Genomic DNA, 62,903 nt, shown 5'->3' on the forward strand with positions numbered 1-62,903 from the left:
ATCTATTTAAGGTGACAACGGAGTCAATTATCACTGAAAATACCTAAAATGAGATTTTTTGCTAAGTAGATTTATCAACCTTTTCTGAACACATTCGTGATTTAATTTTGGAAGCAGTTAGTCCAAAAAATGTGTTTTTAAACGATTTAAAACGGTACCTATACTATTTGTATCTGCTATTCGCGTAACCTGTCGATTATCGATAACGCTCCGCCCCCTGTTGAGGCATCAATTAGGGAAATCGGTAGTTCCATATATCCGTGAATTACAGGTCCATACTGGTCCATACTTCTCGTAATACATGTATCGTTCATCTACCGTACATCTTTTATGAATATCTCAACATTTAGCCTTTTTTATAAATTAAGAAATTGTCGGCCAATGTACCTAACATAATGTATGAAACATAAATAATTAAGCATAGCGGCAAATCGCACGACCACGGGGTTGATTAAAAATGTAGTTGCTAAAATATCCATAATGTGTGAAAATAATTTGTCTATCCCGTTAATCTAATATATATAACATTGAGTTGATAGACTTTTGTACGGATTCAAGGGCTTACTTTACATTCAACCTCGTTTTCTAACAATGTCAAGTAAAACAACAACAGGCGACATTTTTTATGTGAACGCTTATATGACTTGTGGTAAGGTGTCCCTGACAAATTTCTAAAACCATTTTAGATTGTCTAAGGATGATTATTTCTCTATGAATAAAAAAAGATATTAAAATATATTCTCAGTGAAAATAAATTGTTCGCCAGTAAATCCGACACAGTACTAATAAATCTGGGACAAAGTATGAAATTTATTGTCTATCCCGGTAGAAACTGGATCTCTATGCCGTGCATAGATGATATTCATGATAATAGAAGTCAAGAAGGCCACATCATGATGATCGAGTAATGCCTTTTATTTCTATTAAAATATGTGAAGCATTATCAATTTGGTGGAAAAAATATATACTATCCCGTTCTTATTTGTACATCTACCATGGACTTTAAAAAGACTGTCAGAAGCTCAGTTTTTTGTTATTTTATTTTATATTTTAACGGAATTTCATACACGAATACACAGGCAGAGTGACACTGGTATAATACAATAATAATGCTGATGATAATAATAATAAACTTCAAATAGGAAACAATTAAATACCCCGCTAGCGGTGCGCAAATGCGTTCCATTTGCCCCCACTGAGTGCCTCAAATTTTACCGATAGTCACGTGACATGTGCGACAGATACCAGACGAACAGTAAATCACGTTAAGAATTGAAGAAATTTCGGCTATAAACTGATATTAATCAGCAGCTTTTTAATTGGTCAGATGTCACTGGGTCATAAAATGTTGTTAGAGTATGTTACCGCAACTTGTGATCCTCTCTGGTGCGATATTTGTGTATTATGCAATTATTTAGCGTGAAACGTAGGGGTCCGAGAGAGAACAGCCGATTTATGACACTTCGTTTGATGCGGGTCGGACTAACTTTGAATCGGCATAACTTTTTTAATAATCAAGCAATTAACATGCGTTTTAAAGCACATGAAAGGAAATTCATTTACGGAGGGAACCGTGTCAGGGATTTTTGTTTGCTCAATCAGCGACTTAATTATCTTTAATTACGTAATATGTATGGTGAAAAAAGTCGCATATTTGGTTTGACGTTACGTAATATTTTTTTGAGAAAAAGATATAAAAAATTTGAGACACGGTTCCCCAGATAATATAAGTATGGTTATTTTCCAAAAGTTTGATGACAAAAAAAAATAAAAATGACTTTGATATGACGATTTAAAATTTTTAGGATTTTTATTCAAAATCAATCATTTACAAAGGCATTTTTTTCAAATATGTTATTTTTTATGATGATCAACGACATTTAATGCACAAAGATTAAATGAATAACAATTATTACTAAAATAACTTGGTTTAAATGACATTTATGTGAGTACCACGGAAAGTGTCTGTTGTCACCTTAATAAAGTCATGTTCTGTTTGTTTTGATTACTACTAGGCCCTATTTTAGCCTCATTATTCTGAACATTTAGTAAAGGGCCGAAACCTCTGGGATCGAAAAATCTTGGGTAATTTTGGGGGCCGAATTTTTTGGGGCCGAAACGACTCGAAATCGCCCAAGGTTTTCCGAATATTAGATTGAATTCAAGCGTCTAAAGATTACGAAGAAAATACAAAAAAAAAGTTTTACCCATTACAATGGATCTACTAGGGTCTATACTTGGGTCTATGGAAAAACCACCATCTGCCAGTGATGCCGAAAAGAAAAAGATCAAAGGTTAAAAGACTTTAATTTTTCATGAAGCCTTCATTGAAGGATAGACACGTATGTAAATGTAATATAAATTCGCGAATTAGTTTTTACTTTCGCTTTAATTTAATGGACGAATGACATCTATGACATACATTGTCATAATTGAAGAAAATAATATACTGGTGCCACATATTTCCGTGGTACTTAACTGTTCAATACAGACAACAAAAGTTAGAAGAATAAAATTCGGTAAAATACATTGATTGACAATGATTGAATATTGTAGCAAAGACAACCTACGTAGATAGTCCAATATAATATGAAATTAGGTGCTACCTATGGCACGGAAAGCTCTTATGAATTATGATTTCAGCAGAACATGTTTATTGTACATGAAAACCAGATTTTTCTTGCAGGTATTTTGTACCGTAAACAAAATAAATAAATTGGTGGTGTTCAACCCATCATCGGATGTAAAGGACCACCGCGCATGCGTGGGTGTTTGGAAAATCCCGTCCGCCATTTTTGTTAATCTCTAATCACAGTTGTTGTTTAAACGTTATTATTTAATGTGCTAATTTATCAAAAAAGGATATGTTAAAGTAACTTTTTACGTTTATAATCGTTACTCTAGTCTTATCAATGAAATGCATTTTTACTTCCTGATTTTGCACATCATTCTTTCACCGGAAGTGTTATTTAGCATGCGTCTGCTAGTAATAGTCTAAATTATGTAGACGCTCATTAAAAGCGCTCTGAAATCTATATTTAGCTTTAAAGGATTTCAAAAAGGCGGCACCCAGTTAACTAAGGATTTTTTCACAGCTCATTAGGTATAGGATATAATATTATATTTTTTTGAAATTTTCATTTACTTTTAATTTGATTTCATTTGAATTGATTCGCGTCATACATGTTATCTAAGAGCGCTACAGCCCCGCTCGGACTTTCCGCATATTATACGTTACAGGCTCAGTGATTTTTTTTCCAATTTTCAAAACAACCTGTGGCTTTCTGAAGGGGAAAGTATAGAGGGATAAATCAGAAAAGGGGGAAATCAAATTCCAACAACTGAGAGTGGAATTTACATGTACCCACACATTTTATAAAAATTTTAATTTCAATTCAATTTATCATGCATGGTACATAGCAGAATAGCTGATTATAATAAGTCAGATGCTGTTAAGTAATGGTTCTGGTGAAGTGCACAGGGCATTACAGGGGAAAATATTAGCTTTTTTAGGGGAACATATACCTATTTTTAGCTAGGGGAAACAGCCTTTATTCGGCTGTAAAATACAGGGAAAAAAATCACTGAGGCTTTTTATAGTTTATCCTGTTTTCTCATATTCTCGGGGGGTTAAGGACTAAACTTGGTTGCATAATATTTATAAAACATTATGTTACAGTATTTTTAGCCTGATACACAGAGAAATACCTTATTAACAAAATATAAAGAAAGAAAGATCGTAACTGTAAGCAAAACAAAAGATATTTCTGCTTGTATATACTGACCTTCACCCTCTATGTGAAGTAGGTGCTTTCTCGTATTCTCGTGGAATTTGATTGGTTGTTAAGGCTGGTCGCTATGATTTTATTCTACATACCAGTTCAAATCATTAGTGCCACACCTAATTAAGTGTTAAATGGCTTAAATCTGTAATTTGATTGTGTTTCAATAACAGCTTGGCATGCCATATGAAACTTTTAGGTTCATTTTGAGGCCTCTTGTACCAAATGATTTTGACTGTTCCAAAAATTGTTTGAACTCAATTTATTGTTGTTATTTACATGCACAATCCCTTTAATATATAATTCAGTTTACGTTTATTTATTAACTTATTAGTTATATGAGCATTAAGCAACAAATACTACTGTTTTTCATTGCAGTTCTCCAAAATGAAATGTGTTTAGGATAAACAATGTTTCATTATTGGAGTTCATATCTTTTTTAAACTATCTATTCGTGGAACAAATATTTTGAGCTGTATTGTATAAATAGTAGTGTGAGACCGTCATTTGATTTTAGCGTCTTGCGTCAGAGACCCGCTACAGGTTTCTGACACATGGAAAAAACTAGAAAATTGATTATTTTGGGAGAAAAAATAGATAAATTTAATGTTTATTCTCTGGATTTTACGATTATTTTCACAGTTATTTTTGTTTTTTATCTACTTTTGTCACATTTCTTTATTTTTTTAATAGAAATGAAAATGCTCTGCTAAATAGACATGTTTTCGGATATCGACGGGAGTCGCGAGCGTCGCTTCCATCCGTTTTAATTGTTCCCCGAGAATACGAGAAACCCCGAGAATACGAGAACCAGGGATAATGTCAGTCAAGCCTGACGTCTAATAGTTATTGCTAATAAACACATAGCAATTTTAAAAAATCTAAAAATGTCTATTGTCTTGCCTTTCAAGCTTTATTCAAAATTGAAAAGCTTATCTTTTTTTCTTTCAATTTCATGCTCAATCATTAACAAAAACTCTCAAACAATGTACTTACCAATTAAAAATAAAATATAAACATCAATGTATTTTTGTCTATCAGCCATACTGGTGAAGTAAAGTGCTTTACAGATTGATTCCAAATTTTTGAACGGAAAAATATATTCGAACACACTGACGGTGCATGGGCAATTATTTCGTTGACAAAATATTCTGTTAGAAACTTCTGGACTCATTTAAACGCTTGCATTTGAAGAAGCCAATCAGATTTCTCGCGCTGTATGGCGGCCATTTCATGATTTGTATATCGGCTGTATAAGGTATTTAAATTAAATGAGGATTTAACCCTTTCGCTGCCAGAGGGTTATTGTTTTATTGTTCACCTATTTGCCAGAGGATTTTCTAAGAAATTACTATATTATTAATTAATATAATTATTATTATTTGTTATTAGTATTATAATAATTATATATGTTTCCAATTCTGTTAGTATAATAATAATTATTGTCGATGGTATAATTTTCTTTATATATATAATTATTTTTATTATTATTATCCCCCGCCGATGAAATCGGGAGGGGGATATAGTTTTGGCGTTGTCCGTCCGTCCTTCCGTCCTTCCGTCCGTCCGTCCGTCCATCCGTCCGTCCGAATTTCGTTTCCGGAGTAGTTCTCTGCAACTAATGGCTGGAATTCAACGAAACTTTATGGGAATGTTGATCAGCATGTGAAGTTGTGCACCTGGGTATTTTCGTCTGGATATTATTAGTATTTTTAGAGTTATTGCCCTTGACTTAGTAAAAAATTTTTTTTCGTTTCCGGAGTAGTTCTCTGCAACTAAGGGCTGGAATTCAACGAAACTTTATGGGAATGTTGATCAGCATGTGAAGTTGTGCACCTGGGTATTTTAGTCTGGATATTTTTAGTATTTTTAGAGTTATTGCCCTTGACTTAGTAAAAAATTTTTTTTCGTTTCCGGAGTAGTTCTCTGCAACTAATGGCTGGAATTCAACGAAACTTTATGGAATGTTGATCAGCATGTGAAGTTGTGCACCTGGGTATTTTCGTCTGGATATTTTTAGTATTTTTAGAGTTATTGCCCTTGACTTAGTAAAATTTTGTAATTTTCAACTTGTGTGCATGTAACTCAAAAAGTATTTGACCTAGAGTCATGAAACTTTACAGGAATGTTGATCAGTATGTGTAGTTGTGCACCTGGGTATTTTCGTCTGGATATTTTTAGTATTTTTAGAGTTATTGCCCTTGACTTAGTAAAAATTTTGTAATTTTCAACTTGTGTCGCATGTAACTCAAAAAGTATTTGACCTAGAGTCATGAAACTTTACAGGAATGTTGATCAGTATGTGTAGTTGTGCACCTGGGTATTTTCGTCTGGATATTATTAGTATTTTTAGAGTTATTGCCCTTGATTTAGTAAAATTTTGTAATTTTCAACTTGTGTCGCACATAACTCAAAAAGGATTTGACCTAGAGTCATGAAACTTTACAGGAATGTTGATCAGCATGTGTAGTTGTGCACCTGGGTATTTTCGTCTGGATTTATTTAGTATTTTTAGAGTTATTGCCCTTGACCTAGAAAATGTTTGCAGTTTTCAACATGTGTCGCATGTAACTCAAAAAGGATTTGACATAGAGTCATTAAACCTTATTGGAAAGTTGCTCAGCATATTTAGTGTGTTCCTGGGGTTTCGCTTGTGGATTTATCCAGTATTTGTAGAGTTATTTCCCTTGACTTAGTAAAAACTGTTTCATTATGTTGTTATTTGATCCTTGAGTGTTAGAATCGACCAACTTTACAGGAATAATGATCAACATCACTAAATTACAGGAATAATGATTCACCTCACTGTGAAGCTATGAACCTGGGACTTTGCATGTGGATTTTTTTCAGTTTTGTTAGAGTTATTGCCCTTGAATTACAGTAGTATAAATTTGCAATTTTCAACTTGGGGTTTGCTTGGGGATTTATTCAGTATTTGTAAAGTTCTTGCCCTTTACTTAGTAAAAAGATTTTTAGTTTTCAAAAAAATATTTGACCTAGAGTCATAAGATTGACAGAACAGTGGCGCGGTGGGGGCACCCGTGTCCCATGGACACATTTCTAGTTTTTATTAAAGAAGAATTAAAATGATTTGTTACAATAACATTTAAAAATATTTGAAAATTGTGAGATCCCTTCTTGATGCCTTGAATATGGCAATAAAGTCTGGAGATTAAGATGTTTTTACATCTAGGTGAGCTATTGTGATCCCCCACCGTCCGTTGTCGTGCGTCGTCAGCAATTTCTTTAAACAACATCTCCTCAGAAACAAATGACTGCACAGCAACCAAACTTTACAGGAATGATCCTAGGGTGGTCCCCTGCCAAAGTTGATCAAATGGTTCCGGTCTGTTGCATAAGTAGGTCACAGGGCCAGAAAAGGAGTTTCAAAAATGCAAAATTAAAAAATCTTGTCTGAAAGTACAAGGCCTAGAGCTTTGATATTTGGTATATGATATAACCTATAGGTCCTCTACCAAAATTGTTCAAATTTTAGCCCTGGGGTCAAAATTGGCCCCACTCCAGGGGGTCATAGATTTTCCTTATATGTATATAGTGAAAACTTAAAAAAATTTCTTGTTTGACAGTACAAGGCTTCAAGTTCAAAGAATATTACAGTTTATGCCATGATTAATATATAAATAAAGCCTTATGTCTTCAGTTGTTGTGTTAATAATAACCAGTACTCGGCGGGGGATATAAATTCAACGAATTTGCTTGTTATTATTAATTTATAATTATTACTATTATTATTGTAGAAACGGCTAAAGCCGTCCATATGGCAAATACGCCGAAAATAACAGGGACGGCTTAAGCCGTCCCTATGGCAGTGAAAGGGTTAATCATGATTTTTCAAATGTGACATTTTATTTATTTTGTTAAAAGGTATTTATTTTTTAATTTTTTTTCATTAATAGGTCAAAATTAATGTAAATACACGCTGTCTTAATTGTTTAAATGTATTAGATCTAAATTGATGTCTAATGTTAATTTGTTTGCTACACGATTTTGCAAAGATCTGTTAAGACCTAACTTAACATGGAAAATGAAAAATGTAAAATATCAGATAAATGAATGATAAATATGAAAAAGGTTACGTATAGGTCTCATCATTAGGACTACCTACAAGGGGCAATCTGTCCTTATTTTAATATGAAATTAGGTGCTTGTTATGGCGCCGAAAGCTCTTATGAATTATGATTTAATTATCATAACATGTTTAGTGTACGTGTAAACCAGATCTTTCTTGCAGGTATTTTGTACCGCGAACAAAAAGAAAAAATTGGTGGTGTTCAACCTATCGTAGGAGCTCTCGGAATATTCTGAAAATCTCCAAACGTAAAGGGGGACCACTGCGCATGCGTTGGCGTTTGGAAAATCCTATTCACCATTTTTGTTAAACTCTAATCACAGTTGTTGCTTTAACGTTATTATTTAATGTGCTAATTTATCAAAAAAGGATATGTTAAAGTAACTTTTTATATTTATAAACGTTACTATAACTTTTATAAATGAAATGCATTTTTACTTTCTGATTTTGCACATCATTCTTTCACCGGAAGTTTTATTTAGCATGCGTCTGCTAGCAAAAGTCTAAATTATATAGACGCTCATTAAAAGCACTCTGATATCTATATTTAGCTCAAAGGGATTTCAAAATGGTGGCGCCCAGTTACTAACCTGATATCAAAAATAATTATCAGGCAAGCTTTATTGGGCATTCACCATATCAGTTGATTGTATATTTTATATAGTAAAAGGGTGCTGGATGTTAATGATCAATGGGAGATTATTTTATGATAATTTGACTATCATTGGCAAGACAAATGTGCTGAACGCCCGTGCTTTTTCCCAGTGTCATCATGCATCAGTATTCCTTTGGTAGATATATTTTTATTTTCTATTCAATACACCTTAATATATTTCAGCTCAGAAAGAAATGATAGAAAAACAGCAGGAGAAAGAAAGAAAAAAACTACAGGATTTCAGAGAGCAGGTTTCTTTTTTTTTATCTAGATTTTTTATACATGTTGAAATAGTTTAAAGATTGATTATTCAAAGATATAGGTATTTTTAGCTCAGCTGAGGACAATGTTCTCATGGTGAGCTATTAGTTAATGCAATTCCTCTGCCATTCGGTCATGCAGAGATCATAAATGCTGAGGCTACAAGTTTGCGCCATTGGCGCTAATAAATGAAAATGACGCAAAAAAATCAGCAGCAAAAGGGCCATGGGTGCTTTTTGTGGAATAACGATTGTCGGTGCTACAGAGGTACACCATTTTGTTGATTAATAAGTGTTTACTTTACGGGTTTCGTAAAAGTTTATTATTTCTTTAATAGCATTATTAAGCAATTATGGATTATGATAAATGGGTATCAATGGGAGAGAGGCTTGGATTGAAGGACGGGGAGTTACGTGATTATGTTCAAAAGAAAGAATCAGAATATCTTGATAGAGAAGAGAGAAATATTAGACGTGAAGAAGATAAACGGCGATTTGAGGCCGAGCGTAAAGCAAAAGAAGATGAACGTGAGGAAGAGCTATATCAAAATTGTCAGGAGAAATGTTTGCCTTGATGTTATTTAATTTAAGAAAAGATTTAGTAATAAATACTAGAACCAATTTTTAAGATATGGAGGCTGGGCAGCACCGCCTGACATAAAAGTGAAATATTTTCAGTTGGAAAACTAGCATGTAATTGTTTAGTTAACACTATCTTTTTTTTAGGTATTTTTATTCTTTTTTATTTTAAATTAATATATACATGTAAACAACAAACTTTGATTATTATTTACACCCAAAACAAAGAACTTTGATCATTATTTACACCCAAAACAAACACACATCATTTATCAGCCACTTATATGAAATATCTTTTCACGTATACGTCTTTTATACGAAACAAGACACCTGGCGAGCCCAAGCTCTAACAAATTATGATTAAACAACAATAAAATCACCACAAAATGAAGAACACAAAAAATGAATATTTTTACAACTTTAAGATACGGTATAAACCACAAACATTTTGCATATATTGCATATAGGGATCACTTCTCCGTCGTCTGTCCGTCCGTCTGTCCGTCCGTCTGTCCGTCCGTCCGTCACAAAACTTGTCTGGACTACTCCTCATAAACTACTGGTGCAATTTCATCCAAACTTTACAGGAATGATCAGTACCAAGTCTAGTTGTGCATATTGTCAGCATTTTCCGGTTCAATGATTTTTGTTTGAGTTATGGCCCTTTAATAATTTTTATTTTTAAAGTTTGTCCGGACTACTTCTCTTATACCACTAATGCAATTTCAATGAAACTTTACAGGATTGATCTGTAGCTCAAGTCCTTGCGCATATTGCACGGGTTTTTCCGGTTGAATGATTTTTTGGCCGAGTTATGGCCCTTGATAAAAAGGTTTCTTTTTCTGTGTGTTGCCAGATACGCAAAAGCTTGTCTGGACTACTCCTCATAAACTACTGGTGCAGTTTCATCCAAACTTTACAGGAATGATCAGTACCAAGTCTAGTTGTGCATATTGTCAGCATTTTCCGGTTCAATGATTTTTGTTTGAGTTATGGCCCTTTAATTTTTTATTTTTAAAGTTTGTCCAGACTACTTCTCTTATACCACTTATGCAATTTCAATGAAACTTTACAGGATTGATCTGTAGCTCAAGTCCTTGCGCATATTGCACGGGTTTTCCGGTTGAATGATTTTTGGCCGAGTTATGGCCCTTTGATAAAAAGGTGTTTTTTTCTGTGTGTTGCCAGATACGCAAAAGCTTGTCCGGACTACTCCTCATAAACTACTGGTGCAATTTTATCCAAATTTTACAGGAATGATCAGTACAAAGTGGTTAGTCTAGTTGTGCACTGTCCGTCTGTCTATCCGTCTGTCACAAAATTTGTCCCAACATGAAATTGGCCATCATGAGGCGACACATGTGATTACTGATCGCTCTTGTAAAATCTAGACATGTAATGGCACGAAAACAAAACCTGTCAGTTTGGTTATTGAGTCATCCAGTCAAAACCAGTATCTATAGTGACAGGTTTTAAAGTGATGTCACGTTTTAATCCCTCTTTACGATAACATGGTGTCGAATCGGCGATATAAAAAACAATAACAAATTATTTTCAATCAGTGGCATTTAAATTACATTTAATTGACAAAAACAAGATCTCTCTATAAATTTGCAATGGATAAGCCGGAAAATGCTTTGAATATGTTGAAATGAAATGTGCAGTAAATGTTTTGTAAAATATTACAATTGTCATAATTCACGATATTGATATGTTCTTTCAGTATTGTGCATTTGTAAATTCAAGCAAAAAAATATTAAGTTGGTCACAGATGTTGTAGTGTGTAACTCGAAGTATAAATAATTGATTTGAGCAGCATTTTTAATAATGGTCACAGTATTTACTATAGCAACCATTGACTTTCCATATTAATCGGTGACTTTCCATAGCACTCAAGTGCCTTCAATAGCAATCATAGATTTCAGGCCTCGATGAATTTTTCTAGGGTCAAATTTACCCTTCAAATATACCCGCCCTTCATAAAATGTACTTGCCCTGCGTTTTGATGAACAAAAATTGTAAAAATTAAACATAAGACTCAACTTTACTATTACCTGTCTGTATTGGTTTAATCGCCTTTATACATTTACATGTTGTTAATGTTTATTACACTTTTCATTCTTTTGATAGATCTATAATAAAAATTATAATCTTCAACATAACTGAATACTTATTTTGATATAACTCGCACTCGACTAAAATATCGACCTCTTGGCCAGGTATAAAACATTACCAAATGCACATGTATAAAACATTGTCGAATGCTGATGTTGTTACAGAATCAATTCATCATACGCATTCGGTAAAGTTTTATTCCTAGTCATATTTATGTCCATTTCCAGTTTTCATTGACAGTATTCAAACTCCGCGCACTGGTTACGCTACGGCCAGTACCTGTAAGGGGAGATCACTGCGTTAGAGATTGGACAGTATTAACTTTGAAATGGCGTCTGCAGTTTGATTTTTTTACCAAAGATCTTGATTTACATTAAATCTTTAGAGAAACATCATAATGGATCAGGAGAATCTCAATTGCCATGATTCAGGCAAGTTTAATCAATATATCCTGGCCAGACCCGAACTTTCACTGGCAAAAGCAAGCTAAGGAACAATTAAAGTTAGAGCCCATGAACATAACTCAGCGTGCTATTGTGCATGTACATTTTATTAGATAAATATTTCCCATTATTTGATATATGGCTTAAGCTATGGAAATGGTAACCTGGCACATTTTTATATGAAAAAATTTTGGGAAAAGATTTAAATTTCTGAGGCATGTTGAGAATAAGCACGGTTTGAGTTAAAATCAGAAATAAAATCACAAAGGCCGATAGCCTGGGGTTTTAAATTTCAAACATTTGAACAAAACCGGCTTTTAATACAAAATGCACAAGAAAATATCTATTTCCCTCAACACGCAAGAAAAAAAAAAATTATTTTTTAAAAAAATTGGGCATGTTTTTGGGTTTTAAATTTTTTTTCGCCAGATTTTAATAAAACGTTTTTTAAAGGGGTTTTTAGGGTTAAAAAAACGTCGTTAAATCTACCGGGGTTTTAAAACATTTTTTAGAAAACGAATTTTTAAAACGTTAAAAACTTGTTTTTTTTTTTATTTCACTCTATAATTTTTCAAGCGGAATACAAATGATTAAAAGTGAAATAAATGTAAAACTTAAACTCGTTTGCGATATTAAAATAGCGTACTTGATTTGATTGTTTTGCACGTGCTGTTTGGCGCTACATTGTGACGTCACGTAAACAACACTTTAAACGTCTGTACAGCGTTAACGACTGAATTAAAGATATTGGTGTTCGGATTTATTTTCTTAGTTAGACTATTTTCTATCATTCTAGATAGTTTTCACAACAAAATTCGACAAAAAATTGTTTTTATTTATCAGATTTTTCAAACAAAATGGTGCCCTCAATGTGAAAATACACAGGCAGATAATAAGAACGGCGAGTGCATTGTTGCAGAATAATGCACGCTTCGGGCCTTCTTTGTTTATATAGAAAAAAATCCGATAGTGTTAGAATTGAACTTTTATATCAAAATATGAAATGATAATGTATGGACAGAATTATAGCATTCTTGTATTTTGACAATTTTAACTTTAACCAATGGTAGTGGTATAGATAATTATATTTGTCTTTTAGGGAGCAAAAGTGTAACATCAACATTATTGTCATTTTGCAGATTCAGAAAAAAATCAACAGTTTTATAAAGAATGGTAGTGAGGAGAAATTAAAGTTAGAGCCTATGGACAAAACTCAGCGTGCTATTGTGTATGTACATTTTATTAAAAAAAATAATTCCCATTAGATCATATTGCATCTGTTAAGTTTGCAATTATTACCAAGTAAAGGAAAGAAAAGAAACAAACACAAAGATTTTAAATTGTTAAATTTGTCATAAGTGACTTTGGATAGTGACTATATAACAATGCTTTTACTTAAAAGTGACATTATGCTCATTTTTGTTGTAAAATTGAGGTAAATTAGCTATTTATTTAAAAAAAGATTGACTATTTTAATGGTAAATGACAAATTTGTTACCCATCTTTAACTTTGAAAAAAATAAGAAATTTACAGTTTTGGCTCATTTTCTCCAAAACTGTTGTTCACATTCAAATTCAAATTTGGACCAGTTAGATCACACGAGGAATAACAGGGAATTTTTTTAGGGGCTGACAAATCGATAATTTTTGCAAAAATTTTTCTGCTTTAATATGGGGAAAAATTTTTAAATTTTGTTTTTTCACTATTTTTTGAAAGAGTATTTTGGTGCGGTACTTAACCAAAAAACAAAAAAAAACAAAATTTTGGACTGTTTATATCCCTTTAAATTTCAAATTTTTTTTAAAGGGGAAACGGGTTGGGGGCTTTCAGTGGATTTTTTCCAAAAATACAGGTCAATTTTAAATTTTTTCAAATTTTTTTACATTTAACCCCTGAAATTGGAAAAGATTTTAAAAAAACATAATTTCTAATCATTATCTTGGCTACAAATATGCTATATACAATTTGCAAAAGGTTAACACTAAATAATTTCAGGGCCTTGAACTTTAATATAAAAATGGTTTGTGTTAACATTGAAGAGCCTTTAATGAACATAGAATGAAAAAAATGTTTGGTGCATACAAATTTGGAACTAATTATTATTATAACATATGACATTATGGCTGCATGAGGAGGCATTTAAGGCATACAACACTCTTACTTATGATTAACTTAAAGACAAAAACTTTTCACAAATTTGGCACAAGGGGTTTTGCACCTGGGTTTTTCCCGTAATTTTCCCTACTTTTAAACTTTTTGATCCAAAAAGTTAAAAATGGTAAATCAACTTTTGGGGTAAAGCCAAATTATAATTGACCTAGAGTCATGAAACTTTACAGGGGGTTGGTCAATAGGGATTATGCATCGTTGTTTACTTTTTTTCTGTTTTTTTGAAGCATACTTTGAGGGATATTTAAATTAGATTTTAAATTTTTAAACAGGTAAAACAAGAGGGCATTTAAAAATTATATTAATATAATGCCCCAACCCCTTTTAAGGGGGAAGGAAAAAAATTTTCCTTTTTTCTTTCTCTCGTCATATTTCCGCTGTCGTCAGTAACGACAAAACAATCATTGTGGGTCATCTTGGGGCCCATCAACATTCTTTTTTCGTTGTTTACAAAAGACTTTTGTTTTAAGTTTTTTTTCCCACCTTTTAAAACCCCACCGGATAAGGAAAAAATCACATATTTTTTTTCAATACTACATTTTTCCTTTTATTTTTTTTTTAACCACCAAAAGAAAATACATTCAAAACTTTTCGAAACACAAATATTTTTTATGAAAAGTAAACTGGACTTTTTTAAGGTCCATAATGAGGTATACAAAACATGGTGTTTTTACCCAACAACAGTAGTTTAAGTCGACACTTAATTTTTTAAGAAAAAATTTAAAATGACTGGAAAATCAGCATCATTGATTATTTTTACATTTTATATTATGTTTTATCTATTTTTAGCTCACCTGAGCACGAAGTGCTCAAAGGTGAGCTTTTGTCATCACTCTGCGTGCGTCGTGCGTCGTGCGTCCTTCAAAAAATGGCGTCAAACTTTTCAAACAACATCTCCTCCTAAACTACATGGCCAATTGCAACCAAACTTTACAGAAATGATCCTTAGGTGGACCCCTTTCAAAGTTGTTCAAAAATTTAAATTCCATTAAAAACTCTGGTTGCCATGGCAACCAATAAGAAAAACTTAAAAAATCTTCTTCTAAAAAACCGTAAGAGCTAGAGCTTAGATATTTGGCATGAAACATCTTCTAATGAGTGCCTACCAAGTTTGTTCAAATCAAAGCCCTAGGGTCAAAATTGGCCCCGCCCCAGGGGGTCATTGATTTTCCCTATATGCATATAGTAAAAACTTAAAAAAATCTTCTTTTTAAAGAACTCAAAGAGCTAGAGCTAAGATATTTAGCATGAAACATGTTCTAATAGGTGTCTACCAAGTTTGTTCAAATAAAAGCCCTGGGGTCAAAATTGGCTCCGCCCCGGGGGTCATTGATTTTCCTTATATGTGTATAGCAAAAACTTAAAAAATCTTCTTTAAAAAAACCCAAATAGCTGGAGTTTAGCTATTAAGCATGAAACATCTTCTAGTGAGTGTCTACAAAGTTTGTTCAAATAAAAGCCCTAGGGTCAAAATTGGCCCCGCCCCAGGTGTCTTTTGATTTTCCCTATATGCATATAGTTAAAACTTAAAAAATCTTCTTTTAAAGAACCCAAATAGCTAGAGCTAAGATATTTAGCATGAAACATCTTCTAATGAGTGTCTACAAAGTTTGTTCAAATAAAAGCCCTAGGGTCAAAATTGGCCCCGCCCCCGGGGGTCATTGATTTTCCCTATATGCATATAGTAAAAACTTAAAAAATCTTCTTTTAAAGAACTCAAAGAGCTAGAGCTAAGATATTTAGCATGAAACATGTTCTCATGGGTGTCTACCAAGTTTGTTCAAATAAAAGCCCTGGGGTCAAAATTGGCCCCGCCCCGGGGGTCATTCATTAGCTTGACTTTTTTTTTTTTTAAGATATATACATATTATATATATACACATATATATTTAATATTTATATATAAATGTATATATATATATATATATGTATATATATATATATATATATATAATATACATATATATATATATATATATATATATATATATATATATATATTATATATATATATATATATATATATATATATATATATATATATATATATTTATATATATATATACATATATATACATGCATACATATACAAACCAAGTTTGTTCAAATAAAAGCCCTGGGGTTAAAACTGGCCCCGCTCCAGGGGCCTATATACAGGTGAGCGACTTTGGGCCATCATGGCCCTCTTGTTTGTTGATATTTAAACAATTTCAAAAGTCTTTCCCAAGTCAGTGGCTGTGGTGAATACAACTGCGAATGTTATTTAGTAAAAAGAATGTTTTGAAGCAATTAATATTTGCCACAAAAAGTTTCAGTGATATGAAAAATATTAAAAAGTTTACCAACTTACAAAACATCATCACATTCTGTCGTGCTCTTATACTACTAGGTGACCATATGCTTGTTTGTTGAAAAACGAAGTTATAACAATTATAGTTATCTCTCCCACCAGTAACTGTTTGTTGTTCATGGCTACTTTGATATTTATGGATAACATTGTGTTATATCTAGCTTATAATGAACCAGTATGACTTGGATTTTATATTTTCAGTCATGAAGTGGCAGATATAGCCAGTTTAGCATCATTTTCTTTTGGGATTGAGGAACAAGATAGATATGTGATGTTATGGAAAAAGGTAATGTATGGTTTTCCACCTCCCCCCATCCCTTACCCCCCCCCCACCCCCCCAAAAAAAAAAAAATGAAATAAAATAATTCTGTTGCCTGCCTAGTGGTTGAGGTCATTTGATTCAAAACACTTGCCCCTCACCACTCACTCGCGGGCTTAAATTTCGCCACTAGCTTTAGATTCTTTCAAGTGCTGAAGCTTTCGTGTCAGGTTATTTAACATGGGTGGTTCTACCCAGGTGCCAGATTGTGCCTAAATAATGCATGATGTTGACCTCCTCCACCAAATATGCTAGAAAGGCACCATTTGACCATTACAGTGATTGTGCTACTAAAAAACCCAACCAATAACAAATCAGAAGAAAGATATTGAAATGGTGTTTATAGTTTAATCAACTGACAGGAGTGTATATTAATTTTCATGAAAATTATGTTGTTTTCTTTTGTTTTGTTGTTGTTTTTTTCAAATACCTGACTGAATGGGGATTCATAGCATTTTTTGGAAATGCAACAGTACTGGTTCCAACTAGTTTGTTTCTGCTCAGGTGCCCGTTCATGCCTTACTTAATTGCATGGAAAGGCATCTGAGATCTTCTCCATCCAGTCAAGCTGGAACGTCACCACATGACCTATACTGTGTCGATGTGACATAAAGCCAAATCCCACAACTTTATCTGCTTGGACATGGTTATATAGTATATGACTACATATGCTTGGAGATGGTTATATAGCAGACATTAATTTATATATGGCCATATTATATATCTGTAAAGAGGTCGTCAGCATCAAACCACTTGCCTCACAATGTTGTAGGTTCAAGCCTCGCCAGTGCTGTCAGATTCTACATGTAAGATTAGGTCATTCAGCTAGATTAAGAAACACTTGTTGTTCAGATGCCTGTTTGTACCTGAATTTATTTACAGAGGGTGACCTGAAGCCATCCTGCAATGTTAATGCTGTAAAGTTGACATATTATCTGTACTTTGTTCAGGTGTGACATAAAACCAAACCATAAAATAAAAAAATTACAAGTAATTCTGTTCAAAGTCAGTTCATTTATTTCAGGAAAAATGTGTATGAAAATGAATTTATAAATCTACAGCAAACTTGTGAATAGATAATACAAATGACAGTATGAACTATTGTTCAACAAAACTCATAGAACATACATTTATATAATGTCATTATATGAGCCGCGCCATGACAAAACCAACATAGTGCGTTTGCGACCATCAAGGATACAGACCAGCCTGCACATTTGCACATGCGCAGTCTGATCAGGATCCATGCTGTTTGCTATCAGTTTCTCTTCTTGTAATAGAGTTGATAAGCGGACAGCATGGATCTTGATCAGACTGCGCGGATGCGCAGGCTCAGGTCTGGATCCATGCTGGTCGCAAACGCACTATGTTGGTTTTGTCGTTTCGTGGCTCATGTATTTTTGTATTGTGTAGGAATTTGCACCATCAGATGAGGAGTTGTTGGCATACAGAAGGGAGGAGGAGTGGGATCCTGAAAAAGCCAAACAAATTGCTCAACTCAAGGTATTATTGTAATAGTCACTAGTCTCCAGGTGGTAAAATGAAAAAATTGAAGTAATTTTCAAGTTAACAGTAAATACTAGTCTAGTTATGTTTAATGTGTAGATCCATTCTTACTGACATCTAAAATCAGGAAAGTTGCCAAAATCATCAATGAAACAGGGTTGTTCTATGCCAACACTGTAGCAAATATAAAAAGCAAAGAAAATTTATTCAACATTGTCATGTGTCACAGCATTGGTTTGGAACAAGTCTGGGATACTGTAAGCCTGGGTTCATGTTACTGCCCGGAATCAGGGATCATGTTTCAGTGTTAGCCTCTCAGCTCTGGTATTGTGGTTTCAAGTATGCCTCTCAGTCCCCGTATTGTGGGTTCAAGTATGCCTCTCAGACCTGGTATTGTGGGTTCAAGTATGCCTCTCAGCCCTGGTATTGTGGGTTCAAGTATGCCTCTCAGTCCTGGTATTGTGGGTTCAAGTATGCCTCTCAGCCCTGGTATTGTGGGTTCAAGTATGCCTCTCAGTCCTGGTATTGTGGGTTCAACTATACCTCTCAGACCTGGCATTGTGGGTTCAAGTATGCCTCTCAGCCCTTTTATTGTGGGTTCAAGTATGCCTCTCAGCCCTGGTATTGTGGGTTCAAGTATGCCTCTCAGCTCTGGTATTGTGGTTTCAAGTATGCCTCTCAGCCCTGGTATTATGGGTTCAAGTATGCCTCTCAGCCCTGGTATTGTGGTTTCAAGTATGCCTCTCAGCCCTGGTATTGTGGGTTCAAGTATGCCTCTCAGCTCTGTATTGTGGTTTCAAGTATGCCTCTCAGCCCTGGTATTGTGGGTTCAAGTATGCCTCTCAGCTCTGGTGTTGTTGTTTCAAGTATGCCTCTCAGCCCTGGTATTGTGGGTTCAAGTATGCCTCTCAGCCCTGGTATTGTGGGTTTCAAGTATGCCTCTCAGTCCTGGTATTGTGGGTTCAAGTATACCTCTCAGCCCTGGCATTGTGGGTTCAAGTATGCCTCTCAGCCCTTTTATTGTGGGTTCAAGTATGCCTCTCAGCCCTGGTATTGTGGGTTCAAGTATGCCTCTCAGCTCTGGTATTGTGGTTTTCAAGTATGCCTCTCAGCCCTGGTATTATGGGTTCAAGTATGCCTCTCAGCCCTGGTATTGTGGTTTCAAGTATGCCTCTCAGCCCTGGTATTGTGGGTTCAAGTATGCCTCTCAGCTCTGGTATTGTGGTTTCAAGTATGCCTCTCAGCCCTGGTATTGTGGGTTCAAGTATGCCTCTCAGCTCTGGTATTGTGGTTTCAAGTATGCCTCTCAGCCCTGGTATTGTGGGTTCAAGTATGCCTCTCAGCTCTGTATTGTGGTTTCAAGTATGCCTCTCAGCCCTGGTATTATGGGTTCAAGTATGCCTCTCAGCCCTGGTATTGTGGTTTCAAGTATGCCTCTCAGCCCTGGTATTGTGGGTTCAAGTATGCCTCTCAGCTCTGGTATTGTGGTTTCAAGTATGCCTCTCAGCCCTGGTATTGTGGTTCAAGTATGCCTCTCAGTCCCGGTATTGTGGGTTCAAGTATGCCTCTCAGCCCTGGTATTGTGGGTTCAAGTATGCCTCTCAGCCCTGGTATTGTGGGTTCAAGTATGCCTCTAAGACCTGGTATTGTGGGTTCAAGTATGCCTCTCAGCTCTGGTATTGTGGGTTCAAGTATGCCTCTCAGACCTGGTATTGTGGGTTCAAGTATGCCTCTCAGACCTGGTATTGTGGGTTCAAGTATGCCCTGGGTCTTTGATTTTCCCTATATGCATATAGTAAAAACTTAAAATATCTTCTTTTAAAGAACCCAAAGAGCTAGGGCTAAGATATTTAGCATGAAATTTCTCTTAATGAGTGTCTACCAAGTTTGTTCAAATGAAAGCCCTGGGGTAAAAATTGGCCCCGCCCCAGGGGGTCATTGATTTTCTCTATATGCATATAGTAAAAACTTAAAAAATCTTCTTTTAAAGAACTCAAAGAGCTAGAGCTAAGATATTTAGCATGAAACATCTTCAAATTGGTGTCTACAAAGTTTGTTCAAATAAAAGCCCTGGGGTCAAAATTGGCCCGGCCCGGGGGTCCTTGATTTTCCTTATATGTGTATAGCAAAAAGTTAAAAAATCTTCTTTGAAAAAACCCAAATAGCTGGAGTTTAGATATTAAGCATGAAACATCTTCTAGTGAGTGTCTACAAAGTTTGTTCAAATAAAAGCCCTGGAGTCAAAATTGGCCCCGCCCCGGGTGTTATTGATTTTCCTTATATTTGTACAGCAAAAACTTAAAAATCTTCTTTTGAAAAAACCCAAATAGCTAGAGTTAAGATATTAAGCATGAAACATCTTCTAGTAATTGTCTACAAAGTTTGTTAAAATAAAAGCACTTGGGTCAAATTGGCCCCGCCCCAGGGGTGTCATTGGTTTAAACTATATGTGTATAGAAAAAACTTAAAAAATCTTCTTTTAAAAAAAACCCAATGAGCTAGAGCTTAGATGTTTAGCATGAAACATCTTCTTATGGGTGTCTACCAAGTTTGTTCAAATAAAAGCCCTGGGGTTAAAATTGGCCCTGCCAGAGGGAGGGGGGGTATGGAAGGAGGGGGTAGATTGTTGTTTTTCATTATATGTGTGTAGTAAAAACTTAACATCGTGAAATATCTTCTAATGGGTGTCTTCCAAGTTTGTTCAAATAAAAGCCCTGGGGTTTAAACTGGCCCCGCTCCGGTAGCCCTGGTATTGTGGGTTCAAGTATGCCTCTCAGCTCTGGTATTGTGGTTTCAAGTTTGACTCTCATCCCTGGTATTGTGGGTTCAAGTATGCCTCTCAGCTCTGATATTGTGGGTTCAAGTATGCCTCTCAGCCCTGGTATTGTGGGTTCAAGTATGCCTCTCAGCTCTGGTATTGTGGGTTCAAGTATGCCTCTCAGCCCTGGTATTGTGGGTTCAAGTATGCCTCTCAGCCCTGGTATTGTGGGTTCAAGTATGCCTCTCAGCTCTGGTATTGTGGGTTCAAGTATGCCTCTCAGCCCTGGTATTGTGGGTTCAAGTATGCCTCTCAGCTCTGGTATTGTGGGTTCAAGTATGCCTCTCAGACCTGGTATTGTGGGTTCAAGTATGCCTCTCAGCTCAGGTATTGTGGGTTCAAGTATGCCTCTCAGCTCTGGTATTGTGGGTTCAAGTATGCCTCTCAGCTCTGGTATTGTGGTTTCAAGTATGCCTCTCAGCCCTGGTATTGTGGGTTCAAGTATGCCTCTCAGACCTGGTATTGTGGGTTCAAGTATGCCTCTCAGACCTGGTATTGTGGTTTCAAGTATGCCTCTCAGCCCTGGTATTGTGGGTTCAAGTATGCCTCTCAGCTCAGGTATAGTTGGTTCAAGTGTTATTAGGGTCAATACCATGTTTCCTTATATGACACCAGTACTGGTTAGTTCCAGGAAGGCGATTTGAAAGTAATTAAAATCACTTAAGTTAAAGGCCCATTATGCCTCAGAAATGCTATCATTTTCATTTCTCAAAACCTTTTTAGCTCACCTGTCACAAAGTGACAGGGTGAGCTTTTGTGATCGCTTTTCGTCCGTCCGTCCGTCGTCCGTCCGTAAACTTTTACTTTAAATGACATCTCCTCATAAACCACTAAGCCAATTTCATCCAAACTTCACAGGAATGTTCCTTTGGTGGTCACCTTTAGAAATTGTTCAAAGAATTTAATTCCATGCAGAACTCTGGTTGCCATGGCAACCGAAAGAAAAAACTTTAAATATCTTCTTTTAAAAAACCCTAAGAGCTAGAGCTTAGATATTTGGCATGAAACATCTTCTAATGAGTGTCTACCATGTTTGTTCAAATAAAAGCCCTGGGGTCAAAATTGGCCCCGCCCCAGGGGGTCTTTGATTTTCCCTATATGCATATAGTAAAAACTTAAAATATCTTCTTTTAAAGAACCCAAAGAGCTAGGGCTAAGATATTTAGCATGAAACATCTTCTAATGAGTGTCTACCAAGTTTGTTCAAATAAAAGCCCTTGGGTAAAAATTGGCCCCGCCCCAAGGGGTCATTGATTTTCCCTATATGCATATAGTAAAAACTTAAAATATCTTCTTTTAAAGAACCCAAAGAGCCAGGGCTAAGATATTTAGCATGAAATTTCTCTTAATGAGTGTCTACCAAGTTTGTTCAAATGAAAGCCCTGGGGTAAAAATTGGCCCCGCCCCAGGGGGTCATTGATTTTCTCTATATGCATATAGTAAAAACTTAAAAAATCTTCTTTTAAAGAACTCAAAGAGCTAGAGCTAAGATATTTAGCATGAAACATCTTCTAATTGGTGTCTACAAAGTTTGTTCAAATAAAAGCCCTGGGGTCAAAATTGGCCCGGCCCGGGGGTCCTTGATTTTCCTTATATGTGTATAGCAAAAAGTTAAAAAATCTTCTTTGAAAAAACCCAAATAGCTGGAGTTTAGATATTAAGCATGAAACATCTTCTAGTGAGTGTCTACAAAGTTTGTTCAAATAAAAGCCCTGGAGTCAAAATTGGCCCCGCCCCGGGTGTTATTGATTTTCCTTATATTTGTACAGCAAAAACTTAAAAATCTTCTTTGAAAAAACCCAAATAGCTAGAGTTTAGAAATTAAGCATGAAACATCTTCTAGTAATTGTCTACAAAGTTTGTTAAAATAAAAGCACTTGGGTCAAATTGGCCCCGCCCCAGGGGTGTCATTGGTTTAAACTATATGTGTATAGAAAAAACTTAAAAAATCTTCTTTTAAAAAAAACCCAATGAGCTAGAGCTTAGATGTTTAGCATGAAACATCTTCTTATGGGTGTCTACCAAGTTTGTTCAAATAAAAGCCCTGGGGTTAAAATTGGCCCTGCCAGAGGGGGGGGGTATGGAAGGAGGGGGTAGATTGTTGTTTTTCATTATATGTGTGTAGTAAAAACTTAACATCGTGAAATATCTTCTAATGGGTGTCTTCCAAGTTTGTTCAAATAAAAGCCCTGGGGTTTAAACTGGCCCCGCTCCGGGTGCCTTTATACAGGTGAGCGACCTCAGGGCCATCATGGCCCTCTTGTTATTTTTGGTATCTTGTTACAGTTTCCAAAAAATACTCATTTGCCACATAGATGGGCCATCTCTTACTTCCTTTGCTCTGTTTGCAATGGGTATAATCATAGTGAATGTGTATTGTGTATGGAAGTCAAAATACTACTTTGTTTACTTTTTGCTGCCTTTACAACACATTACTACATATTCAGCGCAATTTTCTTCAGCAGTTTTACATCTCATATGCTTTCCATTATTAAAACATTATTAAACACATATTTGACATTTCTAAAGAATTTTTAAAAATACGGATTTCTAAGGCATAATGTGCCTTTAATAAGATTGAACTAATTGAGTAATGTTTCTGTGATAAGAACTAATGATAATAGGTAATAGGCTTTTAATAAGAATAATGAATGTTTCAGGATTTTATGTTTATATAATGAGAATTATGAATGTTTAAGAAATTTATGGTGATATAATAAGAATTATATATGTTCCAGGAATTTATTTTTATATGATAAGAATTTTGAATGTTTCAAGAATTTATGTTTATATAACAAGAATTATGAATATTTCAAGAATTTATGTTTACATAATAAGAATTATGAATGTTTCAAGTATTTATGTTTATATAACAAGAATTATGAATGTTTTAAGAATTTATGTTTACATAATAAGAATTATAAATGTTTCAAGTATTTATGTTTATATAACAAGAATTATGAATGTTTCAAGAATTTATGTTTATAGAACAATAATTATGAATGTTTAAGGAATTTATGTTGATATAATAAGAATTATGAATGTTTAAGGAACTTATGTTGATATAATTAGAATTATGAATGTTCCTGGAACTTATATTTATATGATAACAAGTATGAACAGGCCTTTTCCCAGTTTGACAATGGGTTTTGATTATCATAAACATTCCCAATGATGGCAATGGCAAATATGCTTATTTTTTTCCAATTAACAAAAAATCAGAATCTAAGTAAAATTTGTGATATCCAATCTAACAAGTGTATTTCCAGTATCTACATGTACATGTACAGTACGCTCAGCGCGACTTTTTCAAAACCCGCGTGACCCCGCGGATGAGGTTTACCGCGGACGAAAATTTGCTCAGATATTGTCCCCGTGACCCCGCAGACAGAAAATTTTCACCACCGCGGACATAAATCGGCGGCTGAAACCGTTTCCCCGCGGAACGCAGTGGTAAATTGCGGAGGAACGCGGCGGTCAAACACCGGTCAACGCGGTGGAAACCTTAAATTTTAAAAATTAATTACTGTATTTAAACATCAGTATACGTATACATGTAACTATATGTAAAATTTGTTTGTTTTCTTTCTTTTTGTTGTAATAAAAGTACATGTACAAATGCAGTGCTTTTCTTGTTCTTCTTCTTGTTATTGAGTTGGGTAATGCATAATATGTATTCGACATCAAGATAAATCATTGTCGTCGCAACTTCATGGTGGTGAGAAACTTGAAGTCAAATAATGAAAAATTCGGCATATGACATTTATGAAAAAGATACTACAACAATTTATATGCCAGCTTTTGTTTCTTATTTAAAAACTTTGAAACCCTCAACAATTTTATTCAGGCAATATTCCAGGATGTCTCTTTCAATTGTCAGATGCGTTTTACTGTTTCTGTTTATTTGCATGTTGATCATAAAGTCTTATATTTTATTTGGAACATTAAAGGAAAGCGTTTATTTCACCAAAATATACATTAAATGATATTTTGATTTATCTAATTACAGGTGTGAGCGTAATGTATATGTTTTGAAGTTTGTATCAACTGTTGAAGTTTATTTTCATTTTTGTTTTAGTAGTTTGTTTGCTTGTTCTTTTTTATTTTTTTATAGATTTTTTTTGCAGAATTTTGTTAAACTTGACGTTATACTTTTGTTATTTTATTATGTTTCAAGTTTCAAATATTATTTTTTATATAGTTTAACAGCAAAAATACTTATAGAACCACAAGGAATGAACAAGTAAAGATGACAGTGATAAATGACGATTTCAGTTGTTGTTAAAATGTTGGTATGTGGACGAATAGTTTTGTGGACGTTTATAACAAAAATATTAAAAACAACAACAAAATCAAGTACAGCTGTAATTATTTTTATTTCAAATTCCGTTCAAATAATTTAACGTATAATAACATTTAAGGAGACGATTGTGGTCAATTTTCAAGTCATTGTGTAAAAAAGATGACGTTAAAAATAATAAAACATCTATTATTTTTGGAGGTTAATTTATACTGACCAACTGACCATGGCGTTCCCCCGCGGGAAACGGGTGACTGATTTTATCGATAAATGAAGAACGGTTGTCAGAATTTTGTCCGCGGTGGAAACAACTGAACACCGTGGATCGCGGGGATTTAGGCTTCTCATTGCGGACGAACCCCCGCGTTTGTCCGCGATAGAAAAAAATCGTCCGCGGTGGTATCGCGGAAAAAGCAAAACCCGCGGTGAGCGTACTGTAACAAGCTGTTTAACTGAGCCTGCAATTTCATGAAAAATAATATCACAATGCACATGCTCTATACATACAAATATAACAACATATTTGTTTACTTGATGTTTACAAATAAATAATAAAACTAATTAGCACAACATGCTTATAAGAAGAGCTTCTACCATGGGCAAAAAATAAGCATTCCATAAGAGACGACAATGCTCACTGGCGTCGCCAATAAACAGATATTTCCTCACATCATCAAAATTTTATTGCTTTGTTTTGATTTGGTTTTGTCTAGGAATTCAAAAATACTATGCCAAAAGAGCTTAATAGGTACCAAATATTTTTCTTGATTTAGGGATTGTGTGTTGCAAAATTTTCCAAACTGTGCAAGGTACTTTTCCCCAAAATGGCTGGGGAAATGCCTGATGAATGTTCCAGGAATTATTGTTATATATATGACGAGAATTATTAAATATTGTAGGCACAGGAAGAGCAGGAGTCTAGTTATATAAATAAGAGAAAGGTGATACAACCAAACACCAACTACAAGGATAAATATAAACATCTGATAGGTGACACTGCTGCTAAAGATGCTGCCCAGTCCACATTCACTAACAGATCTTATGGCTTTGGTAATAGGTTTATTCCTGTATTGAACAACAGTTGAAATTTAATTCTTGTTAACAAATCTGAATAAGGAAAGATATTAAAGAAATAATATATCCCAATCTGTGATTTTATTGCTCAATAACATCACTGTTTGGAGTTCGGATGCGAGGAATTATATCACGAGGGCGTAGCCTGAGTGATATAATGATCCGCATCCGAACTCCAAACAGTGATGTTACCAAGCAGTAAAATCACCGATTTGGATATATTATTTCGATTCTAACACGACATCAACAAATAAATGCTGCCGTACATTATAATTAGCTAAATTGCACTACTTATTTTCAGCGCGTCACATTTTTAGTGGTTACGTCACATGTATAATGATGACGTCACATGTCTAAATATAGAACGTCAAACAGTGATTTTATAGCATAATAACACACACTTTCGGTTCCTCTATGTTCAATAGGGAAAAATGCTGGTCGTGTTAGAATAGATCATATAATATATGGTTTTTGCAGTAAGGATTTCTACATTATAATGTTTAGCTAGTCTGTTAGTTTAATCAGATTTATTTAAGTTTGATTGTATTGGCAGCTATAAGCTTATTGAAACACTTTCGAATCTGTTCCTGGAACCAACAAGTATTAAGCAATGAGTGCAAAGGTTCTTGCTCATGGAAACAGTGGCTTGTCTGACGGGGTTTGAACCCACGAGGTCAGCAATCCTTAGATAACTAGTCTGTTGTGAAGAAAAAGTAGAGCTATTTTGATCGCTGTGGCCTCATCATCATTGTCGTCATGCAAAAATTGTGATGTAGCCCATTATTCAAACATTTTTAAAGTTATCGACATGCAAACTTGGAACATTTGCATATCATAACAAGGTTGCAGTTGTTAGACAAGGGGCAAAATTCTGAAAGCAATGCTTTTGAAGTTATGCCACTTTTTAACTTAGAATTTTTACAAACGTGTGTTAACATGCATGCCGTGCTCTTGTTTGACTAATGGTCATTTTTTTACACTGATACAAAGGCTGTGTAGAAATCTGAAGCAATTAAGATAGGTAATTGGTCACTTGTACAGAAATTAATAATAACTGCTTAGTTATCCAGGAAAACTGGTAAGGTGGACTTACATCCTAGACATGAATAATAATGTGTAGAAATTGGCATAAAAAACACCCCCCCCCCCCCCCCCCCCCCTGCAAAAAAAAAGGGATTTATGTTCTATGTTAATGCAAAATGAAATTAATATCCAACTTTAAATCACATGTTCCTTAAATTGAAATCCTTTCATATTATCTTTTATGAAAGGGAGGTTGATGTTCTTCTCAGAAATGTGATAAATGTGATATCACTCCTGAAGTAATGTCCCAGTGGTAACTGAAGTACCGCGCCTCTGTGGTTGAGGGGTTAGAGTCAATGACTTCTAATCATGTTTTCTCTCTGGCGTGGATTCGATCCCCGGGAGATGCTTTGGTAGTTTAGCACGGAGGAAGGTAGTCTAGTACTGGTGTAAATCTCCAGGAACAATGGATTATAATGTATTATTTAATTATGACCTTCACCTTTAAAATGACATTGACTGTCAGGGTCAGATTTATAAATTTACGAGAATTGTCATAGCTATTTTATTTATTGATTTGATTCATATTGGAACAAATTGGAACAAATGAAATAGTTTGACAGAATTGATAATTGAAAAATAAAGATTTACCTTGACCTTTATGATAAATACTGTTAAGATCATTCCACAGTGGCATAATTGAAGTAATAGAAAGAGCATCGAGGCTTGCATAATATAATTTTATTCAACTTGTGCAATAAATTCAGTACAGTCATTCAATATCCTCTATTTAAGAAATAAAAATGATAGCATATCTGAGGCATTTTTGGCCTTTAATTGTAATGAACAACTTTGTTCATACTGGGAGGAAACAACACTTATGACAACACAATCATGTTAACTGATTAAATATGCATTGATATGTAAATGACCTGACTGTTAAGATCAAACTTGTATCTGATGAGACCGCCTCCGTGGTCGAGGGGTTAGAGTCGATGACTTCTAATCCAGTTACTTCTGGCGTGGGTTCGATCCCCGGGAGATGCTTTGGTAGTTTAGCGCGGAGGAAGGTAGTCTAGTACTGGTGTAACTCTCCAGGAACGATGGTTAGGAAACTACCCGCCTATATGACTGAAATACTGTTGAAAAAGGCGTAAAATGAAACAAACAAACAAACAAGTATCTGATGAGCCTCAGCATTGGGCACCTCATCAGGTTGTTTGTTTCATCTTACAGTGCCACTTGCTCCTCACAGCTGTGGGTTCGAATACCGACAGGGACTTTGGATTCTTTCATGTGAGGAAGCTTAGTCCAGCTAGCTTTAGGAACATCGCTGGTTCTACACAGGTGCCGGTTCGTGCCTGAAATAATGCACAGAAGGGCACCTGAGGTCTTCCTTCACCAGTAAAGCTGGAAGGTCGCGATATGACCTATACTGTGTCGATGTGATGTGAAACCCAAAACAAACAAATCGTCTTACAGTGCCAGTCCTGCTCACCAAAAATGGCCCACTTGGCACTCTGGATTCGAGGTGCTGATGTCAGATGTGGTCTTCTTAAGTACTCTTTACAACATTATTCTTTGATTTTTAGTTTTTTTATGTTAGAAATAAGAAAAAGTCTCATATGGTCTATGCTTGGCTGTGGCTCTTGTTTCTTTTCATAATAAAATATTTGATTGTCTTAAAGAAAGAAATATGGTTATATTATTATTTTTACAGTTTCAAGTGAAAATAAAAGAGACCAGAGAACTATAGAACAAGTGCTAGCAGAAACGAGGGCAAAGAAAAAATTAAAAACTGATCACAGTGTCACACAGTCTGGATTGACAGATGGAAGTGATAACCAGTCTGTAACAAATAGTGAAACACAAGTAAACCAGTCTGCTGAGGATGTAACAAATGATAAAATCAGATACTCGACACAGTCTTGATATTTAATGTTTGATTATAGTTTTAATTCAAAGAGTGCTTAGGATTCTTGTTTGTATTATTTAAAAAGACAGTGAAGTTAATCAAACAGAATCTGTATAGGTTTTATAAAAGACGCAGTTTGTGTGATACATTAAGTATGTTTCTTGTTTTGGCACACTTATTTTGTAATAGTTATTTACAATTATTTTTTTAATCTTCTCTACACAATTGTGTGTAGATTCCTGTGTCATGTTTTTTATTTGATCTAAAAATCATGATTATAAAAAAAGTCATGTATGCATAACTTAGTATTTTGTAAATTATAATCATGAAATCAAGCATCAATGCACACTAAAAGTTTTTACAACAAAATATCCTTTTCAACTTTTAAGGTTGATTACATTTGCTTAATTACCTTGAACGGTTGTTTTATCCTACTCATAAGGTTATTTTGTATAAATGATGTCCAACACAGTGTTAATTTTACATTCCCCATAACCCTCTTGTGGCTGAGGGTTTCCCCTTTAAGGGTTGAGGCATCAGAATTGCAGCCATTGTTTATCCCTGTGTGATGGTGAGAGGCAAGTAAATGGGTTCAAATTACTGGAGTCTATGCATCTCTTAGCTCCAGCAGGTGAGGTGGTTTGACCCAGGGTGTTGCTTTCAGTTTTTAACACACAAGGTTAGCAAAAACCATTTTTAGCTCGACTATTCGAAGAATATGAGAGCTATTGTAGTCGCCCCGGCGTCGGCGTCCGCGTCCGCGTCCGCGTCGGCGTCTGCGTTGGTTAAAGTTTTTTGTAAAGTCAAATATCTCAATAATTACTTGAGATATTCAATTGAAACTTACAATACTTATTTATAGTAACAAGGTACATCAGATTGACAAGTTGGATAACTCTGCCTACAATATTGACAGAATTATGCCCCTTTTTAACTTAGAAATTTTGGTTAAAGTTTTTTGTAAAGTCAAATATCTCAATAATTACTTGAGATATTCAATTGAAACTTACGATACTTATTTATAGTAACAAGGTACATCAGATTGACAAGTGAGATAACTCTGTCTACAATATTGACAGAATTATGCCCCTTTTTAACTTAGAAATTTTGGTTAAAGTTTTTTGTAAAGTCAAATATCTCAACTATTGCTTGAGATATTCAATTGAAACTTACAATACTTATTTATAGTAACAAGGTACATCAGATTGACAAGTTGGATAACTCTGCCTACAATATTGACAGAATTATGCTCCTTTGGAACTTAGAAATTTTGGTTAAAGTTCTTTTGTAAAGTCAAATATCTCAATTATTGCTTGAGATATTCAATTGAAATTTAAAATACTTTTTTATAGTAACAATGTACATCAGTTTGCAAAATTGCATAACTCTGCCTGCAAAATTTGAAGAATTATTTGCCCCTTTGAAACTTAGAAATTTTGGTTAAAGGTTAAAGGTCTTCAAAGATATTTACTTGAATGTTTACACATGCACTTAGGGTCATAATTGGAGGGTCATAATTGTATGTCACTGACCAAGTTTCATAACTCTATCTTGCATTAAGGCTGATTCATATCCCCTTTTCTACTTAGTCTCTTGGTTAATGTTAACATGCAAGTTTTACATATCTCAATAACTATTAAAGATATTTATCTAAAACTTCACATATGCATTTAGGGTCATAATTGTAGGTCACTGACAAAGATCCATAATTCTATCTTGCATTTAGGCTGATTTTTCTCCCCTTTTTCAACTTAGAAATTCATGGTAAAGTTTTGCTTGTAAGCTGTTATCTCAATTACTACTGAAGGGTTTGTGCCTTTTTTGGGACAATTTTATGCATTCATAATAATAAAGCAGTGATTTACTTGATAAAACATCTTAATTAGAATCCCTTTGTACCTTTTCTGTCAAATTTTTGTATTCATAGGTAATTAGTATTATTATACTCAATAAAACAACCTTGTGACATTACCTTCCGAATAGTCAAGCCAATACTGTATAATTAGACTCTCTCTAAGGCCTATAACATGAATTTATTAAAAAAAAATTAGACCTTTTGTGATCTTAAAAAATTTAACATTATCAAGGCTCTTTTACTATCAAGCACTTAGAATAGTCGAGCGTGCTGTCCTTCCGACAGCTCTTGTTCTTGTTTCAATTAAACATGATAGAAATATTTCACATAAAGTCTATGTTTGCAAAATTGGATAGAATTTGCTACAACATTTATATTTAGTAGACAAAACTTTTAATACAAAATTTTCATATTAAGTCATTAAAATATGACCCTGACCTTTGAAAAAAGAACCTATATCAATGTTATGCAATGGTAAAGTGTGGACCCTGTAAGTAGGGTGAGAAAGGGAGGTACCTATTACCTTCAGCAGAAGCATATAAATACATCAAGCATTTTAACGTCTCTGCATTCAGTTATATTTCTTGTGTTTTTGTATCCTATTTGTTTTATAATAAAGTGAGTTTTACTAAATGTGTTTATTCGTCTTTGTCTTACCATGAAACAATAGGGGAGACAACTTGCTAGTGTTCACTCTGTCTATCTCTGACGTGGTTATTTCTCTTACTCCATGAAAATACTTTCCATGAACTACCTTAATTGTCCATTTCTAATAATCAGGTTAGTTGATAAAATAAGAATTTCACCACACAGAGCACATGTCAATGTTTGTTAATGTATTGTTATTCAAATGAAAGGTCAAAGTAGGGATTTATCAATTTGAATATAAATTTATTAACCAGATAATAATTAACAAAATGGTGTTGAAACCATTCATTTTATGATTATTTACTTTATTGTTGTGCAGTTTTTTTTCGATGTACAAACTTAAATTTAATTATAATATATAGACAACATTTTGCTTTGAAAAATAACTATGTACAACGTGTATCCATGCATAAAATACGAGTTTTTATGGGACATTTAGCAGAAAATGTAAGAGAAGTGCATCTGCCATTTTTAACTCGACTATTCGATGGAAAGGTATTGAACTCACCCATGCGTCGACGCACAGAATAGCCGAGCACACTGCCCTACCGACAAATCTTGTTTTGTTTCATTTTAATAGTAAATAACCAGGAAAATTAAGTTTATACTGGGAAAACTGCCCAGTTTAGTATCTTAATAAATACTGAAAAAATATGTTTCTGAAATTATCGTAATGTACACAGATATGTGTGTGTGATTTGTGGCTGAAGATTATATTTAGAAAGTAAAAGTCATATGAAGAAACATTGGTTGTGACCATAGGAAGGCTCGAACATATGTTCTCCGGGTTGAGAGGCAAGCACCTTAATCACTTGTCCATCCCTTCATTTGAGTAGTTAAGACTTATTTATTAATGTAGTTTAGTTTAAAACATAACAACATTTACATGTACCAGTATCGTTTCAATGAATATTTTACCTTGGCTTTAAAAGCATGTCCGACGGAGCTTCCGTTATATCGTTGAGGCGAGTGAAATTGTTCCTAATGAAAAGCCTTTTACAAGTACGAATATCAAAAGTGACCATTAATTTCTGTGTGTCAAGAGATGTTTTATATTCTACCGTTATTTCACGCCAAGCTTTTATCTCCGTTTTACGCACCATGTGTTCGCAATTAAGACCATTTCCAGAGAGTTTAAAGCGACACGTGGTGATTATATGTGAGCGTTCACTCTTATCTCAATAATTAGTGATTCCCTGTAACAAATTCATGTCTGAAATACTGGACACAACAAGCAATAACTACTTTAAAATAAACTTCTTTCTCTTTAAAATAATACTTCAGTTTTTTTACAGTAAACAATTCATGTTTAGAATAGTTTAACATTTCCGATAAGGACTGAATATCTGATACGTATGTAATATCACTTTTCTTCAATAAAAAAAAAAGATTATTGCATTAAATCATAATCAAACAGTCTTATATAACTTATATAAAGCGTTATCAGTGTATGTTCTGTTGTTCAGCTTTGCAGATAACTAACTAGGTACAGTCCTTGAGTTAGTTTAACGTTTCGGCCAGCCCTCTAGACCATTGTAAACTGATTGACCGTAACCTTTCCTGAAATAAACAGAAAATAGCTTTATGATTATATCACAAATAACTTTAAAGTTGTGTGCTGCAACATGTAGAGAGAATGTAATGTAAATCTCCATATTGGAAATACATATTCAGAAGGGTTGTTGTTAGGGGAGCGGTGGCCTAGTGGTATAAGGTCTGCCTCTCAACCCAGGGATCATGGGTTCGAGCTTATAATCGAGTCACGACCATGTATCTTCATATGAAATCATTACTGGTTGGTTCCAGGAAGCTGAATCGAAAGCGATTAATATAAGTTGCAAGAACTTCTTTTGCAATCGAGCTTAAATAAATATGTTTAAATGTCAGATCTAGAGCTGAAATTAGTAAGTTTTACAAAGCCAAGATCTCGGAGTGTTATCTGTTCTATTAAAATCCAAGAATAAATATCAAAATGTTTAGATGTAGATACATTGTTCTCGTACAATCACGCTAAATAATCATATACTTTTAGCAGCGTCTGACATTACGGATCACGCCACTCGATTATGATACTGTTGTTTAATATAATACAGTCTGGTAAAAAATATACATGTTCATGTGACAATGGCACAGTAATTATTAACGATTGAAAATACCTAGATATTACTTTCGCAATGTTATTTGGCAGAAGAATGAAAGGAATTGTTTACCCTGGTTCAACGTCATCTCTTTTCCTGTTCACGCATGCGCCGATCATGAGCGACAGAAGCATGAATATTCTCATTACTATAGCCAAGAACAGCGATTTGATTGTTGAACAATTGAATCCCGTTTTTCTCGGACGTCCATGAATGACCATGAGATAATGATCAAACTGTTTCTTGGCGAGTTGATCATGATCAAAAGGATAAGGTGATCCGATTCTATAGGCAGCCGAGAAGCCTGACATAACGGCAACCTCGTGAGTGTTGACCAAAGTATATGATCCACAGAAATAAGAATGTCGCTCACCTTGAATGTATCTCATTAATGGGACAGTAAATGCAAAATGGCGCCACGTGTGTGAAAACTGGCGCCACCAATGTTTTAGCATGATTTTCTCGGGATTGACTTTGTTTAAAGTCCATATATCCGAGGATTCATCGTCCAGATAAATGGTTTGAAACACGTGTTGATTTTGATCCCTAATTTTTTTCAACTGGGGTTGATAATTCGATAAATCAAAGGACATTTCAATCTTAGATGGATCATCCGGGTCGGTGCGGACGAGATACTGGTCCCTGTCTTTATGTAACTCATAATGAGAGTTCATGTAGTCTTCGTCATCGTGTGTTATAATCAGGTCATTGAAATATCTCACATTACCCAGCGTCTTACGTTCCATGTAACTTGGATCTTTCAACACTTTAAGAGCTGTTTCTGCATCACACGCAAAAATAATCTCGTCGAATTCTTCATTTGTACCATTCATATCTGTTACATAAACTTTCCCACGCTTTCTCTCCACACATTTAACCGGCCTGTTGCGGAAAAACTTGGCACCGGAAGTAGATATAATAGTTTCATACATATTCTCCAAATTTGGAAACGCAAACATTTCCGGAGTTTGACTCAAAAGTCTTTTTGTGTCGTAGTCAAATAATCTCAAATCATCATCCAAAAATACGCGTGCCATGATTGCAGTCGATACGTTAGGCGTCTGGTTGCCGGTGCCGAAGAACAGCGCTGTAAGTGGAAAAACCATTTCGTTCATAAATTCATCAGAATATCCGAACCATTTCAAAACCTTTGCAATGGGAAGGAATATAAAAATAGGTTCAAATCTGTGAATTAATTTCAATGTCTTCTCAAATTTTGCGATGTCTTTGCTTAATCGTTGTGTAAGTTCAGAATCGGCGTAGTTTGTCCATGCTGTTTTTTCTTTACCGAAAGAAATCATCATATGAACTGGGTGTGTATCAAGACCATGTTCTTGAAGTATGTTTAACGTGTTCCTATATGTCGGTGTCCCGCCTTGTACTCCGTAGTTTACATATGTGCCGCGTTGTTTCTCTAAACTTGCAGTAGCAGCAACACCGCCTATTAAAATTGAAAGAAACGTGAACTGTCTGACTGTCTGATATAAAGTTAAAGTGTATAAGTCTACTGTCTGTAGTCAACAAAGTTTTATTTTATTTTTGACAAAGCATATAGTTCCAAAACACCCGTATGAAAGAAATATGTTTGATAAGGGAATGATGCATGTACGAAATTTTTGCCTAACGTTAACCCCCACCACCTGCTTATAATATCATATCAGCATAATATTTTGTTCAGGAAACAACATGATTTACATTTTTAAAATTGTATAGATATTTTTCAGAAGATATAGCCTTACACATTTTTTACAGGAGGGCGAGGTTCGTTGTTTAGAAGTTATATTGAAATTAATATCACGTGTAACAGTGTGTAGTATAAGTTTATATCGGTCACATGAATAATGTCCGAAATAACACCTTGTGTACAGCTTTATGTTATTAGAATGATAGGATGATTTGTGTGTGAACTGTCTTCTGTATAAGGTCATACTATCTTGTTTAAAAGAAACATTATGTGATACAGTCGTACTCCTCTGATGAATGCAATAACGTTCAAAGGCACTGTAAGCCTCAGAAGTTCTCTCACTTTTATTTCGCAAAAACTTCTTTTTTTTTTTGGTAACTCATTTGCCACAAAGATGAACTATATTTTTTCTTCTTTGCCATGTTGGCAATTGGTAAAAATATAGTGAATTAATATTTTGTATGGAAGTCACAGTATATAAACAAGTGAACTTCCTGTTATCGCAAGTAATGTACAAGCTCCCAAGTAAGATACCCGTGATCGGAAGTAACATGTACTTTTACTCCCAAGTCAGGGTACACATTGAATTATATATAGACTCACAAGAAATGGTACAGTGATTTTGTTTATATACTGTGGCAGTAAAATACCACTATATAACATTTTGCTACTGTAACGACACATTAAATTACTGCACATTTTAAGCTACTTTATTCAGTTGTTAAACATCTCAATGCTCTAAATATATTAATAAAACATTATTAAGCACTAGTTTCAAATTTCTAAAGAAATTAAAAAAAAATATATGGATTTTTAAGGCATAATTAACGATCAAAACGGCGAAATAGTCTTGCCATTAAGCCCCCAAAAATTAGTTTGGATAAGTAAGTATATGCATTGCTATCAATACCAAATGCATGTATTCTGATGTAAATAAAGTTGTAGATAAATGTATCTAAATAAAGTTGATTAACAAACAAAATTACCCGGAACTGATCCTTTCTCCCAGATTTGAACATCAAACTTCTCACGATTCTTTCCAAGACTATAAGCTGCAGACGTGCCAGCTGCCCCGGCTCCCACAATCAGCACCCGCTTTAATGGGTTTCTACTTCCGGGTTCTTAAATACATTAACATTATACTGTTACATCTGATATTTTCGCGGCTCTAGCATTTCTCGAACTCAACATTCCGAACTAGTCTTAAAGGTTTAAGTATCTTGAGTTTTATAACATTTATATGATACTGTGATACTTATAAAACATTTACTTTCGCGAAACTTTATTATGCTATAATTTGATAGAAAATGAGCTACATACTAATGGAACTTATTAAATATTTAAATTGAACTTTCGTTGTTTCAAACTTGAACATATCTGAAGCTATTTAATATTGTGTAAACTGGTCTTAATGCAGTCGGGATTTGAAAGAAAAGATTATGATATTGTTTCCTTTCTTTTAACATTCTTATGATCACTGTATAACCAGGAATGGAGTATATAAATCACTCTTAGTCAGTAATTTTAATTGCGACGGACGCGCCGTCAGGCGCGTTCAGAGCTAAGTCATCTACACATGGGATTTCGTCGGCTACAATCGCGCAAGGTGTCCTCAGCCGATTAACAGCCCAAGAAATAGTACATGAATTTGATCCTTTAAAACACCGATACTTTGTCGGGATATCTTAATATCTTCCATATTTAGCCTTTTCAATTTCAAATTAAGTTATCCAAGTTAAAATATGAACGTATTTGATTAATAAAAACGTTGTAGTCCCGTAGTATTATTGCGCAATATGCAAATTACTGCCGAAACCATTTACCGCTGTCGAAAAAGTAGGACAGCAAATTATACTATAATAAAGGTGTAAGCTCTGAGTTCCAAGAAATTATTAGTAGGAAATAAATATTTCTACATTATACAAAACATTATTATTAACAAATCAAAAGTTTTTTGTGACTCTAGAATAACTCGCGCATTAATATAAGAAGAACTATTTTCGTGACTCATACCGCGGGTTTAGCTGAATATTCAGCAGTTATTAATAAATTAGATACAGTACAATGGTTAGTATAAATATTTATTTTTTAAAAATGCATGTAACAAGAGAGTTTTTCAACACTTTACCACCATGAAGTCTTTCATGGTAATCTTTATTGAAGGAAGTTATAATATCAGTTCTACTTCCGATTCTTGTGGTTTGTTTACATATTTTTCTAGGTCACGATATGAGTTAACCTTCGCTATTCTAAAAATAGATTCTGCTTCACTTGTGCTGATTTTTGGACAGGCGATTAGTACACATTATAAATGTAATAAACCAGCGGATTACATGCAATACAAATGACTTATATTTTATTGTCTATATGCCCACTATGATAACACGAAGCAATTCTAAATAGCATTCTCACATGTATAATGTATTATGCTTGAAGTTTATTTGCATGGTTTTATTTTAGAAATATTTCGTTGTCAGTTTTTTCTTCTATTTACATATCATTTCTTGGAATAATTAAATCGATATATCAGGACACTGATTTACAAGTTTGACCTGAGTTTTTAGGCATACATTTCATTCTGTATTTAAATGCTTGAAAGTAGAAAATCTGAATTATATCAGTTTGGGACACAAAATATGTTGCTTTACAAATTTCGAACTTGTATGGAACAAATTTTCTCTGTTATATATTTTGTGTTTTGTGTTTTGTTTTTTGTTTTGTTTTTCTAAAAAAAGCCTTAATGTCTCTCCGGTTGCATGTCCGTCGCATTCAGTGCTGCAGCACTTTGATTATGTTACTGTTGTATGTTATATGTTAATAACTGTCCTAGAAATTGTAGTACTAACAATTTGAAAGTGATATTAACATCTAAATGGAAATAATTCCGTTTTGTAAGAGGTAAGTTACACGAAATTTCTTTACCGTTATATTTCTTGTTCATATCTTTCGGTGCCCAAGCATCGCTAGCAACTGTACCCGTATCCGATATGTTAACGACGGTATCACGGGATTTAGTCGTGTTAGTACCAGGCATATCTGTGACCTGCAAAGAAATTAATTAATTAACATATAATATTACAATAAGTACAAAGTCTGACGAACTGGAATAGCCACAATGTAGTTCGATAAATGCTTGAAAAATTTAGATCCAAATAACATTACGTGCAATATTCTCTTCATTTTTTATATTGTTTTAATATTTTATTTTATTCATATAACTTCTAAAACCAAACAATTTACTTACTCATTTTACAAAGAATAAAATATAATTTGAAATGATCATTTATAATTATATATAAATATATAAACCCTAGTATGTGCCTAACTTAAATTTGTTCCTTACACTTTTTATTATCATGACTTTTATTTCTATTTCTATTTTTTATGCAAGTTGTATTTTACAAAATAGATTAAAATTCATCAACTAAAAAAGTTTTCATCATATTTGCGATAAAATAAATTTATTTAAACTGAAATTACTATTCTGCATAATCATGCAAATTTATTTATATTGTATATAAGTGAAAAAAGGTGAACTTACCTTTTCAAATCCGTCGCTGTTTATGAAAATCTTATTTTATATTTTCTGTACTGATCGAAACTTTTAAGTTGTTTTATAATTGATTTTATAACATACTACCTAACAGCATGGCATACAACGTGACTGTTCTAAATATAGCACGCGGTGACTGGCGGGTCAGTACCCGTTTAACACCGTATTATATATAACCTTAACTAATGCGAACATTTATAATATACTTTTAAGTGAAATATTTAGATATATTGATTAAATAAAATGCGTTTTTGTCATTTTCTGTATTCTCACGGTAAAATCATTATCTATGAGAGGAATAAGTCTGTAAATGAGGGGAATAAGTCTGTTTATGATAGGAATATGTGTGTCTATGAGAGGAAAAATTCATAAAAGAGGGGAATAAGTCAGTTATGAGGGGGGGGGGTATGTTTATGAAGATAATAAGTTTGTGTACGAAAGGAATCGGACTTATAAGTCTGTTTATGAGAGGAATAAGTCTGTTTATTAGGGGAGTTAGTTTGTTTTTGAGAGAAATACGTCAATTTAAGTTGTTCGTGACAGGATGGATTTAGCTGTTAACTTAAGAATGTAACGTGTTCATGATATATGCAAGTTTATTTATTTATGGGAGTGCAACATTTCATCGACATTACGCTGCATTCAGTATTCAAGAAAAATGCAGTGATAAATGATACACAAAAGAGCATGTACTTTTTCTTTTAGGGGTTTATAAAATTTTTCCCCGGAAAATTCTATACTTTTTATAATTAAAAACCTTCTAGAAACCTAACTTCTTTTCTTATAGATATTGCCGTACAAGGATAACATATAACAATAAACTTCCTCACGGACAGAGTTAAGTTTGTTTACATTATCTATGGTACATTTATACGATTTCAGCATAGTACTGTTACAAACTGTAACAACAGGTTAAAGAAGCATGTACTAGTATGTCTCATCCATACGACAATTTAATAAACATTTTGTATTCAAACAATGATTGAATAATCGACAGTATAAAATTACAATATCAACTAATGGATACACGGCAAATTGATGTCCGCTGTGGGAATACATATTTGCATATTTTTCCTGTTATTGCATTCTGAAATTACTGACCATTAATTCAGTGTACACTTCCCCTGTCATGACGACAAAAAAGCTAGATGTATGTGTTTTTATCAATAGTAAAATTGTTGAAAAGTAAAGGTATTTTATTTTCTAACGAAGGGTTAAAATGGTCGATGTTGATGATAATAATGATGATGCTTTTGATAAAAATGATGATGATTTTGATAAAAATGATGATGATTTTGATAATGGTGATAATAGTCAAGATGCTGATGATAATAATGATGATGATGGTTTTGATGATAATAATAATGATGATGATGATGATAAGGTTGCTGATTCAAATTATAATGATGATGGTGGTGATAAAGATGATGACAATAATGATAATGATGTTGTTGATAACGATTATGATGACGATAAGAATAAAGACGATAATAAAGAATAAATAAGACGATTGGTATGATTATTATGATGATAATGATGATGAATAATGATTATGATTATGATGAGGATGATGATGATTATTTTATTTTCTGAAGGTAACATTCTAATATATGAACATCATTTTACATCGATATGGCAATTTTAGAAATTAAGATTTTCTCTATTCTGTAACCAGTTCTTTGTGACAGTTATAGACATTAGGGGATCAAAACCTGGCTTCACCTTGCTGTGTCATTGCCATCTATCAGTAGCTTTAAACATTTTAACACGAGTCGGTGGGATATCTGTTTGCCTAGTTCCCGCCCATGGACATGTTCTCGAGGGACGGATATTCCGATCAGATTTATTTTTTGCATACTCATATTTCATAATATTTTAAACTCTTTATACTAATAAAATAAATGTCCATGGAAATTTATGCCATTGCACCCGTAACTATTTTTTTACAAACAGCGTATGAAATTACTTCATTCAAAACGGTAAAGTTACTTCACCCTAAGCGTGCCTTTGTAAAGCACGCAACTCATCTGACACCCCAAGCCAGACGAAATTTCCAGAATAAGTAAAAAACAAAAACAAAACGGGAACGCCAATTCTATACACACGACAGTGTAACATTTGGTGCAATGCTTTTGTATGTGCTTAAGATAATGATGTTAAATTGTGTAAATTAATCATGTACAAAATATACAATACAATTTTAATAAACTTATAGTGTTACAAAGAGTGCGTTTTTTCATAATTCTTAAATAACGATAAATTTACCAGACGTATTTTAAGTGCCGTTTCTAGACTGATTCACGGGACAGAACCTAACGGCTTCCGGTTGTTTGTAATTGAGAACTGTTTTATAACGGAATATACATATCTCGGATGACATTTATAAGAAAGATATGTTTCTCTAGAGAAGTTTGTGTGACAATATTTCACCGTTATACTTCATATATACGAGCAATATTTTCATATTACAAAACACGAAGTAAGATTTACTCTACAATCTGCCATACCTACGGGAGTATTATAATAGATTTATCTCGTCTCGAATAACCTAACATGACTATGTTATCAAGTATATATTTGATAATTGAAAAATATAGAGCATACATATCAAGCATGTCATATATGTCCCTATTTTACGACTATATAAAGCTATTTTAGCCGGTAATATACGACGTTAAATAGGACATGATACTATATTATTGCTGAGATTTTCTTCATATTTATCGAATTAAAATTTAAACTTAGACACAGACAATGTTTGGCAATGATTGGGAGATAATTTAAATCATATATGATTACAAATCATATATACTGAGTATACAAATTACAAACTATGTTACAATATTCAATATCCGTTATTAAGATACGCAAGTAAGTCCACATGTGACACTAAACATTTCCGAAATATTACCTAAAATGCACCCCTTTATATACACGAAATACATCTAGTGTATGTCCCTATAATTATCAGAATACACTTTAATACTGCGTTACCTAATATTACTAGCTTTTACATATTTAAGCTATAGGTAACTTTTGTGAAAAAATATCAACCTAAAATTGTTTTTATAGACAAACAGTGTATACTCCAACTGGCAATTTAAGACCATCCATGTCATTAAATGGTTTATTTTGAATTGCAAAATGCTGCCAATGTACCCACATGCAATGTCCACGCAATATAAGCAAAAATAAAAAGAAAGAAATGTTTAGCCTAAAAAATTGATCAATTCACGGGGGCCAATTAAAACCTAATTGTACAGTAACCTAAGACAATACGAAATAGGTAGCCCTGGAAAAGAATGTTACGCCAGCAAAGTGCCTGCCTTTAAAGCCGCCACTCTGAATAAGGAGCTCACACATCCTAGCACACTTATCTCGGCCTGCCTGCCAAATCGTGTCACTCACCTTGGCTTTAGAGAACAAATCAGCAGGTGGTTTTCAGTCGTAGACGACAAAGATGATGTACCGAAGAACTGGGTAGTTTATAGTTATATACCTACCAAGCTGCAAATCATCTGACGATGCCCCGTGCCTTCTCTGCGACGTTTAGGGGAAGAAAGAAGCTATAAAATTAATTCATGTTAATTGCATCATTTATAGTGCATTTTGGTCATAGTGAATGATATCATCTCCTATCTGTCTGTCAATAATAGAAACCCTTTTCTATGCAACTAACACATTGTTATCTTTTCTATCCTATAAATTACTAGTTTAAAGTGGATTGGTCTACAATTGGCACATTTTTCAAAAATATATATTTCAAATATTTATGAAAGCAATAAATATATATCACGGGGATATTCTTATAAAATATTGTTGATTGAAAATAAACTTTTGGTAAAGAGATTGAGTATTAACATTTAAATGATGAATACATGTAATTTATAACCTTTTTGTTATCTGCTATATAAATAAATGTAATATCGAATCATGAATATCACTAATATCACATTTACCAAGATTAATTCATAACTATTTTGTGCTTTGTTGTTATGTCTGTACGGAAGAGCATGAGTGTCAGGTGTATGTTTTTTATTAACTCGAAATTTCGAGTTACTAAGTCGAAAATTCGAGTAAGTAACTCGAAATTTCGAGTTAGTAACTCAAAATTTCGAGTAAGTAAGTCGAAATTTCGAGTTAGTAAGTCGAAATTTCGAGTGAGTAACTCGAAATTTCGAGATAAGTAACTCAAAATTTCGAGTGAGTAAGTCGAAATTTCGAGTAAGTAACTCGAAATTTCGAGATAAGTAAGTCGAAATTTCGAGTTAGTAACTCGAAATTTCGAGTTAATAAAAAACATACACTTGGCACTAATGCTCTTCCGTATGTCTGAAACTTGACACCATCAACATAATTATTTATTGTATTAGATACCATCTTATTATTAACCAATTCAATTTAACGTCCCAATTTTGCATAAAAGTACGTAAAGAATAAAGGCATGTTTATAATGAAAGAGTGATATTTCTTTTCTTTAAAAATGTTACCTAATATCAGACAATCGTAAAGCTCGAATGCACAATTCGGCATGACAATGACAACATTTTCCTCTCGGCCGGCTAGTTTGGAAGCGTGTACTATTATCAAGATTTGTGATAGTCTTGCCTGACGTTAATTGAGTCCAACATTACCTTATAATATCTGCAGTAAATGTCAGTTAATTCATAGCAATGATATGTTCCTGATTTGCGTAACGTAAATATACAAACTAAATTTATAACCTGCCTGTGATCTTGCATCACTAGCTCTGGTCATTAGGTGCGGTGTTTTTGCTATAATTATTTAAATTATTTACGTTTTATTTTGCCAGCAAAGGACTATGCTCCCGCATTTAACGTGTTATTATTCTGATAAAGCTATTTAATGAAATGCGTCAATAAAATTTGGGCTCGTTAATAGATTTGATAAAATACGTGTTGTTGTTGGACTTTTTTATGTTCTTTTATTTATATGAAAGTAATCTAAAATTAGTCCTTTTATGAACACAAGACACTTCTGTTATACATAAAAGAAATATGCTATATGTCCCCTAAAGTACATGAAATACATCCGTATATGTATGATAAGATGAGCAGTTTTTAGTAGTAGGTTTATTACTTGTTAAGATTACGGATGATAAGTTCATTTATACTTATTGTCCATGTCTTCTCATTAGTTTATAACTTACGTGTAAAAAATTCACATAGACGAAAAGAAGCTATATCATTCAAACGTTCGTGCAGACATTTTTAACAATAAAATAACCCCAGGGTGTCATGACTGTAAATATATTGTGAAACTACCACCACTACAACCAATACCACTATCACCACTACATTACCACTAACACCACAACTACTACTACTACCACTACCACCGCCAACACCACCACTCCCCCTACCACTACACCTATCACTACCACCACTACCACTACTACCCCTCACCACTACCCCAACCACTACCACCACTACCACTATCACTACCACTACTAGTTCTACCACTACTACTACTAGTACCACTACCACCAACAACACAACTACTACTACCACTACGTCTACCACTACTTCTGCCACTGATACTGCTGCTGCTCCCGCCACCACCACCACCTCTACCACTACCACGAACGTCACATGCGACATTTAAATTATAGCTTTCGGGACGCTGTTTTGAAGAAGGCTTAACAGTGATATTGTGTGTGAACTTTTGAAAATAGTGTACAATATCACTGCTATTCCTTCTTCAAAACTATAATTTATAAGTCGCCAGTGACGTTTGTGGTAGTTTGAAACAACACAGAACAGTTTTAGTTTTTTGTTTTTATTATTTTTTTTCCAGCTAAAATGTACATGAAAACCATCTCAAATATTTCCCAAACAAAATATAAGCATCGTATAGTTTATATATTATAAAGGTAGTTTCAATTTGGTTTGAAAGGATCATCCGATAATTTCTGTCTCAGTACAAACACTGAAAAAGAAAGTATATGAAACAAAAAAATTAGGTAAAGTGATTGTTTTCAGTATATTTTTTTTATCAGTGATTAAGGCTCTTGTACATGTTTACAAGGCAAACCACTTGCCCCTCAACGTTGTGGGTTCGACTCCCGACAGGGACTTTGTATTCTTTCATGTGAGGAAGCTATCCAGCTAGCTTACGGAACGTCGGTGGTTCTACTCAGGTGTCCGTTCGTGCCTGAAATAATGCACAGAAAGGCACCTGAGGTCTTCCTCCACCAGTAAAGCTGGAACGCGGCGATATGACCTATACTGTGTCGATGTGATATAAAACCCAATCAAACAAACAAACAAAACATGTATACAGTCTAGTGATTGATGACCAAACTTATTTATAAATTCAATTTGGACATGAAATAATTAATCATATATTGACCATAACATTTTAATTACAGAACATTTACTTTATCTCACAAACTGGGTGATGCTTGCGATCACATGGGTAGTCTTCCCAAAGATAAGCATGATCAGAGTGGTATTCGGCAAATGTTGCACAATCTTCGTTGTCTCCTTTATCTGGTTGTCCCGGATACCAATCTGTGAAACTCACTATTTCATTATTATCATACCATCGCCAGATACCCTCAATATCCATGTCACTCATACCCAGCCACGACCTCCCAGCTGCAACAAACATTCACATGGTAAATACATTAAATCAAAGCACAGAAGGCGCTGAATTTGTTTGGGTCTCAGAATGTCAGAACGGTGAAGGTTGTGAGATTATAAACCAATTTGTTTGTATAGTGTCACCAATGCTGCATGTTTCCAGTGTTGTAACTATAGTAAATTGGCTACAAGACAAATTGGCACACTGCACTGATATTCAATTCAATGTTTATTTGGCTTAAAAAAGTTTCCTGAATTGATTTGAACTCAAGACCTCTCGCTTCCAAAGCTGACGACCCAAACAAATAAAAACATTTAGTTTGCCCGTTTTATTTTTTTTATTGCAACAGATAAATGTCACTTCAAAATAATAAATGTCTTCTGAAGTGATGCTATCAGAAATCCTCTGTACCACTTGTAAACAGTGTGTATGTGTTAACGTAAACCGTTTGCATAAATTTGATTGATAACATTACGTAGAACTAAAATATTGGGAGCAAATTTGAAGTCTAATTTATTCACCAAAATGTAGCATTATTCATATGACAGTTTAGTTATCGTATGTTAGGACAAACGCGAGTCGCGCAAATGGCCAAAATTACACGACCGAATAGGTTTTGGAAAAATAGGCCTATTTTGGCCATCGGGAACATGGTGTAAAACGTAGCATAATGTTGATATTTTAAAACGTATTATGATTTATAGGTCGTTAGACAATTCATGGGGTTTAAAGTGGTGACTTTCAAAGTTTTATTACTAAGGTAAACAATGGTATCAAGAAGAACACAGTATCAGCTTATCATTTTGCGATAATTTTGTTGTTTTAGTAAAATGTTTTGTCCAGTATTACTATTATAAACTACGCCGGTTGAAGACCATTTCACTTTTCACTTTAACATACCATTTGTCTTGTGCAGATAGTCCTTAATGAATGTATTTTCCAGAGCATTGTCCACATGTATAAGATGTGAATTGTGCTGTTTACAGAAATGCTGAAATGAAGACAAGGTAAACCTATAAATATTGTGGAATAGTAACACATTCTTTCATTGTTTTTTTTTTCCTGAACTCATTTTAGAATTTAATGTGAAATTCTCCCGGATGCCTTCATTAACGCTTTTACAAAGGCAAAACGAAGAAAGGGTTTAAAGGTTTAAATAAATGCACTTTATTGTGGCATTGTACGAGGGAATTTGTTAAATTTACTAGACATTAATGTCAACCCTGAGCTATAATTACATGTATATACTAAAAAAAAAGGACAAAATAGAAAAATGATATTTTCATTTCAAACAAATACGGATGTAAATAATTTATCAATCTACATTTTCTCCTGCAATGGTATGGTTTCGTTTGTAAAGCATGAACTAATTAAAACTGATTTTTTAGATAATTGTAATACCGCTGATTCAACGAATGAAAGTAGTTGTTGGAAGCCAACGAAATAGCATGATCCCTGGAACCTAGTCCAGCCAACAGGACATATGTTGTTGCACTCACTATTCCCTAATAACAACATAAATAATTAATGATAAAATAACCACAGATTTCTATTAATGTTGCTACCTTATCATGGAATGAATTTCCAATTTCATTAAATTCTGAACACAATTGAACATGGAATTGTGGGATATGAATATATCGAAAACATTGTATATACGAGTACTTATATAAAATTTACTTGACATAAAGCTATACTATGCTCAAAATTGATATTAGAAAATATTGATACTCGTAATTTCTGTAAAATAATAAACATAAACATGTCTTAACTCCAAACGAACTTGATACTCGTATATTTAAAACTCTACATACTGTAGGGGGTTGAATATCAAATATAGAGTCATTGAAAAAAACTTGACAGTTTTTAAAGTACGTACTTTACTCTACCTATTACAGGGAACGCAGCTTCCCCTACATAGTTTATTCTTTCTTTTATTCAAATTAGACATATTCAGTAAGAATTTAATAGGTTTCAATAAATTTCTTTCCATGATTGAAATATTTAACTCAAGGATGAGCATAGTATATCTTTAAAGTAAGGTTAAAGTACTGCTATTATAAAACGGAGCAATCCTGACATAGTTCTTTATTTAATGATATTTCACATTAGTTTGTAGCCAGGTTATATCATGGCAAGGAAGAACAGTGACATATAACGAAATATATAAATGCTTCAAATCTTCAACGATTGCAGTAGTTTATTGTCAGAGTGGTTCACTTTTTTCTGAGGCATTTGTTAGTATTAAAAAAGTTTAAATCTATTTGAAAATTTTGACAAAAATATATTGATTTAATTTATTAATACAGTTAAATGAAATATTACAGCTATACAATGTATTTTCCAAAGTGACAAACCTTTTTGAAATAATACAAGAGAGAAAACCGTGAATAACAGTGAACATCTCATCTTTACATCCATGTTAAACCACAATCTTATAGATAAGATGTTCATGAACGAGACATACAACTTATCGTTATCTCTGTAAAGGGGGATGTACTTTTTGTATTATGCAATAAAAGATATAAAATTTGAACTTTGAAAACATGTCTAAGATAAGCAAATTAATTTATAAGACTGAGAGAATGTAAATTAATGTAACTCAGTGTTTTGTGTTTTTCAGAAACATGTGTATTGTACTGTGTGGTTCATTATTGATTATCACCTACTGTATATTTTGGTTAGTTTATTTAACTAGAATGCTTCTTTACAGTAGAGCCACACTAAAGGTATAATCTTTATCTTTTCTTTGTAAAAACTTGTAATTTTAAAAAAGGCTTCAAATTAGATACAACAGTACAGTTATGTATCATAATATGTTTAATATGATGTTGAATACTTAAGTCTAGGTAGAAACATTTAGTTTATAGGTCATTTTGATTTTTTTAATTTCATTGTTATTGCCATTATACAAGTGCTATGTTTATCTTTATTTGATCATTGATCTCAGTATTATTGTGATTTATATGTCATATAACATGATCCTTGATTGGAAATTAAAGATATTCTATGCATACTTAAACTATAAATATGCAATTGAATATCTCAACTAAAACAAATCTAGCCAGTCCAGTATTTGTGTGAAGTTGCCTTGTTTTTTTTTAATATCACTTCTTTACTTTCGACAAATATTATGTACAGTAACTGGGAACTGTGCTGTAAGCATAAATATTAGAATGAAAATTGCATATATATCTATATACAGTTTTGTCCTGCTTTTTTTGGCAGTGCCTGATCTACCAACCATTGCTTCTTATAGTTTGTCGCTTGCACTTAGTAAAATACATTCCAGTTTTATAATCTTTATAGTTTTAGTTTCACATTTTAGTTGTCATTTTTAGACATTTGATGATTTTAATATGAGCAGCATTTTGTTCTTAAGTGTAAATAAAACCCATCGAGTACATGTTGTTTAATTTTTACACCTGTGTAAAACAAATGAGTTCACTTTTACGGTATTATTGCTAGTATATATGATATATCTTGATTATAAATTACTCGAAATACGGAACAAACAGTACGAAATTTCGTGCCATTATTTATGTACAACTTCTTTTGAAATAGCCAAAAACACATATAAAGAAAATACAAATTTAGCCTACCTATAGCAACACTAAATAAATCAATATGGTTATACACAGGAGTCATGTGTCTCAATTTTTTACCTATTCAATTAGATGGGTATAATGTCTCTCTAACAGACGTGTAACTGTAACTGAATATCTAAATACACAGGTAAACCCTTTTCTGTTAACGTAAGATAAGAATTTCTGAATTATATTAATAATGATTTATATTAAATCTGTTTTTCTCACAACGATGCTAGCTATAAGTTACTAAACTGAAGAAGATATATGTTAACAAAGTTACAAGTGATGCTGAATTATGAGCTATTTTCCCTCATTTCACCTTCATGTCACTGACATCCGCTCATATTCATGTAATAGGTCTAACGAATTATCCTTATTTATTTACAAAATATCTGTAGATAGAAGGCACATCATATTTGCAATAAGAATGTGCCTATAATATGCGCTATGTCCGTTCTGACTTATCACATCACACTGTTTTAATCACAATGAAACACAAGCTTTTAACATGATATAAATCATAATTTATTATATATCGTCGGTAAATAACCGCATTTTTTCAGTGAATCGAAAAAAAACGACAAATTATTTACAGTTTAACTTCAGGATATTACTTACAACATACCAATAAATAACAGAGCGACACAATTGATCGCAGAACCTGCTTGTATTGTTATTAAGTAATTATGAGGATTTAAATGGGAGATTAATTTGTTGTGTTCCAGTTCAACAGATACGGTTGTTCACCTTACAATGAACGACAACAGATCCCTCGGATTGAGTTGGTAATAAACTATCAATTGTATGACAATAATTATACAAGTGTATTAAATCATTACAATAAAATATTACTTAGGCGTTGATATCACCACTGTCTTTTTAGTTTATGATAGTTAGCTCTGATACATTTATTTGAAGCATAAATAATTTTGTTATTATGGTCAAATGTCTTATAAATAAATGGCCTTACTAGGTGAAACCTCTTTATTTCGGCACTTTATGAGGTCTCACTAAGTCGGCATGCTTACATTATTAGAAAAATCGCGTTATGACTTCAGTACTCATATCTGTTTATCTTTTCAAGTCAACTCATGTTATATCTTATTAGAAAAATCTTAAAAGCCATTCCTTCATTGAATTAAAAGATTCTGGTTTGAAATGGTACTTGTGTCACACAGCGATTGAAATGATATTTGTCAGAGGGGTTACAATGTGCAATGACTGGACGAACCCGGGAAATTCGGAATATATTTTTTCCTGGTTACCGTGTATAACGATGGGGTTCTGGTAGGAAAAAGACAAAATGTTGCTTTTTTTGAAAGATCAACTTTTTGGGGTTCAAAACTGGGTATAATAACAAGTTTAATTTCGTTTTAAAAAGTTTTTGGGGGAGGAATGTTCCCGTTGGATGGGGGTCTAGTTAAAATTGTCAGGGTTCATTTAAAATTGCCCGGATTTCCCTGAAAATTTTTTTTTGTATATTGGGATAAACACACATTTTAAAAGGGTGAAAAATTAAACCCCTTTTAAAAGTTTTTTTTTATAAAGAAAAAGGTACAAAACAAAATATTTAATGTGCTTTTTTAGTAGTTTTTCCCCCCATTGAAAAAAACGTTTCTGTGCATTTTCATTCGCTCTATAGTAAATTAACAAGCATTTTTCCTTCATACAGCTATTTTAGGACAAAAATCTAGGGCAAACACTAATTTATACTTCCGAGGATGAAATTCAATCAATCAGCGCACACTCTCATTTTTATTGGTATGAGTGAAATAATCATGTTATCTCAGAATTTTATGCTCTTCTATTTTCCCAATTTCATATTTCATATGTCAATTTATCAACAATTAATAGATTATTTTACAGTTTTGCTGCATTAATTATTTGCTTTAAATGTTAGCCACACGATCGAATCATCTCAATCATAAATCACAACTTGAAATGCTAGAAAAAAAAAGAAGTTCAATCATACAAGTGTTTTATAACCTCTTTTACTTACAATGTCTGATAAATCATGAAAAACACAAAGAAGCTGCGTTCATGTTAAACTTCTAAATGTGCGCATGCTTGCGAGCGCGTTTGTGTGTTTTCATTCCGGACCACGGCAGTAACAAACATTGAATCTGAATATGTAAAGAAATTATGGTTACATGTATAAATTAATAAATAACCTAGTTACATAATATAAATTTGAATGAGGTAATAAAATATTTAATACAAGTGTACATATGTATCCATTATAAACAAAACGACCAGTATGTATTTTAAAAGACGAGTATATAATTATATATATCGTATTTCACTCAAACGAAAATAACACCCTCTTAATTTTTGTTTCAGCTTTATTTTTGTCTTTTATGTTATATAATATACATGCTGCTTGAAATAGAATCCTTATAAATACATTTAGTGTAAGTTTCCCTCCCGTTTTGTCATTTTAAAGGACTATTGGTAGAAGTTCTTGCTTAGAGTTAAGAAAAAAATATTTGAAAATTAAATATACCAGAAATCCATCAGTTTATAAATTTTTACAATTATTGAACTCAAATAGTAAATATGAATTAATTCAGTTATCCAAATTTGTTAAAGAAGCACTTGCTTTGAGAAACACACTGTTAAATGTTGAGCGTTAAACATCATTATTGCTCATTCTCCTGTTTGTATGTCTTTACTTTTTTAATTTGTAGTATACATATTTATTATTTCATTTTCTTGTTACTAGATAAATTAAGATTAAGAATTTTGAAAATGTCATACTTGCTATTACCATTGTATTGACGTTATGCTTGTAAATATTATTGTATTATAGATGATGTACAATGTACAAATCTTAATAAAGTATTTGTTCTGTTCTGTTCTTATCTTTTCTACCGTCCTTTCAAAGTAATATTAATTTATATGTAAACATATAGGCTACTTTTTACTAAGTCCATATAATCTAATACAGAAACAAGACATTGATGGTGATGGTATATAGTTCCTTCAGTAATTTATTATGCAAATTAGGTAAAATGAAGCTGATGTATATCGTTATATGTAAAATGTTCATGGTAGGAATTTCTATTGGGATGTTATTTTAGATACGAAAAAGACCACATGTGTGTGGTAATTGGGTCAGAAAAAAACTGAAATCCAAAACCTTCATTAGAAATTAAATATAGGGTAGTATTTAGCTAAAAAACGAAATCACATTAAAATTTATGAGATTTTGATGAAGTATAAAATAGCATTTACAAATAAAGCACGTTCTGAAAATAAATCAAAAACGTATTGCTCTGTTAAATCGTATGTCACACGTTTAATCCGCGAAATGAAAGAAATGTTGTACAGTGCCTATAGTTTACCTTGTTTTTAATTTTGTTGTTTTAAATTTGGAGACCAGCGTAACGTTGTGACAAACCTGGATTTGGGAAAAAGTTGAATTAATGGCAGAAACGCTCAGCAAATATTATATTGTGTAAACCAGTTAAATCGACATCGTTACAAGTATTCCTTATAGCAGTATGATATATGTTGCAATAATACCTATGTTACTATATATAGTAACAAAATCTAGGGTATTTCAGGGCCGATATGGCAAGATCTAGGTCATTATGCAATTTCGGCCGCTTTGCTACTCGGCATTATTTTTCCATAATGGGCGAGTGAATGAGCGCACGTGCAGAAGAATGACGTCATCCACTCTCAATGACTTTCAAGATGGCTGCTGACGTTGAATGTAGTCACTTGCACACAATTTTTTCAAGTTTAAATGACACAATTAATCTCAATCAGCAAAGCTTATCATTGAAGATTTATAAACTCAAGACAATACAAGAACCTCAGACATTCTAAAAATGACTTTAGATTGACTGTTTGAAAAGGTCGGATCGTTTGCATTTAGACCGCGACAGTCTTAGAAACCGTTCTTGAAGGCACAAAACTTCGTAAAAACTGGCACAAGATCTAAATATATTTCCCACAAAAATGTGAAGAGTCGGTTTCTGTATTATCGATAAAAACAACAATAAAACAACAATTTCTTATATTTATTTTGTGTTGTCTTGTTTTCGTTGTTAAACTGTAGAGGCGACAAATATTTGTTTACATTGACAACTGTCTGTTTCTTAGAAAGGACGACAACCAAGATTAGCGGCGATGTCTAAACGCCGTATTTCGGACATAGGTATTAAAGTCGTTAATACTTGGTTGCTGCTCGCCATTATGCGATAATAGCCCTCGACTTCATAATGTCCTTCGGGCCTGCGGCCCTCGGGCCATTATGCACATCTTCGGGCCATTATCGCATAATGGCGAGCAGAAACCAAGACTTAGTATTAACCTCTAATAAAGAACTTGCAACTCAAATCGGGCCATAAATTTTATTAAGCTTTAATGCTTTGTGGATACGACGCAGCTCATTTTGCTGTATCCATCATTTTTCCTTCAGATCATATCCATATCTATGGTGTTTTTTTTTCTATATTTTATTTTCTGATTTATCCATAATATCTTAGTCTATGGGTGTAAAGAATAGAAATTATTTGACATGTTTCACTCAACTTGTTTGAATATCAGATGATTCATCAATACCATTCATTGTTTTATCGTTTATATTAAACGATTACATCAGATTATCTTAGTTAATAGACCTTGTGTTCGCAATTAATTTTTGACTATAACTCCAAATCTTTTCGAAGAAGTATTAGGTGATACATGATTTTTATAACTCTGATAACTCAATTTTCACAAAAAAACATATCAATGCGTAATTGACTCATTTTATCACGAGAAAACAATGAAAAAAATGATTTTTTGTGCATTAACACATTGTCTTTGAACATATACAGTTAAATGATTCAGATAAAAAAAGTAAAGTATAGACAAATCATTATAATCAACAAAGTACTTTACAAATCTAATCTTTGATTCAAAAGTATTTTTTGGACATAATTCAGTTCAAAAGAGTTATCAAAACCACACTTCAAGATGAGTGATGGACATGTCCGTTAATTTATAACATCAAAGTGTTTTAAATATGACACAACAGTAGAATGTACAGAGCCGCTATTAGTATTGTAAAATACAAAATGCATCGTTTAAGCTCCTATATGTATTTTTTCGGTATCAAAAGAGCATGCATGTTGTCACTGGAAATCAAATGCAAAATATTTAGTTACTTATAAATCCCTTTCATAGTCTATTGTTTTCGTATTTTGCGTACTTTCGTATTCTGAAATGACAATTTGGCCGCTACCCCGAGCGATTATATCGTAGGTGACACACATACGAGTATACGTGAAGTTTTTTTTTGCAGCTGCTGTGAAACAAATGTATCTATATTATTGTATCCTTAAATGGATCCAATGACTTCGACAGGCATGTAAACATTTTCACTATGTTGTGGATGTCATATGGAGGTCATGTTTTCATTAAGATATTTGTGCAAAAATATCTTTATGAAACTTAGTCTTGATAAACCGAACCAACACAAGTGTAAATTATGTTTGAAGTAAGTTTTGCAGGCGACAAAGTGCAAGTACAAAACTAATGATGTTTCTAAATGACAATCAAGCGGTAGTCACAGTAAAACAGGACTAATAATTTAATTAACATTTCGTGTTTGTTGATAACATGATGCAATGCTTGTATACTTTTGCTTTATTCTTTGAATTGTACATTCACATCGTTTGAAGATTCAATTTCGGATGAACTTTATAATTGTTATTAAACAAATGGTTTTGATAATTAATTAAACTATACAAGTAACTGGAGACTCGTCAATAAACACACCGGATGTAAGCTTGTAGTCACGCTATACTACACCGTTGTTTAATAATGCTATCAATTTCACTATCAGCTTACTATTGACTTGCAAACGTGAACTGAGTTATAACAAAAAGAAGATTTCTGAAAATGTAGATGGCTAAGGTACATATATTTAAGGCCTAATTTGACTTCGATAGTGTTGATGAACAGCATGTAATTAATCAATAACAGTGGAATCCATAATTAAGACTCAGATGTGACAGATTACTATAGAACATAAAGTATTAAATTTGACTAGACCGACACCTTACGCAACACCATAAGAACAACAGTGAACTAGTTTCAGGTGAACTAACATTATTACCGATTATGTAATACTGTTTTCCAAAACCTTTTTCGTGCCAGCAATTATTAAAAGTTTAAAATAAAGTAAAATTAAGCGGCATATATTTGTTTTTATTTGTTTGTTTGTGTGGTTAATTTAAGAAAATGTATTAAAGAATATTGTGGTTGCGACTCCGTAAAACTGGTATGGCACGGTCGTGACGTCATTTGCGTTATAACTTATATAAACATAGCGTTAAGACGCATCATATGTTAGGTTAGCGCGTCATTGAAAAAAAGGAAAAAGATTCTTTTTTAATTTGAACACTTTTTGTTTTGGATATGTGATAAATAGAATATTAAATTCTTAAAAGTTCATTACTGAATTTATTAAACCTACACTCATTCAATATCCTCTATATAATAATCATTTTTGTTCCAATATTGTATATACCTTAATTAGTCAAATGGAGCACGTGTTTAGTGTTCTCAAACATCAAGTGTCTGTTTATTCTCTTGTGGTTTTACCGTTTCTTATAACAGCTTTTTTTCTATCTAGTCGTTGACATACTAGGCTAATACTGTGGAATAATATCACTGTATACATACATACATACATACATACATACATACATACATACATACATACATACATACATACATACATACATACATACATACATACATACATACATACATACATACATACATACATACATACATACATACATACATACATACATACATACATACATACATATATACATACATACATACATACATACATACATACATACATACATACATACATACATACATTGCATTCAAGCTCTAGTCAAGTCAATCATGCTAATAAGTGTTAGAAATATATTTGGTAAATTGCAGCCATTTTGTCCTTGCGTGACAAACCAGATTTAGCTTGCTGCTCAAAGTAGTTGGTCACCATGTGACTGCTTTTATAAAACAAAACAATTTCATTAATTGACTGTCAAGATCAATTTAAGGTCACTGACACATCTAAATTATTAAATATGTTTGATTGGCATTAAGTCTTATTTTAAAATTAAAATTTTAAATCAGATTGCCCATAAATAACAAAATCATAAACAATTTTACCGAAAATTTCAATAACCCTGACCTTGATTGTCAAGGTCATGCAAAACTTCAAGGTCAGGATAGTTCAACTTTTCGAACGTCTTGTCCAAAGTGTTGGGTTTTATGAAGTAAACCTCTCTTATCAAATAAAATACAATGTACGACGGTAAATGAAACGTATCCCTTTTTTACTTTCCCTAAACATTTATCTTACATATTCTATTATGTTAACAGAAAACGAATACGCTAAAAATAATTTTCTATATTCAAATACATAGTAATAAATAAGGACATTTTAAATTCTCTAGATTAAATTATTTAAAATATTTTTATTTAATAACATTTTATTTAAAAAAATTTATTTAATAATATTTTATTTAAAATATTTTTATTTAATAACATTTTGGAGTCTTCAATCTTTACTTTATTGAGACTTGATGGTAAAAGGTAATTTTTCAGATATGTAAAAATTGTTTGAAAATCAGTTGTATCGTTGAAGCAGATGTTCCATTCGTGTTTAAATACTAAACTATTTATGTACTTATTTGTCAACCAGGACACCCATATAATTAGATTGCTTGCAAAAATCTGCTGTGATATTCTTAAATAAAGAAACAACATGTTGTAAAGTAAGAATACTAGTTAAATTCTAACATGTCATTATTGTTGACTACATATAGAATGGCTGTGTGCATGTTTTATGATATTGTTTGTTTGTAATGTACCATGTGAACATAGATGAGACACAAATAAACCACAAATATATATTACTCGCCATCGGTTGCCCATATGGGCGAATCCTCCAGATGAGTATTAGTCACTTTATATTTTGGGACCTCGATTTAAATCTCATCCGAAAGACTGGTTAGTAATTTTAGATTGCCAGTCCGGAAATCGAACCCTCAATGTCTGGATTACAAGTTTCGCGCTCTTATCGATTGAGCTTTGCGGACTTGCTAATCAAACGTCATCCTAAATATGAAACTCATGTATAAAGGCGCTCGAATGACGTCATATTAAACTGACATGGATGAGAGGTGAAGATCTATTAATTGAGTACCTATAGAAACACAAAGAATCCAGGCTGATTTTATTGAATCAGTGATAAAAATTGATCTTGAGAAATAGCGTTTTAACATATTTCTTATTATTTCTTTTGTTTAATATATTTTGTATCTTAACTGTAGCAGGATATAATTACAATATCTATATACGACATTTGGCAGCGGATAACATAATCTCCACTTGAAAAATAGCGTATTAAGTGAGTCTCTTAATTCATCTTAATAGAAACGAGATGGTATCGGTCTGAGCCGTATTTAACTTTATTATTTCTGAATTATAACTTTCATTCTAAATACTCCGAATTTTTAAATTTATGCAAATGTCATTATTGTGCCTCGAAAAATGTTAACAACATTTCCTGCACAAACAGAGAAATAAAATAGGTGAAAGGAATGTACTCGGAGCTTTTTATTGAATCATTTTTATCAGTTTATTTGCTACTTGACCTGCAGTCAGAACTAGGATTTTTGGGAAACAAGCCTTAATTGATTCAGCTATAAGATTAATATGCTATAAAGTAAATTATTATGTCCCATCAAATAAACAGTCATGGTATGTCTAAAATGTTAATAGTATTGTATATTTTAAAAAAATGCATAAAGGAAGAATTTTCTTAGAACTTTGGGTATTAAGATACGATGAAGAATATGTATAAATGTGTCGATGAACATAAAATATAAGAATGAAGAGCTTGGGAAGAATTATTCGTTGGTATTCGTTATTATATCAGCGTCCTTTGTGACTGTCTGGTGAAGGATATTTGTAACGAGTCTGGACCTTTGTTCATTCTGTCATCAATTCGATAAAGATTTTTCTCCTGTTATGCTTAAATATGACACGTTACGTCTTCACAATGACGGTATCATAATGTCATATAAAATATAATTTAATTATACATACTCCGTGAAATACACTGTCTGAGCCATGACAGTGACATACAAGTATTGTCACTAAAAAATTTGGTTGAAATTTTCTGGGAAACAATTGGTAAAAAGATTTCATATATTGGTCTTTACATTTTTAAAAAAAAATGGGTAAAAATTAAAATATTTCATCTGTACTTTTTGCTAGAAGTAATCAAAAAAAATATTTTTTAAAACAAAAAAGCCCCCCAGGATACAAAAACTAAATTTTTGAGTCCATTTTTAACTCGGGGGATCCCCTTATGTTGGCAACTTGAAAATTTAAGAATGAAGAGAAAAAAATGGCGGTTTCATTAATTTTTTGAAAATAGACCATTTGAAAAATTTTATCTGTTAAAATTTTTACTTTTCCCTTGTAAAATACAATTTTAAGTCACTGGAACTTTTTCATTAACATTAAGAAAAAACCCCCCCCAGGGGCCCAATTGGGAAAGGGGTAATATTTTAAAACCCTCTTTAAATTTTAAACCCCCCAAGTTTTTAAATTTCAAAAGGATAACAGTAAGCTGACATTGCGCTAGCGCGTGATAGGCAAGGCGGAACTTGTTCAGATAACAAAACGCGGAATAATCGAATTTACGTAAAGACCAGTTGGTTTGGTCTGCCGATGTAAAAAGTAATCCTTTCTTCATTGCAAAAACATGGATATAATATCATCATTCAACACTGATTTTGCACGATCTAGAATTGTGTGAGTCAACTTTGTTTTGGAATTATATACATCTTTACTAATTAAGTCTGATTAGTGCATTTTATAATGCATTAAATACGAATTTGGGATTGCTTTCCCGAATGTGATAAACGATATTAAAGAGCACGTATAAAAGTATTCTCATGATATGAGTAAATAAGTAGTATATTGTTATAGGCAAAAATCTGTAAGACTCAATCTATCATTCGGCTTGATAGTGGATTGGAAAACCTATACCGAGAGTGATCGGTTTCGTCGGTTATAAGCCTATATATGTACCTGGACAGAGCCTATATATGTACCTGGACCTATTAAATTCAAACTAAATAGGGAAAATGAATTAATTCTTCTTTTTAATACAAAATTGAAATCGTAAATTTACTAGAGGATTCACAACCATTATTGCAATTGAATTTTAATTGTTTCAATTATGCAAAATCAATTAATTGCTTTCCTGGTATTTTGGAAATATCGGGGAAGGGGTTTAAAGGATAATGGAATGGAGCTGATTAAGATCAAACTGTAAAGAATTAATTTCAATTTTTTAACAAGGTACCCTTTAAAACTGGTTTATGGAGGAGTTACTATCAACTTAACCGGACTAACAGAGGATGTATAGAACAGAATCACAACGAATAAAAATAAATCAAAGAATTTGTGTGGCCTGATGCACGAAAACAAACTTTTAGGATACCCGTTATAAGGATTAAATGTCATTTTTATAGCTGTCATTCATTGTCTGTGGTTTATATCAAGGTTATAAAAGGAGTAAATAAACAGCAATCAAATGTTTGTGTTTTTTTTAAATAAGCAAAGTAATCAACGAGTAGTACCGAAAATAACAATAGCACCGCTTGCGGTGTTAATGCTCGTCTATTAAGTACAGCCAATTCTGACAAGTTCTAAGATAAAAAGGGGGCGAAAGTCCATAAATTATGCTTTCCGTAGTATGCATTAATATAATGAACAAGTATTCCAAGTTTCAAGTTGACCCCAATTTGCTACCATTAAGTATTTGCACGACGACGACGAAGACGATGACACAGCAGCTAAAAATGAATGTTTTAGTGAGAATTCTAACATGCCTTGTGATTTTGTCACTATTCACAACTTAGAGAAAAAAAAACGGGTTTAACTGCCAATAAAGACTGATTAAGAACTAAATATATATGCGGCTGTTCTGATTTTTCTGGACGCTCTCCCTCCGATAAGATGGATTTACAAAACATTGTAAGGCAACAAAAATAACGGAGTTTTATTGAAATCTTCAAGCTTCCGTTCCTATTATGTTTTCTTCCCATATGTTAATAAAATAACATCTCAAATACACTTATGCCACAGGTTTTATCCATACCAGATAAAAATTACAGACGATTGCTTATCGAAAGACATTAGTCAAGTGTTTGATTGCAAGCGGTGCTCTTGCAACACTTTGATATGATCAAAAGGACAGTAAAAAAAGTTTGAAATATTAAACATAGCACGTGTAACCGTTGTTGTTTATTGTGTTAGTCTGCAATGTTTCATATTTGACTACTCCTCTTGGGTGAAATTTAACATAATGTTCTATTTTTTATTTGCAAATATGATGTGTATGTAAAGTTCTAAAATTATTGTTACACTAAGTCACGATGGATATTATGCGTCTCAAGAATAAAATGGTTTTTTTAAACAAGGTGTGACAATACGAAAAATCACAGCAGATATAAATAATCTCCACTTAAAAATTAGTGTTTACAAACAAAATAGTGTTAAGTAAGTGATTCACTTATGATCTTGTTAAAAACAAAATGGTATTGGCCTGAGCTGTATTTAACTTTGTTTATTATTTCTAAATTATAATTATAATTTTATTTATTCTAAATACCCGAATTTTCAAAAATTGATGCAAATATCATTATTGTGCCATGAATAATGTTAACATTATTCATATTCAAGCAGAGAAAGAGTAGCGGTTGAAAATGAATGTACTCAGAGCTATAATTGAATTATTTTTATCAGTTTATTTGTTACTTGACATGTTTTTGGAAACATGTGCATAGTTCGTCTTATAGAATGGGGGTTTGTAGGTAAAAACCCTTAAATTTCTTAGTTAAGATTAAAATGCTATAAAAATTTAAAATTTTCCCATTTTCACATTTAAAGTCTTTATATGCTTTAAAATGTAAAAAGCTATGTATATTTAGAAAAAAATCAAAAAAATTTGTAAATTTTTTTTTTCATTAAAAAACGCCCGGAAAAATGATTTTTAAAAAGTGTCAAAGTAATTAAAAATAAGGGAAAAGGAGCTTTAGAACAAATGTTCGTTGGTATTCCTTAATTTGTCAGGGAAAATGAGCAGAGAAGATGAAACAATCGTAAATCAATCAGTAGTTTTTATTTGTACTTGTTATTAACTAATACTGAGTGATTGTAAATTTAATATGTAACTCAGTATTGGTGTTCTTGAAAGACATGTGTATTGTACAGTGTAGTTCTCTTGAAATTAAACTTTTAATCACCACCTACTGTATTTTTTTGGTCACTTTATTAAATGAGAATGCTTCTTTACAGTAGAGCCACACTTAAGGTATAATCTTAATCTTTTTTGTAACGACGCGTAATTTAAAAGAATGCTTAAATCTAGATATATGTACAACAATAGAGTTAAGTATCATAATATGTTTAATATGATGTTGTATAGTTAATGTTAGATAGAAAAATTTAGTTTATTTATTATAGTTTTTTTTCTTCAGTTAATTGTTATAACTTTAATACCAATCAAGTTTTAATTTCTTTAAACATCTTTTCTTGATATTTCATCTCAGTATTATTGTGATTGTAAATATGATATATCTTGATTATAAATTACTTGGACTACAGAACAAACAGTTACAAAATTTCGTGTCATTATTCTATTTTCTTTTATTCCATAATTGTACACCTTCTTTTAAAATAGTCAAATACATGTTTTAAAGAAAATACAACTTTAGCCTAATAAACGTTTTCCAACAGCAAACACTTAATTAATAAATATGGCTATAAACAGGAATCAAAGTAGAGAAACAGGAAGCAGAGGTATCTTAAATTTTTTACCTATTCACTCACCATTTACAATAAGATGAGTATAATAGCACTTTAACAGACGTTTAACTGTAACTGGTTATCTAAACACGCAGGTAAACCCCTTTTCTGTTAACGTAAGATACGAATTTCTGAATTATATTAATAATGATTTACATGTATATTAAATCTGTATCTCTTACAACGATGCTAATTATAAGTTACTTAAATTGAAGAAGATATCTGTTTAAAAAAGTCAAAAGTTGATGCTGAATTTGACTTTTTCACTCATCACATTATGTACTGAAATCCGCATATTCATGTAATAGGTTAACGAATTATCCTTATTTTTTTAAAAATATGTTTAAAAGAAAAGGCAATCTTAAAGCTTATCAGAAATGGGCCTATTTAGCGCTATGTGTCCTGATTATCAATACCTGTTTTAATCACAGTGAAACATTCAAGCTTTAACATTTATATAAAATCATAATTTATTAGAAAAAAAAAATATCTCGGTAAATACCGCATTTTGCAGTGATTCG

The 62,903-nt window shown here is 32.9% G+C and overlaps 3 protein-coding genes across 3 annotated transcripts; 1 reads left to right on the forward strand and 2 right to left on the reverse strand.

The window, feature by feature from the left end:
• Positions 1–2,136: 2,136 nt before the first annotated feature.
• LOC132734496 (sperm-associated antigen 7 homolog) lies at positions 2,137–29,811 on the forward strand. Its single transcript, XM_060721240.1, has 7 exons — positions 2,137–2,294; positions 8,711–8,778; positions 13,064–13,152; positions 16,646–16,730; positions 18,177–18,266; positions 26,287–26,437; positions 29,205–29,811. The coding sequence occupies exons 1-7, from the start codon at positions 2,216–2,218 to the stop codon at positions 29,414–29,416; spliced, it is 774 nt and encodes a 257-aa protein (XP_060577223.1). The 5' UTR covers positions 2,137–2,215; the 3' UTR covers positions 29,417–29,811.
• Positions 29,812–32,650: 2,839 nt separating this feature from the next.
• On the reverse strand, positions 32,651–39,375 carry LOC132734497 (uncharacterized). Its single transcript, XM_060721241.1, has 5 exons — positions 39,266–39,375; positions 38,647–38,767; positions 36,711–36,845; positions 34,113–35,481; positions 32,651–33,462 (listed from the first exon to the last, which is right to left on the reverse strand). The coding sequence occupies exons 2-5, from the start codon at positions 38,756–38,758 to the stop codon at positions 33,408–33,410; spliced, it is 1,671 nt and encodes a 556-aa protein (XP_060577224.1). The 5' UTR covers positions 38,759–38,767; positions 39,266–39,375; the 3' UTR covers positions 32,651–33,407.
• A 5,697-nt stretch (positions 39,376–45,072) lies between these two features.
• LOC132734498 (perlucin-like) lies at positions 45,073–48,368 on the reverse strand. Its single transcript, XM_060721242.1, has 5 exons — positions 48,241–48,368; positions 47,285–47,388; positions 46,784–46,874; positions 45,678–45,897; positions 45,073–45,226 (listed from the first exon to the last, which is right to left on the reverse strand). The coding sequence occupies exons 1-5, from the start codon at positions 48,335–48,337 to the stop codon at positions 45,196–45,198; spliced, it is 543 nt and encodes a 180-aa protein (XP_060577225.1). The 5' UTR covers positions 48,338–48,368; the 3' UTR covers positions 45,073–45,195.
• Positions 48,369–62,903: the final 14,535 nt, after the last annotated feature.

This window comes from Ruditapes philippinarum, unplaced genomic scaffold, assembly GCF_026571515.1.
Source record: "Ruditapes philippinarum isolate M1 unplaced genomic scaffold, ASM2657151v2 ctg4020_1_1_1_1, whole genome shotgun sequence".
Taxonomy (NCBI): Eukaryota; Metazoa; Mollusca; class Bivalvia; order Venerida; family Veneridae; genus Ruditapes; species Ruditapes philippinarum.

What these genes read in the sequence shown, in the direction of transcription:
- LOC132734496 (XM_060721240.1), top strand. Translation starts at nt 2,216, where the DNA reads ATGGATCTACTAGGGTCTATACTTGGGTCTATGGAAAAACCACCATCT. An exon ending in CGAAAAGAAAAAGATCAAAG is followed by an intron (nt 2,295 to 8,710) that starts GTTAAAAGACTT and finishes AATATATTTCAG; the next exon opens with CTCAGAAAGAAATGATAGAA. An exon ending in AACAAATTGCTCAACTCAAG is followed by an intron (nt 18,267 to 26,286) that starts GTATTATTGTAA and finishes TAAATATTGTAG; the next exon opens with GCACAGGAAGAGCAGGAGTC.
- LOC132734498 (XM_060721242.1), bottom strand. Translation starts at nt 48,337, where the DNA reads ATGAACATCTTATCTATAAGATTGTGGTTTAACATGGATGTAAAGATG. An exon ending in TCTTGTATTATTTCAAAAAG is followed by an intron (nt 47,389 to 48,240) that starts GTTTGTCACTTT and finishes TGTTGTTATTAG; the next exon opens with GGAATAGTGAGTGCAACAAC. An exon ending in TTTCATTCGTTGAATCAGCG is followed by an intron (nt 46,875 to 47,284) that starts GTATTACAATTA and finishes TCTTCATTTCAG; the next exon opens with CATTTCTGTAAACAGCACAA.
- LOC132734497 (XM_060721241.1), bottom strand. Translation starts at nt 38,758, where the DNA reads ATGCCTGGTACTAACACGACTAAATCCCGTGATACCGTCGTTAACATA. An exon ending in GGAGAAAGGATCAGTTCCGG is followed by an intron (nt 35,482 to 36,710) that starts GTAATTTTGTTT and finishes CAATTTTAATAG; the next exon opens with GCGGTGTTGCTGCTACTGCA. An exon ending in AGAGATGACGTTGAACCAGG is followed by an intron (nt 33,463 to 34,112) that starts GTAAACAATTCC and finishes TGTTTATTTCAG; the next exon opens with GAAAGGTTACGGTCAATCAG.